The sequence below is a fragment of the Phaenicophaeus curvirostris genome, chromosome 4 (genome assembly GCF_032191515.1).
Source record: "Phaenicophaeus curvirostris isolate KB17595 chromosome 4, BPBGC_Pcur_1.0, whole genome shotgun sequence".
In the NCBI taxonomy this organism is placed as follows: Eukaryota; Metazoa; Chordata; class Aves; order Cuculiformes; family Cuculidae; genus Phaenicophaeus; species Phaenicophaeus curvirostris.
Window position 1 is genome coordinate 56276254 of NC_091395.1, and position 72089 is coordinate 56348342.

The following is a 72089-nucleotide window of genomic DNA, read 5'->3' on the forward strand; positions in this document are numbered from 1 at the left end:
CTTGAGAGAAGAGGCCAGCACCCTCCTCTCTACAACCTCCTTCCAGGTAGTTGTAGAGAGCAATGAGGTCTCCCCTCAGTCTCCTCTTCTCCAGGCTAAACAACCCCAGCTCTCTCAGCCGTTCCTCATAAGGCCTGTTCTCCAGCCCCCTCACCAGCTTCATTGCTCTTCTCTGGACTCGCTCCAGAGCCTCAACATCCTTCTTGTGGTGTGGTGAGAACTGAACACAGGATTCGAGGAGCGGTCTCACCAGTGCCGAGTACAGAGGGAGAATAACCTCCCTGGACCTGCTGGTCACGCCATTTCTGATCCCAGCCAAGATGCCATTGTCCTTCTTGGCCACCTGGGCACACTGCTGGCTCATATTTAGTCGGCTGTCAACCAACAGCCCCAGGTCCCTCTCCTCCAGGCAGCTTTCTAGACAGACTTCTCCTAGTCTGTAGCACTGCATAGGGTTGTTGTGCCCCAAGTGCAGGACCCGGCACTTGGCCTTGTTAAACCTCATCCCACTGGACTCAGCCCAGTGGTCCAGCCTGTTCAGGTCCCTGTTGTTGAGATAAAGTCTTGGTTGAGCAGAGAGATCTGGGTGGACTTCAAAAAGAAAAGGAGTATCTATGAGCTTTGGAAGAAGGGACAGGCATCTTGGGTGGACTACAAGGAGGAAGTGAGATCATGCAGAGGAAAAATCAGGAGGGCTAAAGCCCAGTTAGAGCTCAGACTGGCCAATTTGGTGAAAGATAATAAAAAATCTTTCTACAATTACATCAATAGTAAAAGGAGGACCAGGGAGAATATTCAGTCCTTATTGGATGCAAAGGGGACAACTGTGACAAAGGATGAGGACAAGGCTGAGGTACTTAATTCCTTCTTTGCCTCAGGCTTTAACAGTAAGGAAAGTTGTTCCCTGTGTGTACATCTCCAGGAGTTAGAGGAGCAGAACAAAGCTCCCATGATCCAAGAGGAGGTGGTCAGAGACTTGGTTGGCCAATTAGACACTCACAAATCTATGGGGCCTGAGGGGATCCACCCGAGGGTATTGATTGAGCTGGCAGACATGCTGGCCAAATCCCTTTCTATCATCTTCCAGCAGTCCTGTGTGCTAGGGAAGGCCATGGAACAGGTGATCTTGAGTGCTGTCATGAAGCACATGTAAGAGAACCAGGTGATCAGACCCAGTCAACACGGGTTCGTGAAAGGCAGGTCTTGCCAAACTAACCTGATCACCTTCTGTGATGAAGTGACCTGCCTACTGGACAAGGGAAAGGCTGTGGATGTGGTCTTCCTGGACTTCAGTAAAGCCTTTGACACAGTTTCTCACAGCATTCTGGCCTGGACAGGCGCACATTCTCCTGGGTGGAAAACTGGTTGGATGGCCAGGCCAAAAGAGTTGTGGTAAATGGAGTTAATTCAAGCTGGAGGCCTGTCACAAGTGGGGTTCCCCAGGGCTCAGTGCTGAGTCCAGCCCTGTTCAATATCTTTATCAATGACCTGGATGAAGGCATTGAGCGCACCCTTAGCAAGTTTGCAGATGACACTAAGATAGGAGGAAGTCTTGATCTACTGGAGGGTAGGGAGGCTCTGCAAAGAGATCTGAACAGGCTGGACCTGCCCCTGTACTTGGCACTGGTGAGACGACACCTCAAAGGGCCCCTCGCTACAAGAAGGATGTCGAGGCTCTGGAGAGAGTCCAGAGAAGAGTGACGAAGCTGGTGAAGGGGCAGGAGAACAAGTCTTATGAGGAGCGGCTGAGAGAACCGAGGTTGTTTAGCCTTGAGAAGAGGAGGCTGAGGGGAGACCTTATTGCTCTATACAACTACCTGAAAGGAGGTTGTAGAGAGGAGGGAACTGGCCTCTTCTCCCAAGTGTCAGGGGACAGGACAAGGGGGAATGTTCTCAAGCTGTGCCAGTGATAGTTCAGGCTGGATATCAGAAAAAAATTTTCATGGAAAGCGTCATTTGGAACTGGAACAAGCTGCCCAGGGAGGTGGTTGAGCCCCCTTCCCTGGAGGTATTTAAAAGATGGGTACTCAAGCACATTCATCACATCCACAATCATGGCTTGAAATATGCAGAAAAAGGAAGAAGAAAAAATGTCTGTTTTGCTTATGCAGAGATTTGTGTCCTGTTGTGCTTTTTTCCATAGCTCTTCAGAGTATTCATTTCTTACTTTCTATTCTCTATGACTGACATTAGTGCTTCCTTCCAGAACCACCACAGAATATCGTTTCTTGCTGCTTCATATCGAGAAACCGGCAAGTAAGCGCAATATTGTAATTACAAGAAGAATCCTTAGAATATTATTATGATTTATGCCTGTGAAGAATAATTTAGCCTTCTTTCCAGAATGATCTTATAATGATTGCTTCTTGTACAGGAAATGCTCTACTAACTATCATTGCTTACTTTTCAAATCCTATTAACCCCACTATAATAATTCATATCGTAAAAAGCTTTCAGGGACTCAAACCCCTTCAACCCCTCCTTGACCTGCATTTTTCTTCCTTGACCTGGATTAACATGATACCTAGGAACACACTCTTCATGCTTGCTGAATGCATAATGACACACATCTCTCAATAATTTATTCCAGTGCAACACTGACTTTTACAATGTGCCTTCACAAAATGTGTCAGACTCAAGTCAAATTTAATCATAAGTAATACTTAGCAGAACATATTGAAATTATTTAAAAAGATTGTGCTTATTCAGCTTCTGTCTTCTATCAAGTGTGAAGACGATATCATAAGGGAATGCAAATGGCTTAATTAAAAAGATTTTGCTTAAACAATTTTAATGAATGGCTTCTAAATTCACCAAATAAGAGAACAGGTGAAAATTTGCTTAGAATATTGGTTGTGAGATCAAACCATAGTGTCTCTGCCGTATAGGAATAATTTAAGCATTTGTGATCCATGTGAGCCTGGGACATCTTTCTGCTAAGGGATGTTACAAGGTTTTTGATTCTGGCAGGGTCTGGAGCCCAGGTGTTGTTCTATCCTGGCTGCTGGAGCTCAGCAGTCTGGAGGAGGCCCTGGAGCTCAGTGGCCCTGGAGGCCTTAGAGTCTCCTAGGCAAACAGATGCAGCTGCTGCTTTCCTATTTGGAGGTTCAGCCAGTAGCAAAGCTGAGTACATATCCCAGAGACGCATTTCTGCACACAGTGGACATTGACACAGCTGGCTACAATGACAACCACAGTCAGGGCACCGCCTTTAACAATTCCAAATATAGCACCACCAGGTCCCACAAAAAAATCAAGTACAAACAGCCAATTCCCTAAAAGGTAAGTACAAATGGTTAAGTACTTTTCCTTTGTTCTCCAGCTGATCAGGACTAAAGTTCACCAGTGAAAATACACACACACACTCTGTAGGTTCACAAGCATACACATGTTCATGAATCCCTCAAATACCAGCACAGCCCCTCTGCCTAATATCTCTGCCTGGATCCCAACCCATTTCACTCACTCCACAGATGTCCTTACTCACTGACTGGTCCAGCTTGATCTTCTGTCAAACAGACTTATTTCAAAGGCACCCCGCTCAGCCTACACATCCCCTGCCTAATATCCCCACCTCGACTTGTGTCCTCTGATGCTACCTGGTCCAGCTTGAAGTTTGCTAGCAAATTAGGCACACCACCACCTCCCACACCCTCACATACCAGGTCTGGGAAAAACGCACCTTCCTCTTCCACCGCCTGCTGACAGCCAGGCACACAAGCCCTGTGACCAACAGTTCCACTCTTGTTGCTGGCACCATGGATGCACAAATCCTGTCACCTATGGTCTCACTTCAGTTTCTAGCACTGAATTCACTAACAGCCTCTTCAATTGTTGTCTGAGTAGTCACACATGGGACAAAGTAAGATTACATAGAGAGGTAGTTAAGAAAGTATTTAGTAACAACACAGGACAGACCACAGTGCATAGGCATAGGGCTTGGATAAGCCAAGGTAGTCACCACCTGTTGCATACACACAACTGGCTCCTCTTATCCGTCCTGTTATCAGTCTTCCTTACCTTTTTTGGTCCCTTTTTCTCTTCCTTTGATGTTTTCCTAACCATTCCTCAGACAGTAAATGAAGCATATGCTCTCACATTCCATATTCCCTCACAATTTTGTTAGACATTGAAATTCCAGATGCACAAAGACGATAAAAAATTGTTACATTTAAAAGATTTGATGTATTTTATTATTTTCAAAGGCTAGAATAGACTTCCATTAGTAATGGAAATAAATTTTTGTACACAGCCTTTGAACTGAATGCAATTAAAAACTTTGTTAATATTTTCTAATATCTAATCCAATTTTACATTATATTCTTGATATATGCCACATGGTTTCTTGCTTGTTGTCCTTTTTTTAATGCATGACACAAATCTTTAAGGAGGAGGAGCTATGACAAACACAAAATAAGGCTAAGCAGAGCTATGCAAGTCCTCTTTTTCAGTTCTTTCACCTAAACGTAGCAACAGGCAGCTGAATATGAGCCTGCACTGTGCCCAGGTGGTCAAGAAAGCCAACAGCATCCTGGCTTATGACAAATAGTGGGATCAGCAGGAGTAGGTGTCAAGAACTGGTTTTGAAACCAACTGTTCCTTTTCTTTTGTCTTAAAAGCTATTTTCCAGCCATGTTTTGGTATGAAGCGGTTGAAACTAGTTTGGACAGATCACAAGAAGGACACAGACTTTCACACTTCCTAAAACGCCCTTTGTGCAAGTACATAAGAAGCGTTCAACTGCTGGTCACTGCAAGTTGGGAGAGGTTTGAGAGGGCTCAGCACCTCTCAGGCCAACTATGCATGCTATTCTGAGACAATTGAGTCACAGGTCATGCAACACAGAGCTCCTCCTAAAGGAACACCCCATGGGTGTACATAGTCATGATCAGACAGCCTCAGTTGCTTAAAAGGGGAGAGCCTTTATTTTCAATGAGTGTTCCCACTCTTTTTAAGGATATCAGTGTCATATTTCATCACAGGATCCCTGGGAAGGTGAACTATATCTTTTCCACTAATTCTCTTCTTCTCTTTGATTCTCCTCTCCTCTCTCCAAATCTTTTCTCCCTCCCTCCGCATTTCCATTTCTGGAGAGGCATGGCACCGCTTAATGTGGTTTGTATGTGTATACATCTTTGACTTCACCATGAATCAATAGCTGTTTTATGCTAATAGACAAATGAATCTTTGCAAACTGCCTTGGAATTAATAAATTAATTCAATTACCTTCAATCTAATTCACATCTTAGAATTCCAATTTAAAGAAACTTTGCATGGTGTAAAAATATTACTGCAAATATAAAATGGGAGATAGTAGGATAGTTATTACAGGGAGTTTTAAAATAAACTCAAATAAATAATCTTAGAAGAAATTAGATCATATGAAGGTTTACATTTTTCTTTTACTGATTGCTTAACAACTATTATAAATTTTCATTAACAATTCTGTTGTGGTAGTAGGGGAAAAATATCACCATTTTACAGATGAAACCTGAGACATAAGTCATGAATCTCTTCAACATATCTCTCTGTCCTTTTGATTCCAACCTAGAAGAATGTTGTTCCTCTTAATCAAAGCTCATGTTCCTGAAAAACACAAGCTAAACCGAAGGATGAGACCTATCTACTTTAACCTTAGTAATTTAAAAGTCTAGTCAGTCATCAATATTTTTCTCATCATCAGTGGAGAGAGATAGATACCTTTACACAAATACCAGCTTTCCTATCTTAAAGTCATTAACTACTACAGAGCAAATTGCCCACTGGATGTTCATTCCACTCTCTCCATCAACTACAGTTAGGAGTTAACTGACATAAATCCTACCTCAAGAGACTTACTGAAAATCACAAAATATCTTTAGCCAAAAATGAATCCCTATGTTTAACCCTAGCTGAGGGTCTTACCCCTTAAGAACACCCTCCACACACATTAAGAGATTAAAAATAATTAAGTGAAAATAATTAGAGGGAAACAAAGCACAAAGAGATGATCTGAAATAAGTCATTCAGACAGCGAGGTGATTAAAAGGATGCAGGTGTTTCCCCACGTGTCATTAATTAGCAAGTTGAATGAAAACAAATGAAAATTATCATAATGTACTGTTTTTCTCTTTGGATAAAAATTAAAGAAAATATGAAACCTGAAATTTGTTTAGGAAGGGGAAAACTGGCAGTAGAAAAGAAGAAACTGTAACTACTAGAAAAATCTATTCTTCAAAACAAAGTCTTTTCTTTTTAGTCGCTTTTGAAGAATTTCACAAAAATAGTTGGAATGTATGTATAAGTTCATCGAAAAAGGAAAGAGAAAAATGTTTGTCTAAGACCCTGTAGTACAGGACTTTCAACTTCTAAACACACAACCTGGGATCCTAGATGTCTGTCATTTGTAGTACACCATTTAAAAGTCGGTCACCGACAGGTATTAGCTATACATTATGGAACATACAGTACTTCAAAACCAGCAAGAAATTCTGGTAGTAATAAAAATATCAATTACTATACGCATGAGCATTTTTTTAATTCTTGTTAGTATTGAAAAAAAGCCCTAACATTGAAAGAGTGTCTTGAACTATTCAGATATAGCATTACGCATGAAAGAAGGTATTACTTTTCTCCTGGAGCAGCCAGGAGGGACACAATGAATCTCAGTTACATCATTTGTGGTCTTTCTGTGTAAACAAACTGTTCTGTTTGACAATCAGGGACAGCTGTTTCCCTAGTACAAAGATGAAGTTTAGTTTATTCTTCATTTTTTAATTCTTGTGATACAAGGGTATGAGCATAATTCTGAGAATCTTGGCCTTTTTGGCATAAATATATAATGATATATGTACTGTTATGTGCCTGAAAAAGGTATATTTAACTTTTAGTTCCTTACTGTTATTTTGTAGTTGTCTCGTTAATAGGTATGGATCTGATAAGTGGCTGAAGGAAGACCTTCCATTGACTCATAAGGTTCTGGATAGATCCCTTTGCTTTCTAAGCTCCTCCTCAGAGCAATGCCTATGTGCAGCTGGATCTGACCTTAGCCCCAGACTTGGTCAGTGATTTATGTCTAAAGGGCTATGTGATTCTCTCTATTCTCTCTTTACGTGGATACTAGATGAAGATATATGAGTTTGCCACCAGTCAGGGTTAGTGTGAGATTCTCCTCACAAACTGCAACCCACAGGTCTGCCAGTCAGAACCCCCTCACAGACTTTTCACTGACACGTTAATATTTGCTGCCAGAGAGCCTAATGGGCTGTCAGTGGAGCAGTGCCAAAACCAATAGCTAATTTAGTTAAAGTAACATATAAAACAATTTTGGAATTGCCTTTGATATATTCACTTGCTGCCTAGGTGCTGAATGATTACAACCAGTGAACAATGATCATGTATACATGTAAGACATAATAACTAAAACTTGAGTTAGTAGTTGTTTTCCTGGGGAAAAGACTTACCTTCTTGGGGTGCGTAAGAGGTCCATGCCATTTGCCAGGTAAGGTGTTCATTTGACTCTTCCTCTGAGAAAAAAAAAGAAGGGGGGTTCAGGTACTAATTTTAGACTTTTGAAATCTCTTTGGTACCTCTTGGTGAAGTGGGACTAAGTCAATTATCATGTGGTGATTGACTCTTGACAAGGCCTGCTTATGTCATCAGTAGTAGGACTCAGCAATTTGTCATGCTCTGGGGGTGGAGAACTCAGTACATGATTTCAGGGATCTCTGTTTTTAACTGAAGCATCAGACGGCTGTGAGACCTCCACCTCACCCCAGGGGTACCTCAGTTGATTAGATCAGATTAGACCATCAATCACCACCAGATCCACCTGCACGCAAGACAAAGATGTTCAAGTCCCTTTTGCAAACTCAATGGGACTTCAGTATTCAACACCCATGAATCTGAGTAAGTCTTCCTATTGCAAGTTTGGCCTTGACATCCTAGGCAAGTCTATTGTCCCATGATAGTATCCAATAATGCTATGTTAACCCTGCGGGAGTTTAATATTTCCCCTTTTAGAAAGAGAGTTACAGGTAAATTAGAGTTGGTATATCAAATGTTTTAAACATTTTTTTTATGTTAAGCCATTAAGATTTAATACAGGCATTTTGTAAGCAATAGTCCTCGTTATAGAGGAGATGAGCAAAATTTCTTTCTCTTGAAGAACATACAGTTAAAATAATAATTCAGCCTCTTCTGTAGAAACTGTTTCAAAACCAGAAAATATTCTTCAATAAACATTAGACTACAGTAAAAAAAATTTAAACTCTCTAATTTGTGTTCTCATAAGACAACCTGAAACGTCACACTGGTTCTTCCTTGCATTAAAAAGGAATAACTTTTAAAAGGTTAGTGTAATTTAGATTCTCTATATTTTTGTTGTTGTTTTTACTGCTGCTGAAAGAAAAAACTTCCAGCCTAACATTTGGACAAAAGAAGATTTTCTTATATTATTTATCACATAGGTGAACTCAACTCGTAACTGCTCACCCTGTTAAACTAATAACATGGAAATATATTACTTATCACAATGTAGAAATCAAGTTTACTTTCTTGTTTGGATGGGGGTTTTGTTTGTTTGTTTGTTTTCTTTTTCTAGTGGTTAACAGGACACTGTCTTTAGATTCTGAAATTCTTTTTGAAGTAATTATCTGCAATGTAATAGACATACTCCTGAGAAACACAATATTGATTTGCAATAGTCAAAAACGGCCAGCCAGCCCATCTGAGAACTTGCAGAGGAAAAGAAAATATCTAGCGTAGCTAGATATTGTTATCTCTTTAGCAGCAGAAATTGAGGATAGCACTGTCAGGTGTGCAGAACTTTAAGAAAAAGGATAGAAAAAAGTTATTCAGGATAAATCTTTTTCAGCTTTCCTTTCCGTGATCACCAAAGCTGGAAATTGAGTTAAAAATGCTGGTGAGCAGATGTTGTGGTAAAGGATGTGTTGAAAGATCTGTCAGACAGGTGAAGGTGGTGGGGCAAAATAACCTGTTTTCTCCTTACTGTACTCCAAAAGGTACTATAGTTAGAATAAGCAAACAGAAAAAAAAAAAAAAAAGTTAGAAGAGCTACTGTAAGATCATAAGTATTTTAGTTAAACATGATTTTCATCCAAAGAAGTCTTTGACCTTTGATATAACTGTTTTATAACAGCAAATATTTCTCACTTGACTCAAGCACTACCTCTTATGGCTCGGTTCATTAACGTAGACCTCCTTCAGCAGGGAAGTTGGACTAGATGATCTGCAAAGGTCCTTTCAAACACTGGGCATTTTGTGATACTATGTGATTCTGTGATTGACCCCTCATCCTGTTAACAAAGTGTACTGATACATTAAACCTCAATAACTCATGAACATTACAAACTATATGTGAATGTTTTAATTCCATAAGCTAGTGAATCTTGCGGGGGGGAGAAGAATCTTGTCAGTTTTTCTGCCACTGAGAATTTTGAAGATTGCTGTGTAAATAACATTCAGTTGTATTAAAAAAGTCGTGTCTTAAAGCGTACTACAGTAAAATCGAACTTACTCTTTAACTAAAACTATAAGCAAGCAATGGTTTTAATTTGTCAAAGTTCACGACCAATAAGAACTATTTAATCTGACCTATATTTCCAAGCCATTACATTCCTCTTAGTTACTTCAGGAATTAGCTCAATATTTCATTCTAATATCTCTGTAGTTATTTTTTTGTTTGTTTCTTTTTTATTATTTTTCTGAAGTAAACCTCTGTTTAGTTTTGTCATGTTTTTCTCCACTGCATAAAAATACTGCATTTAGCAGTTAGAATCATAGAATCATAGAATAACCAGGTTGGAAGAAACCCACCGGATCATCGAGTCCAACCATTCCTATCAAACACTAAACCATGCCCCTCAGCACCTCGTCCACCCATCCCTTAAACACCTCCAGGGAAGGGGAATCAACCACCTCCCTGGGCAGCCTGTTCCAGTGCCCAATGACCCTTTCTGTGAAGAATTTTTTTCCTTATGTCCAGCCTAAACCTCCCCTGGCGGAGCTTGAGGCCATTCCCTCTTGTCCTGTCCCCTGTCACTTGGGAGAAGAAGCCAGCACCCTCCTCTCTACAACGTCCTTTCAGGTAGTTATAGAGAGCAATGAGGTTTCCCCTCAGCCTCCTCTTCTCCAGGCTAAACAACCCCAGCTCTCTCAGCCACTCCTCATAAGACCTGCTCTCCAGCCCCTTCACCAGCTTTGTTGCTCTTCTCTGGACTCTCTCCAGAGCCTCAACATCCTTCTTGTGGTGAGGGGCCCAGAACTGAACACAGGATTCAAGGAGCAGTCTCACCAGTGCCGAGTACAGAGGGAGAATAACCTCCCTGGACCTGCTGGTCACGCCGTTTCTGATCCAAGCCAAGATGCCATTGGCCTTCTTGGCCACCTGGGCACACTGCTGGCTCATATTCAGTCAGCTGTCAACCAACACGCCCAGGTCCCTCTCCTCCGGGCATATTGTCATTTGAAATGTACTTTTCACTGTAGCCATTTCACCAGATTGTACTTTTTTTGCAAAACTTGCTGTCTTTCATTACTCATCTCAGTTTGTAATAAAAGTTTCAAAAGTTTAAAATATTTTCACCTTACATTAAATAAATATTATTTCTCTCTATGTGACAGTACCTACGACATCACTGTCATCTTATCTACATTTCAAAAAGTTCTGACTTAAATCTTTGCACGTCATCTGTCACAAGGTAAAGCCTACCCAAAAACGGTGCCCAGACAAGGGAAACTTTCACTACATCTGTCCATCTCTGACTAGATAAGCAAGTAGAAGCTGGAGAACACAGTAGCAATAAACAACTGTAACAGTTACTATGTTCACATTTTTTTGTAGTGCAACAGAAATCCTGGTGACCATAGTGACAACTTCTAACTGGTCACTGATATGAAGAAATTAGATGATAATCCTGAGGGACTATGTGATTTTTGAAAACTTAACACTATGTGTTCAATATAATAGCAATGCGTACTTCAGAATAAACTTTTCACAAGTCTACAGCATTATAATTGCCTTTATCTTGGGAGCTACTCAATAAAAATAGTTCTGCATAGGTGTGTAGAAACAGGAAACATTAGAAAGAAAATCTTCAGAGGTCGAGAGAGAGAAAATAGGAGGAGAGGGGGAGGGGGAAGGAGGGGGAGGGGAGGGGAGGGGAGGGGAGGGGAGGGGAGGGGAGGGGAGGGGAGGGGAGGGGAGGGGAGGGGAGGGGAGGGGAGGGGAGGGGAGGAGAGGAGAGGAGAGGAGAGGAGAGGAGAGGAGAGGAGAGGAGAGGAGAGGAGAGGAGAGGAGAGGAGAGGAGAGGAGAGGAGAGGAGAGGAGAGGAGAGGAGAGGAGAGGAGAGGAGAGGAGAGGAGAGGAGAGGAGAGGAGAGGAGAGGAGAGGAGAGGAGAGGAGAGGAGAGGAGAGGAGAGGAGAGGAGAGGAGAGGAGAGGAGAGGAGAGGAGAGGAGAGGAGAGGAGGGGAGGGGAGGGGAGGGGAGGGGAGGGGAGGGGAGGGGAGGGGAGGGGAGAGGAGGGGAGAGGAGGGGAGAGGAGGGGAGAGGAGGGGAGGGGAGAGGAAGTAGTACAAGCAATTTCTTTCAAGTGTGACATTTCTTAAAATGGGATTGGTAAATCATAGAAAAAAATATTTTCCATTTTCAAAATAGACTTATTAGAGAATGATAATATACATCTTTGTGCCCTTTCTAATAAATTTGTCATCTGTTATTATACATTTTTGTATGAGCTATGAAGACAGCCTCAGTAAGAAACACTGGTACTTGTTAGAAAGAAGTAGTCCTCTGATGGTTAATAGTTCTTGACTGTAAGTATCCAGAATTAAATTTCTGCTTGACTTCCTTCTAATCTAATGAAATCAGGAAAAGCTTACTATGCGAGAAAAATCCTTACACTCTTTATTACTTATGGTACGTACTACTGCATGCTCATAGATTTGAAAGCATGGCATAGTAATCTTTATCTCTAAGCCAGTCCCAATGTAATAAATATTTTTAGTATGAGAAAAAGAAAAAAATTTTCATTCTATTCTAAAATAAGTTCCAAAACCTAATGTCTCTGTACATCCCTATCCAAACTAAGAATGTTAATATTTGATTTGATATTGAATTGTATTTACAACATTGATCATCAATGTGTTTCTATTTTACTAAGCCTTTGGGTTTATTTTGTAAATTCCTCTGCAATCTCGCATCTAATTTTTGCAGCATTATCATGGTAAATTACAAACTGAAAAATAAGAGAAATAAAAAGTACAATTGATATTGAGTGAATTAAAAAACATCAAACAGCATGACTCTTGAAAAATAAAAAAAAAAATATATATATTCTTCTTCCTTAGTTTACCAGAAGGTCTCCCTAATATGATCAGAAATTAAACAGTATTTATACAAATCCTAGTTATTTTTTTGTGAACAAACCTCCAGTGACCCAAAGATTTTTCCAAGATAAGAGAAACCTAAGTACAGTGTACTTCAAAAATCAAACCCAGAACTTTATAAGTGATTTTACTTACCTTACACTGGAAACAGTAATTGAAAGTCTTGTCTGCTTTTTTCTTATAGTAAATTATTTCAATTTGAAGGCATATTTTTTTCCTTATAAATCCAACTACCTTTCAGGCTTTCCTTATATGGTCTACATTTCATGACAGATGCATAAGCTAGTAGTCATCTAAATGTAGTTGTTATGGCTTGCCCCCAAGTAACCTGCTCAGCAGGATGGGGTCTAGGTTACTTTTGTATATTTGCATGGCAGTCCAGAGTGAGGACAAGTCACCTCCAAGGTATATTCAAATCCAATCTTTACATTGAACACAGTCAAAGTCATAAAACAGACCTCAATCTGAACTTTCAACATGGTTAAGGTAGTCTTTTACCAGTTGCATTTTTATTATCCATGTGCAGCAGCAGAATTTCCAGGAGGATCTGCTCCATGATCTTGCAGGGCACAAAGGTGAGACTGACATGCCTATAATTGCCTTGGTCTTCCTTTTCCCCTTTTTAAGCGTGGGAGTTATATTTCCCCTTTTCCAGGTGGTAGGAACTTCACTGGACTACCATGGCTTCTCAAATATGATGGTTAGTGGATTAGCAGCTTCACCAAACAGTTCCCGCAAGATCTGTTGATGCATGTTATCAGGTCCCATAGACTTGTGCACCTTCTGGTTCATCAGATTGTCTGAAACCTGATCAGGTTGGTCATCGGTTGGTGGGTGGTGAGTAACTACTTACATGGGCATCACTTGTCTTTCTTGGGATTTCTTTCTTTAACTTTTTTTTTGTTGTTATTTTCCTTTTTATTACCATTATTATGATTATTATTATTTTATATTTCAATCATTATACTGTTCATACTGTTCTTATCTCACTGCATGAGATTTATCACTTCTAGCCTTCTGATTCTCTCCCCCATCCCACTGGGAGGTGGATTGAGTGAGCGTCTGTGTGGTACTTAGTTGCCAGCTGGGAATAAACCACGACAACCTCCCTAGTAACAAGAAAAATACAATACCAATTCAGTACAATAACAAAGACAGTTCTCACTTGCACAGACAGCAGATGCTTCATAAAGTGGAGGCAAATTTCTGGCTATTTGATGTCTTGCAGGTTAATCTCCACCTGCTGATTCATTGGTTGTTCACAATCACATCTTGGATCTGTAGCAGACAACTATGGATTTCACAGGGACTACATATTTTTAATTCAGGCTAAATAAGGAAGCACTTATTCCTATAGTAGTACAATGGACTCTATAAGGATATATGGAGTGAGAGAATTTTTATTTCAGCAAAATTCTCTGACTGATGACCCTGTCAAAATAGGATGATATGGAAGAGGGGGAAGTAATTAAAAAAAAGTTTAGAGACATGGACCTGACAGACAAACAGCAATGAAGACAATTACAGGAAATCAATATAGTCAATGATACTAATTGATGGGCTGTTGGGAAACTGCAGGCATCACTTCAAAAAGAACCAGCCTGGACTTAACAAGTGATAAGGATGCAGACCTGATGATCCCAGATGTCGAGAGATGCAGGAGACCTGGAAGCTATGCAAACTGATGAGACAGTGTGCAGGGGCAAGGGACTGAGGAAGAACGGTAGAGGATTAGGCATTAAAGGACATTAAAAGAGCTGGTCATATGTAGATTAGTCTGTTCAATACACTTGTCAAATTGAGTCCCGTACCTGATCATCTCAGTTTGTTCTATTTTCTTATCTTTTCTTATCTCTCTGTGTAATCTCACTCTCTGTCCTCTAAGTGAGTGTGCAGTGCTGCAGTGCTAAGTGCTAGCTATTGGGAAGACCAGTGTGAGTAGATTTGGGGCAAGTAGCTGAAGTCAGACCAAGGGTGTATATGTCCTTTGCCTGTGGTGTCTGCTGCTGAAGCAAGTGCAATCTCAGTATCAGCTACTGGAGTGATTGCAGTGTCTTGGCTGTCAGCCTGTGGAGTAGGAATGGTGTATGTCCCAAATACCAACTAATAGGAGAGACTAGTGTGAGTGAGGTGAGTGAGGGTTGATACTCATGGGGTCCAGCCGGTGACTGGAGGACCTGAGGCACAGCCTGTGCACCTGGTTCCAGCTGTTGTGGAGATGAGTATCTGTATCTCCCCGAAACAAGTTGTAAGTGGGTGGTCTTGAGTATTCTCTAGCAAACCGCAAGATGAACCAGCCAGTAAAAAGGAGATCTTTGGTCTGATATCAGGTGGGGAAAAGTCCCAGTCTGCTCTTTGAGGGGATGCACAAGTGTATGGTGCCTGTAAGACACCTATGTGAGTGCATGAATATTTGCTAGTGAGCACCAAGGTGGACCAAACAGTGAATGAGGCAGGTAAGAGGCCCTAGAATCTGTCCAGGGGTATTGGACTGACACAGGGTTTATGCTGGTACTCAAAGGATCTCTGATAATGCATGTGTGTATGGATCTAGACAATCAAATGTGTGTTGTCAATAGTGAACTTCAATCTCTACACACTAAAGAAGAGGAAGGGTACTTGGTTGTCTGTGGTTTGTGTTTTATATTTTATATCATTATGTAGGTGTTATTAAAGGCAGTGCCTTGTCTGTGTCAGCCCATGTAGCTGGCCATGTCAGTGTCCTCTGTGTGTGTCCCACCTGTGAGTGTGTCTCTGGGATATGCACTTTGCTACTGGTTTGAAATTGCAAACGGTAAAGCAGCACCCACTTCCATTGGACTTAGGTGGAGACCCCAATATTCCTGCTGGGTTCCAGCAGTCAGACAGAAAGATTGTCTGGACTCAGAGCTGCTGGAAGCAGCAGTTGCTTATAACAGAGGACATCGCCTGAGGCATAGAATCATAGAATCATAGAATCACCAGGTTGCAAGAGACCCACCGGATCATCGGGTCCAACCATTCCCATCAATCACTAAACCATGTCCCTCAGCACCTCATCCACCTGTCCCTTAAACCCCTCTAGGGAAGGTGATTCAACCCCTTCCCTGTTCCAGTGCCCAATGACCCTTTCAGTGAAAAATATTTTCCTGATGTCCAGCCTGAACCTCCCCTGGTGGAACTGGAGGCCATTCCCTCTTGTCCTGTCCCTTGTCACTTGGGAGAAGAGCCCAGCTCCCTCCTCTCCACGACCTCCTCTCAGGTAGTTGCAGAGAGCAATGAGGTCTCCCCTCAGCCTCCTCTTCTCCAAGCTAAACACCCCCAGCTCTCTTAGCCACTCCTCTTGTTCTCCAGCCCCCTCACCAGCTTTGTTGCTCTTCTCTGGACTCGCTCCAGAGCCTCAACATCCTTCTTGTGGTGAGGGGCCCAGAACTGAACACAGGATTTGAGGTTCAGTCTCCCCAGAGTCCAAGGGAGAAGAACCACCCTGGACCTGCTGGTCACGCCGTTTCTGATCCAAGCCAAGATGCCCTTGGCCTTCTTGGCCCCCTGGGCCCCTGCTGGCTCGTGTTCAACCAACTCCCTCAGGTTCTTCTCCTCCAGGCAGCTTTCCAGCCAGAATTCTCCTAGGCTGAAGCTGCCCAGGGTTGTTGTGTCCCAAGGGCAGGATCAGGTGTTTGGCCTCTTTAAACCTCACCCCGTTGGTCTCAGCTCATGAATCCAGTGCTGGACCCACCACTGAGCCCTGGGGACACCACTTGGAACTGGCCTCCAGCTGGAGTTAGCACAATTTACCACCACTCTCTGGACCCTCCAGCCAACCAGTTGCTAGGAGACCAGAAGCGCGTGCTTGGGAACACATGAAGTATTATGGACCAGCCTGAGCGCGGCCAGCCAAGTAACCCAGCAAGGTTACTTGGAGACTACTTGAAAATGCCGACATTATTTACTGAGTCTGAAAACTTGTGAATAAAACTACGAAGTGCAAATGACATAAAAGTCATTACTAGGAAGAAATTATGAATGCAAATAAATCTAGTTAGAATCTTTATTAACTGTAGCTCCTCTCTCCCCACCTCAGAGATCTATTAAAGTAGACATTTCTTGTGTTACAGCATCCTTTTGACAAAACTATACTAAAAAAGCTTCTTCAATTTAATCATAGAATTTCTCACCAAAACAAAATAAATAAGATCATGAAAACATAGAATCATACAACGGTTTGAGTTGGAAGGGTCCTTAAGATGTACCTTAGAATGTCCTAGAAATGATTATAGTCATGCATGTGCCCTTACTGAACAGGATAGAGGAAGGACTTTGGTTTGTGTGTCTAAAAGCTCTGTTTATTGTTCATGTTCCTGACCTATTCTGTCATACATAACCACAGTCTCTCTCTACCAGGCTTCTAAAGCTTGAAATATTGTTCCCCTCCCACCCATTTTACACTACACTGGAAAATTAATAAAAGATAAATTGAGAGGTAGTGTCTGAAATGGAAAACTCTGAAACTATGAAAAAGGAAAAATTCCTATTTTTTGCTTAGCCTAGTTTAAAGAAAACACTCACATTTATTACACATATTGTTTAAAGCATATACATTTTAGTAGAAACAGCTATTAATTGACTACTCACTTTAAAGTGCTAAATTAATCAAAAACTTTTACATGAATTTATACTGAAGTTGTATTGTAACAAATACAAGGAGTGCATGATTCCTTCATTTTTTAGAGCTGGAAAACATATAGTATATAAAAATGGATTGAATGCAACTTGCACAGCTGCTGTAACACAGATGAAGAGCAAGCAATCATGAAGAGCAAAGATCTATCTATTGTTGACAGTCAGTGGTCCTTTTGTCTCTGAACTGTTGCACCTCATCAATAATAAAAGTATGTTAGTGCTTTGTGTAAACGTTGTGTGAAAGAAGGAAATTAAAGATGTTGATTATCTGTTTAACGTAAAGCACACAATTGAGTTCTCTCTGCATTTGGTTCTGAGACTGCAGAAAAGTGATAAGTTTTCACATCTCTCAACTGACAAACTAAAAATGCAGGCAAATAAAGAAAGCTCAGCAAATCAAACAGCAGCATATTCAGAAGGTTAAGACAGTACAGTTTGCAAGCATCATTTGCAAATAACAGTATTAAAACTCTAGTCAAGGTTTTCAGTGCCGATTATTTTAATGAGAAATAGAAGTGACAGAACTGAAAACTCTCTAGTGACAGTATCCATAATTCAAAGAAAAAAGCTGGAAATTTAACCTGATCTCATTGCAATGTCTCTTGGCTATATTTTGTGGGTTTTATTCTCTTCTATGCCCTCCTTCAGACTGATCTTGAGTTACATACGTATTTTTTCATTTATCTGTACTTTTATGAGTTAGAAGGGACCCATACTATACTATTTTCATTACTCCAACATCTCCTGGCTCTATAATATTAATAGTCTAGGTATGTGCCCATAGTAGTACTAGATAAAACATACTTGTTTTACAGACAGCCTACTATCTAACATGAAATCATAGAATCACAGAATCACAGAATAACCAGGTTGGAAGAGACCCACCGGATCATTGAGTCCAACTATTCTTATCAAACACTAAACCATGCCACTTAGCACCTCGTCCACCCATGCCTTAAACACCTCCAGGGAAGTGGAATCAACCCCTTCCCTGTTCCAGTGCCCAATGACCCTTTCTGTGAAAAATATTTTCCTGATGTCCAGCCTAAACCTCCCCTGGTGGAACTTGAGGCCATTCCCTCTCGTCCTGTCCCCTGTCACCTGGGAGAAGAGGCCAGCACCCTCCTCTCTACACCCTCCTTTCAGGTAGTTGTAGAGAGCAATGAGGTCACCCCTCAGCCTCCTCTTCTCCAGGCTAAACAACCCAAGCTCTCTCAGCCGTTCCTCATAAGGCCTGTTCTCCAGCCCCCTCACCAGCTTTGTTGCTCTTCTCTGGACTCGTTCCAGAGCCTCAACATCCTTCTTGTGGTGAGGGGCCCAGAACTGAACACAGGATTTGAGGAGTGGTCTCACCAGTGCCGAGTACAGAGGGAGAATAACCTCCCTGGACCTGCTGGTCACGCCGTTTCTGATACAGGCCAAGATGCCATTGGCCTTCTTGGCCACCTGGGCACACTGCTGGCTCATGTTCAGTCGGCTGTCAACCAACACGCCCAGGTCCCTCTCCTCCAGGCAGCTTTCTAGACAGACTTCTCCTAGTCTGTAGCACTGCCAGCAAAAGTATTTGCTTGATTTGTTTCTGTGTGACTTCCTTTCAGGGCATGGAAAAATTTTGCAGTCAAATGATTCTCTATCCAAAAATATCTTCAGGTTCTATAGATAATGTATTAGAACAGGGTGCCTTAGGTACATTATTTATTTCTATAAGACACAAGATTGGCAGGCATTGAATGGCTTGATTGTTAAAGCACAGTTCTTCTAAGAGTATTCTATTAAAACTATATAAAAACTTGCAGGAGCTGCAGCACACACTGTATGAACATTGACATAAACAAACTAATATTTTTGTATCAGTCAAGATGAGCATGACATTCACATAGTGAGAGAAATTTAAAAACATCTATGGCTTAGCTAGTAAACATCTACAATTATTGTAGATATAGATTAAAAAGTCTTCAGAAGACAAGATATGTGAGTTAAAAAAACAGGTTCACTTGTAAGGAAAAAAGTATGTAATTATCTAGAGAATTAATTTATTAAATAAAATGTTGTTCAGAAGATGCTGAGGTGGGTTCACACGCACAAAGAATTTTTGAGAGGGTCTATAATTTACAGCACAGATTTACTGTAACTGTGAAAGTTACTTCTGGAGAAAAATAAATACAAAAGGAGATGGAGTGAATGGAAAGAGAAAATCATCTTCTCAGGACTCAGGAAAGCAAAGAACATACATAACAACTATAAATTTTACATGAGGACCTGCTCAAACTCCCTATAGGCTATTCCTACATTATGGTACTGTTTCGGTGACTAAAGAATGCTCTAGTCAGGAACAGTTGCTAACATGTTAGCAGCTTATTAAGTTGTGTACATACACATTTAGGTCCTGTAATGTAAATGAAAATCTGCAACTGGGGAACGAACAATGGGAAAGAAAGGATGATCCTATCCCAATGGCAGTCACTTCCCAGGAGAGCTCAATATAACAACATTAGCATTACAATAGCATTACGGTTTGTAGGTGCAAGGCTATAAGAATAATGAAAAAAACACTGCCACAGAGGATCCGTAAAAGACAGTAGCACAGCAGTTTGCCTGTAAGGATACAGAACTGTAAGTGAAAGGCTGTCTATTGTGGTAAAAATGGAGGACTCTTAACAATGTAAAATCTAATGACACTTAAAGAACTGTGCAACATTTTGGCATAGAATTATTAAATATTATTTTAAAAATATTTTCTGCTAAATTTTTAGTCCAAAGGATTAACATAATTATTAATTGCCCATTAATCCAAATATTTTTTCTTACAACATTTAAAGAAGATAGAATTATCTATAGAGTTCTGTGTTTGTATGGACTGTTTCTTTCCCTGATATTTTCAATATCTGCCAAATATTCAAGCTTCTCCTAAGGGGTATTAAGCTAAAGTCTTGAAAACAGGGCTTTCTGATCAAAGAGAAAACACATACATAAATATGCTCTACTATTCTTTTCCTCTGACGTTCTAATACAGTCTTCATAGAAAGAAATATTGTATCACCTTCTGGCAGCATTCAATATTTCATTATGATGTTTTAGCAAAGTACTTCCCACAAGACTGTTCTTTTATACGTAGACTGATACCAATCTATTGCATTACCTTCTGTGAAAATCTTTTCCTGTAACAAGTTTGCAATGAATTTCAGCATAAAATATTGGATTATTCATTACATCTTCTTAGCTTTCTATCTAGTTTGAAAATGTTTGATATTTCATGTGAAAGCATTAGTATAGTATATCTGTCAGTTTTAAAAAACAAAACTGTTCAGATTTAATATTTCACAAACATTTTTGTTTATTTTAATTCACAGCTTTCTTACTCTTATGTTCTATTCTTCCTCAAACAATTAATCAAAATAGCGCATAACTAACCAGATAGTATATATATTCTTTACAAATTGATAAAGAAAAAAATGATTGAAATTTAAATTTATCTTTTCTATATGTTCATTTGTGAAATTACTTAATCAATAGAAAATTCCTGATGAGTTCCTTACATAATAATGAAAATCTAATAACATTGCAATTATTGCATGAGAGCAGACACTCCCTCAAAATTTAATAGGAATGCTTAGCCTATATTGAGTCTTATTAAATTCTAATTTTAATGGGTAGGGAGACCATTATTGTGTTATTAGTATTAAACAAACGGACTGAATTTTTGGCAGAGTAACTTTTTCTGCTTCCCACTATACTTGTTTTTATGTATTGAATATGTAACATAAAGATGTAGTTATATATACTTGTATGAAATATGACGTGAAAAACCAAGTATCTGTAGTGCTATTAAAGAAGACAGTATGACATCAAGACAAAGTCAGAGACAAAACAAAATGATGAACAAAGGGCATAATGGGAAATTATGTGGTTCAAAAACATTGTCTGAAGAGTCTATGGATATTTATTTTTCAGAAAAGCATTGCATATGACCACTTTCATGAAAATAGACATCATATTCGTGATCTACGTAGAGAACTATGGAGTCTATAGAAAAACAAATGTGCTAACTAATTGCCTGTGAAAACACTGATGTACTTTCAAAACCTGAACTCTGTAATAACATTTTGCCCATATTTTTGGCCAAATGTTCAATGTGACATGGCTTTTGCCTTCTAAAAGAGGTGAGGAATTTCCTTCACACATCTTCTGCAAGATCATATGCATTTAAAGAAAATTAATCACATTTAGTGGCAGAAATCCGTGAAAGATTTTAGGTCATATACTCTATTCAATCTAAGGCTTGTTTGTATGCAGAACCCTGCCTTTTTAACTTTTTAAAAATAATTTATTTTGAGGTTTTTTGTTTCTTTTTTTTTTAAAATACCTTAGGTATATCAATGCAATTCCCATTTAATGTAGGTATTAGGTTATTTGGGCAGGAGTGTGTTAAAGTAGTATCTGTAAATCCTGCCTGATATTGGAACAAATCTCCAAAGATCATTAGTTTAAGTCTGACACACTTCCTCCTGATAACATTGTCAAGGCGTTTACTCTACAGTTCTTTATTCTTTCTATTCAATATAACTGTTAACTTCTCCTTTAACAGTAGTATTTATAAACTTACTTAGCAATATTCTCACACCAAAGAGAATCAAACGGAGAATCCACAGCACTTTTATTGTTGTTAGTGGTTTTATTAAAATGTGCTCAAACAATAAAATTAGAGCCATTAAGTTCAAAGATAGGTAAGAAATACAGATGTTATTAACCTTGTTTAATTTTTGCTTTATATTGACTGATTGCATTTATCTGATATGTAATAAAGTTAATTTAGTCTGCAGCATATTTAAGTTGTATTAAAAGTATCCGTGTAGCCACCTGCTTACATCAAATAAAAATGACTGCTTTGTCTATGCTTGTAAAATGCTAAAGCCATATGAGACACTAAATATGTAATAGCAAATTTTAATAGGATGAGAGACTTAGTCCAATATAAACCAAGTTAAAAAATCTTAAGGCACTTAAATTTTCATGTGCTTCAGTATGTCTGGATTGTACAGACTCACTTTTCTAACACCAGGCATGATTTTCAAGTATGTAGCTACAATACCATGAAACTTACATCCAAGTAACTCCATGTTTTTCATCCAACATCTAATCATATTGGATTTTAAATTACCATTGTAATGCAACATTTTTCCTACCACTTTGTGATACACATATTGGAAAGCTTCAACCCTCCACAGTCAAGATTTTCGGTCACATAAAATCATTTCAAAACTCTTTGAGGCTATGCAGAGATGTAGCCTTTTCCCATATTCCTCCTACAGATTTCATGCACAAATAATAGATTTTCTATAGATAAAAATGGTCTACTGACATTTTGGTATGCATTTGTAAGAGCTGATTTATTATTTGCCTTTAAACACTCCTCAGTTTAGCAGCAACAGAGGAGAGAGAGGGAGGCATGAGAAGAGGCGCTAGTCTACCCCTGCTGCCTGCTCCCTGGGCTCCTTGGACCTACAGTGCTGGCCCAGCCTGAGGATTTGCACCTTGTCAATAGGGAAAAACAGCTGAATTTGCCTGAAGCTTTCAAGCAGTGGTTCTTCTAGTAGGGGTCTCTTGAACTGTAAATGACCCCTAAAATCTCCAAACCCCATTCTGGAGCCTTACAGAAAGCATTTCTATGCATGCTTTACTTTCAGAACTTTCCAGACAGAGATTCTATATAAGCATGGTGAGACCCGTCCTCTATGCACCTCAGATGCTAATAGGAGATAGAACTTTGTCTACAAACAACGTGCGCCAAAACACCCATCTGTGCACCTGCTGCCCTATGGACCATGTTTTCTGCTGAGAATTTTGGTGGATCCTTTTAGTGGTGATTTTTTTGTGTTGTATGCCCCTTATTTCTTCTAGTTTTCTTCTTACTTCCTCTCTGACCTTATTGTCTCCTCAAGTCTGTCTCGTTTCCTCTCAGTACTTTTGGGTGACAGTGACTATACTTGAGCTGTAGCAATTTGTACAAACTTCCTCTCACACTCTGCCTCACTTCTTGGCAATTCTGGGTGTTATACGGCCTTTTGCCAAGCTGCATTGTCTGTTGCCATTTTGTAAGGATTGAGTTGCATAGTCTGTGCATAGTCTTGAACTATTACTGTTCTGCAAGGCACTGACCTTTTGGTCACAAGTGGTACAGAGAGGGACTTTTTACAAGGGTGTATAGTGATAGGATTGAGGGTGGCTGCCTTTAAATTGGAAGGGGAAAGATTTAGCTTAGACATTAGAAAGAAATTCTTCACAACGAGGGTGAGACACTGGAACAGGTTGCCCAGGGAAGTTGTGGATGGCCCCTCCCTGGAAGTGTTCAAGGCCAGGTTCTATGGAGCCTTGAGCAGCCTGGTATAGTGGGAGGTGTCCCCGCTCATGTCACCAAGGGTAGAACTAGGCAATATTTAAGGGCCCTTCCCAACCCCAACCATTCTAGGATTCTATCTCTGGTTCATGTAATTATGACAGAAAATCTCCAAGAGTAAATGCAGATATACCAAGAAAATAAAAGATTTTCTGTTGCATTTGCACAATTTCAGGAGGAAACAAGGGTGAATCAGAAGTTCTTCTGACAGCACATATAGCTTCCCCTTAAGAGTCTCTGTGACATAGCTTTGCCCAAATAGCTACAGAAGCAGACTTTTCTAGTATAAGCATCTGTAGCAAAATGTACAATACCTTTGAGCATGGTCACAGAGTGTCTGTTCTACTCCAAAGAAAAAAGAAAATCAAAACCAAACCCATACCAAATATACAGCAAAATTCTAAAAAAAATAGAAAATATAGTCATTACCAGGACATGAACATAGATGTGTTATTAATTTGCTGTCAAACAGAAACGACAGTATAATCTACATGACAAAAACAATCACATAAAATACAGCTTAACAAGAAAAATCTGACATAGCTGACAAAGAAAGAGAACTAAACATATTTCTATCACCAGAAAGAATGCTTATGGGTGGACGACAACTGCATCAAAGTAACCTTCTCTAGTCTTTCTTGAGGGATACTATTGTCTTGTAGATGAAAAGAAATATAGTCTTAGACTACACTTTTGGAAACATGAATATGCAGTACATTATGCTAAAAATCTAGTTTACAAGTAAAGATGAAATGCCCTTATATCTAAACTAAAAATTTATTGCTATCATAATTGAAATCTTAACAGTCTAATCCAAAAATCATTAACAGTGTACATTTAATTATTACAGGAAAAGAAATATGTGTATGTAGAAAAAAATCAGTAATAACATAGTAATTAAAATTATTATATATGTCCTTCTTTTCTATTCCTTTTGCTCTTCTGCTCATGCTTCTCCTGCTCCTCTGGTCCTGAGGTTGGTGGCTTCATTCTGGTGTTATGATGATTAGTCAGCACATGAAGACTTGCTGGGTGGAGTATGTTGTTAGTATTGATGGGTTCTTCACTCTAGAGTCCACCTGGGGTCCTTTTTACATTTGCTAACATGCTTTTATACCTTTTCTCTTTCCACATTACTCTGAGACTCCAACTTATATCCACATTTACTATATATGGTGAATTTCAATATTTATAGATAGTATTTATTTATTCTCTGTTGCTTCTAAAAGCAGACCTGCATTTCTTTAACCTATCATGCAGTAGTTGCTTCTGACCATGGGCTTTCCAGTGCCAGCAATGTCCTATGTAACTTGTCATCCCAGTACTGTCCTCCACCATAAAACCTCTCTGCTTCTTAAGGGCTCTGCTGCCATACCAATTTTGTATTTTCCTGCATTGTGTCATTGTGTTAGAGTTGTAAAATTGTGGTTGTATCATACTAAGAAGGCCAAAAGTAAAAAAAAATAAATAAAAAATCACAGAGACACCTGCTTACTTAGAAAAATTGATGCTATAAGTAAACCAGGTAATGTAAAGCTACAGGAAGCTCAAGAAATTGCAATAAAGCAAAATATATTTGAAAAACATTTGAATATATATTTGAAATATATTTGAAATTTGAGAACCTTTTAGAAAGCAGAAGGGAATCTATATGTGCCTGTATTACATTGCAAGTATTTGACAAAGAGATAAAAAATGGAAAATTATCAGTTATTTTTGCATTATCCAAGATCATTATCCAAGATTAGGGTTTTGCACTCAGTAAAATGCTAATTTATGTGAGAATATTTAACATGGGTTGAATAGAAAAACAGAACTTTTAGTGATTATTAAACTTCAGATGCATAAGAGTGATGTGTGTTAATTGGGCAGTTATGAAGAGATGGTGTAGCTGGAAAACACAAGTTATCATACAATTTATATTTTCTACAATGGAATTGAAGTTTTTGGTGCTCTGTCATTAACACAACAGATAAAATGTTGCACTTTTCTGGCCCCATAAGGAGCTAAGTGACCACAAAACTGTAATCCTAGAAGACTTCATGTTTCTGAGAGTTTAACAGAAATATACTCAAAAACTTCCTCTGCTTACACAGGCGATTATCTTTCAAATTTTCATGTCTGTCTTTTTTCCCCACTTCTTTTCACAAAATAATTCCTAAGTCAAATGCTCAAAATATGACTTGGAAAACTATAAAGGTTGTTCACAAAATATATAAAGTGGCAATGGCATATGAAGTATTAATATGCACTTTCCTTCAAAGATAATTAAATGTACTGGAATTCTATTATGCCGATCAGATTGGTGATTTGCACATACATTATTTTGTTTAATTTGCTCTAAACCTGTATTGAAAGTTCTGTTCTGATATTTGTTGCTGAACAAAAGATGGATGAAGCAATGGAAGCAAAATAACCTGTTACTGTTTTACAAGTTTGTAATATATCCATGCGCCCTTTAACTTCAAAATTCAAAACTGTGTTAGGAAATAAGACAATATCTATATCTCAATTCAGTCATACTTTTATTTCTAAATATTATTACGATTCTCATACATGTTAATCTCAATTTCCAACATTTATGAAACAAGATTAATAAATCTTTTAAAAAATATATAATAATACTCTATGTTTTAAATAAGAGTTTCACCATTCAGCATACACACAAATCTGTTACAGAGTTTGCTTTATCTGTACTTTTAACTGTTTTGATGACTATTTAAAGAAGAAGAGTTTAGGATTGAAGAGGTGGTGATCAGCTATCTGGTAGCTAAAGGTTTTTACAGAGGGTTCCTCTAGTGAAAAAGTGGCAACAAGAAGCTGAAAAATAGCTGACTTGGAAAAAAAAAGCTCTGGCTCATTGAATTCAAGATTATTGCAGCTGCCTTTTTTCTCTCTTTCCACATGAATGGTTTTCATTCTGACTTAATTCCTTGCTTTACCAACACCAAGATATGAATTAGTCAGGGGACTTGATAAAAGTCTGCTCATGTCCAGAGCTGCCGATCTTTACTTTCTGTAGTTCAGCGGCTATTTAATTTTAATTGCTCCCCAAGCTTAGGCCAATTCTGGATGGCAAAAGCAGGGCAAGAATCATTCACTGCTCCTTTGAAGTTTGAAAAGCCTGTATTCATGTTGCCTCGGGCTCTCAGTCTTACATTTATGTGAAAATGTAAGCTGCTGAACACTTCTGTTGGACATCTACAACACTGACTTAACAGGAAGTATCTTGTAAAGTGCAGATTGATTTTTTTTTCCATGGATTTCATGTTAAGGATGTGAAAAAATAATTGAAAAATGTAATAAACATTTAGGAAAATCCATGTTAACGAGTTTGAATAGATGCAGATTTGAGATCATGTTGCACAAGCCTTTCATTAAACTTCTTTGAGGGGATTACTACATCCATGTATAGCCCCAGGTGCATGCTGCAAGTAAGTCACAACAGTACTTCAGTATGCAAGTTTCTCAAAATGTAAAAGGAATAGATGTTGCCCCATTGATGGTTTTGCAAGAGGACAGGGGAAATATTTTTTTTTTCCCTTCACTCTTCTTCCTTTTCCTCATCAATAGCAAAATTCAGGCTTCATGATGGATATCACTGCAAGCTCTGAGAAAATTGAAAGAGTGAATCACTACAGGAGATAAGCTGATGCTGATGGTGGTGAAGAGAATAACATATTCCCTTGTGGGTGTTTCTTCATGGGAAATGCTTTTCAACAGGAAAAAAAAAATACACAGCAATACCAGAAGGTATCACTCTTGGAAGATATGTATTAATTTTTCTTTCTGTATGCGGTAGCACTAAATTAAAAATCAAACAGCTAGTAAAGCTAGAGGTGTGACAATACTAAATTAGGGCCTCAGTGAAATTAATATAATTATGTCCATTACAGAAAAAAAATTCATTGCCAAATGAAATGCACGTTTTTTCTTGCCGTGCAAGGTATGCACGGTATCTGTGCTGAGCTGTCCAAGCAAAACTACAGAAAAAGGAAAAGAGTGGGAGGCAGAGCACAGAACTATCTGTATACCTTTATATGCCTTAAAGTTTAGTCCTGTATTTAATAAAGCTATTGCAGAAGCTTAAAAAAAATAGAACAAAATATCCAAAACAAACCCCCAACAAAATACCAGCACTCGAATCCATGAAAACGAATTCTGATACTCTGATACAACATGCTATGTTCTTTCTAATTCCACATTTATAGGACCAAGCAATTCATGAACGTTCTGTTTGAGTTTTCCCCTCCACCAGGACTGAAAGGAGAGAATGTCCTCATTATCAGAAGTGCTTTGTGTTTGGATGGGTACTTATCTGCTGTTTTCAAGTTTGTCTCTACTTGTTTTCATAGAATGACTTCTTCAAAATAGGCCTTTTAAAACTATAGCCATAGTTGCAAATTGTCCCTTAACACAAGCTAAGTATCAGGAAATGTAGCAATTGCTACAATCATCTAAAAACATGTAACATGTAACAATCATCTAAAAACATACTGTATTCTACAAAACCCCGTATTTTTCAAGGAAAACCTTGTATGTGATTAACTGAGACACAAACTTCGGTATTTACGTATCAGATTTTTAAAAGCTATGTAAATAAGTGACCTAGTGTAAATAAGATATAATTAGATATTATTTCATAAGGAAGGGTGTTGTTCTGATTTTGGGTTTTGGGTTATTTATTTTTTTGTTTGTTTTTTCTTTTTTCTCATTTTTAATAATATTTTATTCTCAAATTGATTCAGAACTATTTCCGGGTTTTAGGAAATGCTGAAGTCTGTCTCAAGGTTTACTCTTGTGCTACAAAAGAAACTTCAGGGGTTTTTACTTTTTCAGTGGAATTAGAATCATATCTTGGTACTCAATACTTTCAATATTTAGAATTATGAGAGTTCTGAAGACTTGTTTGTATGTGACTGTCCAGTAATATATTATAAGTTTCCTTCTTTATTTTTTTTTTCTCTTATTTTATCTGGAGAGTTTGGGATTGTACAGGAAATTAAAGAGTTTGCTTTCCTTGTTCTACTTTTTTATTTAAAAAAAAAAAATCTTGTGACTGTATTATATTATTATGTGCTTAATTGTTTGCCCCCTGCTGTGTCTTCAGTTCAAATTACACAGAGATTTGGTCATTAGTCCATACAGCTATTTCACGCATGAGAATTATCAGTTTTAATTTGACAGAAGTGAACTAGTACCCCAGCATGTGTCCACAAAATCAACCTCAAAAGAGCAGTAAAATGAGTCAACTAACTTGATTAAAACAATAAAACTATCAGAACAGCTTTGGGCCTAATAAAAATGCTACTCAATCCTCTTTCATGTTTATAATTGTTTGTGTTTTTTTCTCTAATGTCACTAATGTAGACTACTAATTCAAGCAGTAAATTAAAATGTCCATAAATTGGTAATGCATTCTATAAATTTAAGAAATCGCTGGTTAGAATTCTAATTATGGATATATTTCAGTGTAGCATTTAACATACTGAACTGCATTTATTTAGATAAAGTCATCATTTTATCTTTATTGAAAGCCTTCCCAAGTCTTCCAGGAATTAAAGTCTAATTAACCTTCTCACAAAACAGAGACGGCTTTGTAACTTTGTAGCTTCTATGGAATAGTAAAACTTAGCAACATTCTGTTTAAACTATAAAATAATGGCTTACTGGAAATTTATGTGGGTTTTTTTTACAATCTGTAACCACGTGACAGAGAAATGGAGACTTATAGGATCGAAATTTCTTATGTACATCCTAAGACCTTATTCTTTTCCACTTTAACTACTATGGACTACATTACAGATCTAGTAGGTTTTTGTCACCAATCTTAAATTTTTCATGTATGTATTAAAGAGAGTCAGAGTCATTTAAAGTAGATCGACAGATATTTATGTACTGTTAAAGATCAAAAATGCTGAGTCTTCCTCTGAAAGACATTTTTCAAATACATTCTCAAGAACTTTCAGTAGAAGAAATTCTGAAATTCAAATAGGCAAATATGCAAACAGTTAAACACTACAAAACCAAAGAATTTTTCTCTAAAATCTAGCTCTACTGCAGGAGGACAGCCTGCATCACCGTTGTCTTCACCATGAGCTGCAGGGAAATGAGAAATTTAGCATAATGTTAACATAAGCCTTAAGAATAGGGAAGTGAAAAAATAAAAAGATCAGTAAGCATATGTTTTCTCTTTGCTTTTTCCATTTAGAAATAATTTTGTCTTAACCACCACTTTGAAACAGAGATAAACAAATAAATGTGCATCAGACTATCAAATTAGTGGAAAATAATAGAAAACTGTACTGTTACGATGTGTGATACTCTGCTTGAAAGAGAAACAATGTAATTTTGCATTAAAAATCATGAAATTCTTCTATAAATGGGGTCATTAATGTCTAAATCTAGGAGATTATATATGTTCTACTGTTCTTACTAATTAATTACTTGAGGATTTTACTGCCTGTTATTGTCTATATTAACTTTAAAATGATGCCAAGAAAGAAGAATTGCTTATAATGCAATAGCCGTAAATAAACATCATATAACAGTTGTGTGTCCAACATTAAGCAGTGCTTTAGAAGAAAAAATCAGAAAGGAAGAGGATAGGATCGAAGAAAAATAATCTTAATTTGATATGATGTATTATGTATAAATTGTACATAGCTTCACTGTATTGCATTTAATAACATTTATCTATACATGTGTGCGCTTATAAATACCTCCATACATCTAAAAAGTCTGTGATTTGTCTGCAAGTACACAAATTTAATTGTGGGTCTTTGTGTGTGTATATGTGTGCAGGGTTGTAGTGAGGTCTGTATAACTACAATTATTTTGATTAATGTGCTTTTTTGAAAAGAACTACAACCAGAAACATATCTGATTACTTATGCTGTCTCCCAAGAAATAAAACATATGCAGATGATAAAGCTGAAATCAGTAGCTGAATTTACAGTACAGAATCAACACACATTCAGCTAAATATTGAAAAGATAAAGTAGTTTCCCACATAAGAAATGGAGTGAGAATACAATACAGAAACAAGCTTAAACCAGATTGTAAGAGAGGAAATACTTGAAATGTTATTGTCTTCCTAGGCAGTTAGCTATCTGGCAACTTAGGTAGCCCTGTGATGTTTAAATTGTGATCTGAAAGTGATTCTTTCACCTCAGCACTTAAATACTTTCTGCAAAGCATGGGAAAAAAAAGGTCCCTAGTTTTAAATGGAAAGTAGATGGAATGTTAATCTGTTTTTAGTTGTTTATCTGTTGGTTTTCTGTCAACAAAACTTTGTTAAATTTCTTTTTCAACTTGGAAAAAAGAAAGAAAAGTTGAGGCAAGGAGCTCAAGAACTCCATAACAGAATAATCCGATTTGATACTTGATGCTGTTAACCTTGGAGGATTTTAGAGTCACAGGACCAAAAAGAAAAGAAGTAATTAAATCACAACATAACTACTGATCAGTAGAAGAGAGTGGTAACCTGATCTAGGAACACTGTAAGGAGAGAAGGTGTTGACAAGCACCCCATAGTAAAATAATACTACTCTCAGATACTTCAGGTTTATTAAAAAAAAGGTTAAGTCTACTAAAAAAAAAAAAATATCTTCTTGAATATATAACACATGTATGATTCGACCTGAATTTTAGAAGCAATTGCACTAGCAGAACTTCTGTGCACTTCTTTGTGGGTAAAAAGGATCTTTTTTTTCTTTCCTTAACTGCCTATTGCTACCTGAAGATATCTTGGCTTCAGCATGATCCCAGATTGCTGTAATGGAAGCAAGAGAGCTGACTCCACTTTATTGTAAGCCTAAGACACTGCCTTAATTTAATGCAGTAGCAGCACAGACTATGATTTGCCCATGTTTTGACTAAATGAAGAACTTCAGGGTTGCTACCGTGACATGATACTTAATATTAATCCTAATAGTATTATTTTATCTTTATTACTGGTTTTATTTTAAGGTATCAAATGTGCTAATTCCTTCTGACAACTTCTGTTAATACTTATGCCATAAAAGATATATTGAAACTTACATTCCATTTCAATTCTAGTTACATTTTCCTTATTTTCATCTAATGTAATACTTTAAATAAATAATGTGTTGTCGTTAGGAAATTACTGCAACCAAATTCCTAAAACTTTACCTCTTAAGTAAGCCTCTTAATATTAAATGTTGTTATTTCATCTCCCCATTTCATGGAGATACTTAACATTTTCTACTGATTTTGTTAATCAACAAGGTAATACAGAATATTTTTTTTTCTAACAAACATTTGGCCAAGCATTTGTGCTTGTCTATGAGTTTCTAACAATCTGAGAAGTTTTCAAAAGTGTTTTCATGTGGAAATCAATTCCTTCCATAGAATACACTAAGAATGAGTAGAATTTGAAGTGCATGGAATGGCTCTATTTTCCTAAATTGCACGGTGAGAGTTCATTCCTGGTTCACATCCTACTCTGTCTTACTCAGAGTCTTGATTCAGAGCCTTCTGTGTCAGGAACAAATAGGATATTGATCCTTCTGTGATTGACCTCTTGCTCACTTAACACTGAGCGTGAAAGGAAACAAAGCCAAACCGCACAACTGAACAACAAGATTTAAAAAGAATTCAAGTAATATTAATACAAAACAGAAATATTTTTTAAACATTGACTGATTTTAATAATCATCCCCTCTTCATTGTATTTCAGCTATTTTTTCACAGTGACATACAGCACTGGCATTTGGAAAGAGATCAAAAACACCATCCATAAATCTTTTGGCTACATTTATTCTGTCAAGATTATACCAAGAAACGTACACTGCCTATACTAGAACAGGACTGAATTAATGATATGGTATTGAGAAGAAGAATTATAGAGAACTAACTACTAGACAAACAGAACACATATTTATTCAAGTAGAATAATTAAGTACAATTTACTCCCTCAAAAATATAACATCAATTATGTCTATAACAAATATCAGCATAAGAATTATTCTGTTCCCTAAATATTATGTATTCCTTTCTTACTTTGCTTGCATTTTTTACCAAACCTTCTCACATTTGATGTCATTTCATTATCATTGAACACTGGTTTTGATTTAGTATTATTCTAGACTTTCTGGTGGGTGGGGGTGTTTCCTTATTTTTTCTTTTGTTTTGCTTTGGGTTTTGGGTTTTTTTTGGTTTGTTTTTGGTTTTTTTTAAGGTTGGCATATTTTTCATTCCTTGGGAAATTATAGAAAATTTTGAAATCATGTAGCTTGTTCAATGTTTCCGGAGTAATTGATTAATATGTTGCTAATTTTCATAGATCAAGTTGTGACCTTTGTACGTGATCATATTAAAGAGAATTTACTCCCATAAGCAGTGTTATTGACTACCACTCAGACCTATGAGTAAAGGGATAAAAAAATCTGGCCTCAGATGATCTTATTATTTTTAAAAATCAAAAATAAGTTTACAAAGAATAATCCCATTTTTCTGTGATCACAGGCAAACAGAAACTTATTTCTATGCGACATAGAGCTCAATAAAGATAAAACCTCATTCCTTCATACGCTCCTTAGTAAAAGGACTGACATAATTTTTAGATATTTATTAGACCTGGTGAGATATAGCCTGTCTAGATGAAGTTTACATTCTACTATTTTATAAAGGGCAGCAATAAAGATGACAACAACAATAAAAACAACAGAAAGAGTGTTGCTCTAAAGAAGTCTTTGAACGAGATTGCTCAGCTGTTTTTTCAACTTCACTAAAAAAAAATCACTTTTAACAGTCTTTATTTATATCTCCATTATTTTCAATCTAGTAACAGAAAAAATATTAGCTTTCATTTCTCCAGTGTCTGAGGCCTGTTGGTGGAAGTGATTTATAAAAGCAAACTATTAGCAATATTTTTGAACATTGATAGAAATTCAAGTATGCATGTAGTAGGTGATAGAGATGTCCATTATGCTGCTAATTGAGTTACATATTTTGAAAAGTTACAGCACATTGTAAAGTAATCCTTTCCCAATGTTCCAGTTATGTCATTTAAAATCCTAGAACTGTGAGTTTCAATGTTATTCTGTTTTACTTAAAAGAACAACACTGGAATAGATGATGAAAAGTTTGAATCAGCTTAGGAGAGACCATATAGTTAACTTTTCTTCGTGAAAAACTATCCAAATGAAGAAATACAGGTTTAGGCAGAATAAGATGTAGGTCTTAATGCAGCAGCATTAGAAGACCTAATGGAATTTGAATGGCATGAACGAAATAGAAAACCCTAGCCAAAAACAAAGTGGAAGAAAGTTTTCACTACTTTTCTAGACATAAAAGCAGTATTATCATAAGAGAAAAAAAGTGAATAAAAGTAGTAGAAATCAGAAAAATAGAATTAGAATTCAAGGAAAAAAAAAGATATGAAGAAGAATATAAAGGTGCACTCTAACTCTCAGGTTGCCATAATTCATTGAACACTCACAAGGAAATCAACATAACCTTATTAATTCTATACGTTCATATAAAACCAGTCATGCATTTCTCAGATTCATGGACTGTGAATTCATATTCATAGCTACCTCTCTGGCTCCTGAGAACAACTGAAACAGAATTTTAATTTTGAACAGCTAGAAGAGGCAAAGAGCCAAATCATATGATCCATCTCCATTTTCCTGGTTCTCCTGCTTCATAGATACAGAATGCCATAAAAGAGGGATCTTGGTTTAGGGTAACATATGTTTGTGGAATAAATTATCTCAAAGACGACAGTTTGCTGCTCTCTAAATGTGTGAGAAAAGTGCATTGCAAGGGTCCTTCCAAAGAGAACTTTAGTTGGATCAGGTAAGACAGCTCCAGTCATTTAGCAGGCTGCCCAGAGAGGTGGTTGAGTCACCATCCCTGGAGGTTTTTAAAAGATGAGTGGATGAGGTGCTCAGGGGCATGGTTTAGTGGTTGTTAGGAACGGTTGGACTCGATGATTCTGGAGGTCTTTTCCAACCTAGTGATTCTGTGATTGTTTTACTGAATCCAGCTGACATAGAACCATTCCCGCACATGCATGATCTATTCCTATGGCTTATCTGAAAACACATGAAAACATAAACTTTGTAAATTCTGCATAAAGCACTGTCCTACATGACAATGTCTGTATTTGCAGAAACAGGTTCTCCTACTTATAAGCACCTTATCTACATAGATTTTTATCAATTATGCAGCAGGAATCTACAGAAGAAGTTTCTGGAAGGATCAGTTCTCCCCACACCCCCAGGATGATTACCACACTTAAAAAAATCTTTGTAGGCACAGCAGAAGATACCTTGGGGGAATTCTTCAGGACAGTTCAAAATGCCCTGTCAGGGAGCTCCTGCATTAATTAGTCAAGAACTTAATTGTGAAAGTGGCTATGATTTCAATTACATTGGTTCAAGTCCTTCCACTGCTTCATTAACTCACCTGTACAGAATCACAGAATCACAGAATCACAGAATCACAGAATAACCAGGTTGGAAGAGACCCACGGGATCATCGAGTCCAACCGTTCCCATCAAACACTAAACCATATCCCTCAGCACCTCATCCACCCCTGCCTTAAACACCTCCAGGGAAGGTGACTCAACCACCTCCCTGGGCAGCCTGTTCCAGTGCCCAATGACCCTTTCTGTAAAGAATTTTTTCCTAACGTCTAGCCTAAACCTCCCCTGGTGGAGCTTGAGGCCATTCCCTCTTGTCCTGTCCCCTGTCACTTGGGAGAAGAGGCCAGCACCCTCCTCTCTACAACGTCCTTTCAGGTAGTTATAGAGAGCAATGAGGTCACCCCTCAGCCTCCTCTTCTCCAGGCTAAACAACCCCAGCTCTCTCAGCCGCTCCCCATAAGGCCTGTTCTCCAGCCCCTTCACCAGCTTTGTTGCTCTTCTCTGGACTCGCTCCAGAGCCTCAACATCCTTCTTGTGGTGAGGGGCCCAGAACGCAACACAGGATTCGAGGAGCGGTCTCACCAGTGCCGAGTACAGAGGGAGGATAACCTCCCTGGACCTGCTGGTCACACCGTTTCTGATACAAGCCAAGATGCCATTGGCCTTCTTGGCCACCTGGGCACACTGCTGGCTCATATTCAGTCGGTTGTCAACCAACACACCCAGGTCCCTCTCCTCCAGGCAGCTTTCTAGACAGACTTCTCCTAGTCTGTAGCACTGCATAGGGTTGTTGTGCCCCAAGTGCAGGACCCGGCATTTGGCCTTGTTAAACCTCATGCCATTGGACTCAGCCCAGCGGTCCAGCCTGTTCAGATCCCTTTGCAGAGCCTCTCAACCCTCCAGCAGATCAACACTTCCACCCAGCTTAGTGTCGTCCGCAAACTTGCTCAGGGTGCACTCGATGCCTTCATCCAGATCATTGATGAAGACATTGAACAGGGCTGGACCCAGCACTGAGCCCTGGGGAACCCCACTTGTCACTGGCCTCCAGCTGGATTTCACACCATTTCCCACCACTCTCTGGGCCCGGCCATCCAACCAGTTTTCCACCCAGGAGAGTGTGTGTCTGTCCAGGCCAGAGGCTGACAGTTTCTCAAGCAGAATGCTGTGAGAAACTGTGTCAAAGGCTTTGCTGAAGTCCAGGAAGACCACATCCACAGATGACAGCAAGTGTCTGGCCAAGCCAAGGAATTAATGACTCATTCATGGGTATATAAACAGACACTGCTCTGATACTCAGTTACACCATGGTTAGGTCTGTAGCGCAAACCTGAGTTTCCTACACTTATAAATTAAGTTCCATTGGCCTTGCCACAGTCCATCAGCTCAGAAGGAAAGAGGCAAAGATCTCATCTGTTTCGGTCTTCATTTGTGGAAAAAACTGTTTAATTTTTAGCATGATATGTTGAAATTACAGTGTTCTTGAATCACTCAGTTCTATTTATTCCCAATATTTAGAGTCCAAAGTGAGGTACAATTATGAACAAAATCAGCTACTTCAAAACTGACTCAGAATGGAGCTGCATAAAACAAAATATACCAAGGTCAAAGCTATATGTTAGATCTTGACTATTTAGTATAAGAATAATACACATGCCTGTCTCAAATTCATAGCTATGAATCTCTTCTGAAGCTGAAAACAGAACATTTTCTTACCAGATATTGAAAGACGATATTTTATTTTCTTTTTCTATTCTTTATTTTTTTAAACAAGATATAGTACAAAACTATATAATCACAGAATGGTTTAGGTTGGAAAAGACCATTAGGATCATTGCATCCAACCATAAACCTAACACTTTCAAGTCCACCACTAAACCATGTCCTTAAGTGGCATATCTCTATGTCTTTGAAATGCCTCCAGGGATGGTGACTCCACCACTTCCCTGGTCAGCCTTTTCCAGTGTTTGAAAACCCTTTCAGTGACGTAGTATTTCCTAGTACCTAATTTAAACCTCCCCTGGTGCAACTCAAAGCCATTTAATCTCATCATATCACTTATAACTTGGAAGAAGAGACAAATATCCATTTCACTACAACCTCCTTTCAGGTAGTTGTAGAGAGCAATAAGGTCTCTCCTCAGCCTCCTTTTCTCCAAACTGAGCAAACTCAGATCCCTCAGCTGCTCCTCATAAGACTTGTGCTCCAGATCCTTCACCAGCTTTGTTTCTCTTCTCTGGACATGCTCCAGGGCCTCAATGTCCTTCTTGTAGTGAGAAGCCTCAAACTGAATATAGTATTTGAGGTGCAGCCTCACCAGTGCTGAGTACAGTGGCACTATAATTTCCCTGGTCCTGTTGGCCACACTGTTTCTGATACAGAACAAGATGCCATTGGCCTTCTTGGCCACTTGGTCACCCTGCTGTCCAATTCAGCCAGCTGTCAACCAATGTCCCCAGCTCATTTTTTTGCCAGGCAACTTTCCAATTGTTTTTCCCCAAGCCTGTAGAATTTCATGGGTTTGTTGTGTCCCAAGTGCAGGACCCAGCACTTTGCCTTGTTGAAGCCAATACAACTGGCCTCGATGCATTCATCCAGCCTTTCTAGACCCTTCTATTAGACCCTTCTGACCTCAAGAAGATGAACACTCCCACTAAACTTGCTGTCTGCAAACTTACTAGAGGTGCACTCAATCCCCTCATCCAGATAACTGTAAAAGGTATAATCAGAACCTGCCCCAACACTGAGCCCTGGGGAACATCACTTGTGACTGGACAATTAGATTGAACTCCATTCACCACAACTCTCTGGATCTGTCCATCCAGCCAGTTTTTACACAGTGAAGAGTATGTCTGTCCAAGCCACAAAGAGCCATTTTTTTTCCAGCAGAATGCTGTTGTGGTCAACAGTATCAAAGGCTTTACTGAAGTGTAGGTAAACACCATCCACAGCCTTTCCTTCATCTATTAAGCAGGTCACCTTGTCATAGAAGGAGATCAGGTTAGTTAAGCAGGACCTGCATTTCCTAGACCCATGCTGACTGGGTCTGATGAGCCAGTTATCCTATAAGTGCCACTTGATGGTACTCAAGATGATCTGTTCCATAACCTTCCCCAGCTCCAAGGTCAGGTTGACAGGCCTGTAGTTCCCCAGACCCTCCTTCTGGCCCTTCTTGTAGATGGGCATTGCATTAGCTAATCTCTATTCAACTGGGACTTCTCCAGCTAGCTAGGACTACTGATGGAGGGTGACTTGCTGAGCACTCCTGCTCTTGAGTGGATCTCATCCAAACCCATAGACTTGCAAATGTCTAGGTGGTGTAGCAGGCCGCTAACCATTTCCTCTTGGATTATGGGGGTTCCATTCTTCTCCCCATCCCTGTCTTCCAGCTCAGGTAGCTGGGTACCCAGAGGACAACTCATCTTATTGTTATAGACTGAAGTGAAGAAGACATTAAATATTTCATTCTTTTCCTCATCCTTTGTCATTACTTTTCCCCTTGCATTGACTAACGGATAGAGAATCTATTTAGCCCTCCTTTTGCTGCTGATGCATTGATAGAAACATTTTATATTGTCCTTTATCTCCGTAGCCAGATTAAGTTCTAGTTAGTCTTTGGCCCTTCTAATTTTCTCCCTGCATAACTTCATGATACCTTTGTAGTCCCTGCCCCCTTCTTCCAAATGTCATAAACTCTCTATTTTTTTTTTTTATTTCTTTTTCTGAATTCCAGCCAGAGCCAGTCTTCTTCCCCGATGGCTAGTCTTCAGCACATGGGGACAGCCTGCTCTTAGACCCTTAAGACTTCCTCTTTGAAAATTGTCCAGCCTTCCTGTATTCCTTGTCTATTCAGGGGGTGCCAGCCAGAGGACTCTGTATACCCGGCTCCTAAACAGGCCAAATTCCCCCATCTGGAAGTCCAAGGCAGCAGTTCTGCTGATCCCCTTCCTCACTTCTCCAGGAATTAAAACCTCTTTCATTTCATGACCACTATGCCAAAGGTGGATTTCAGCCACCACATCACCCATAAGTCCTCTGTTCATAATCAAGAGTTCCAGTAGGAGTAGAAAGCGTTGCAACTGAAGGACTAGGAAGTAACATTAGAATATGGTGTTATGGAAATGGATATCTGACATTTAGGTTCAGTTATTGCTGCTTGCTCCTCACTAAGTGTGATTACCTGGCATGAAGTCTGCAAGACAGTGATCAGTCTCTATGTATACATGGCAGTATGCATGGCTGCTAGTTCATAACTCAGGATAGCTATGACTGTGCTACTGCCCTGTTATGATCTTAATTTCTCAGCAGAGAAAAGTTTCATACAGTTATAATGCTTTCTATTCTAGAGCTATCTCATTTTGAATAAATCTATGTCAGTTCTGATTCTAGAGGTACCTTGCTCAGTTAGCCACAGCATCTGCTTTGTGCATCACTTTATTATACATACATTCCTGAAGAAAAGTATTTGCAGACCAAGCAATTATTCTTTACTTCAGTTCTCTATCTGAAAATGGAAGATAATGGTGTCCCTTTTGTTTTTCTTATTTAGACAGAAGTTCTAAGACTCAGAGACTCTTTTATCATTGTGTTAGTTCTGTGGTTAAACCAATACTATAATTTTATTGAAAAATCGATTTGTTATAAATAAAAAAAAATCAGATAAAGGCACAGATTACTAACAAGTTAAAGGACATACCCAGTGTGATACAATTTTAGCCCTGTTTCATTCTTCACCGGTATACTGCACTATGTGAAGAAATGCAAATACCTTCTGCTGGACTGTTAGCTAGGCAAAAATACGCCTCTAGTGTCTTGGTCTAGAGGTAGCTACAACTAGCCAATAAAGCTTATGCTGAGTTCATCAGAGTTACTCCCCTCCAAACCTCAGGCTAGGCTCCAACTGTGGTTTCTGACAAGAGCAGACAGCCCTTGAACATTTCTTCAACAATTTACTGGCAAACTGGATATATCCTCCCAAATTCTGAAAAATATCAGCTGAAGGGATTCATGAGCTAGCTTTACTTTCAATGACAAGATGAAGATTTCTCATCTGGCCTTGAACTGTCATATTTTTTATGTTATTTTTGTCTGTGTTTTAACTTTCTTGTCTGTTAAAAAAGGTAAGGTTTTATTGGTGTGCTGACCATGCATCCCCTACACTGTATTTTCTGCTCAAGGGGAAAAATGTTCACTTGCAAAACTGGAACTTGATTTCACGCTTCTTGGAGAAATTCCACATATTTCCTTTTACAGCTAACTCATATAAATGTTTAAGGTCAGAGACACAGCACTCTGGATATAAAGAAAAGCGAGGATCTTTCTGCCGTAAAGGTATGTTTTCTCCTACAATTAGAAGAAATCACTTTACAGAGTGTGGATTTTTACAAAGAATAATGTGACAGTATAACAAATGAACTAGACTAGGCATTGCCAAATTACAAGAAATTATTATGACGACGTTCATGTTTCAACTATTCTTACCATTTCTATGCAAGAAAATGTTTTGACATGTTAGATACTTTATCGGTACCACTGATTAATTAATGGGTTTGATTTTTAAAACCAGAAATATCCAGGAATTTACTCTCAAGGCCTATATTCCTTGCACTTTTCTTATATTTTTGAAAATAATGCAAATATTCTGAAAGTAATACATACATCCTATTCCATTTTGATTCTTATACCATATCCATTACCACAGCAGATGTTATCTTCTATTTATGTACAGGGGACACAGATATAAGTGTTTCAGTACTTAAGTAGTCATCTTCTTTTAATAGACTTCACAGATGAAAACACAGTGGTGTTGAATCCACTGTGATTAAACCATGTCAACACAGACACAATCATAAAGGAGAAAGTCAGGGCAGGAGCAAGGATTTTCTCCAACCAAGCAAAGAAACAGCTAAAAGCCCAGACAAAAGGCCACATAAAAAACAAACTATACAGATGGCATCCATAAGTTTATCTCAATCCTTTAATATAAATATTTAAATTAATTAATGTTTATTCATATGCATATTATTTGTGCATGTTTTCAGTTCCCTTTCCCCTTGGATATCAGACCAAGAGATATCAGACCAGCGGCATAAGATTTAAGTGAAGCCATTTAATTGAAGGCATGAACTTGATCCTACAAATAGGCATGTGAGGCTGCACAAGGAAATGTATACCAGCAGGTCAAACCCAGTAATTATTCCACTCTACCTGACAATTTTGTAACTTAATATGAGATATGATGTCCAAAGCTAGACTGTTCAGTACAAGAGAAATGTTGACAAACTGGGGGAGAATCCAGCAGAGGGCTGCCAGAGTGATCATAAATCTGAAGCACATGATGTACATGGAGAGCCAGAAAGATCTACATTTGGTCAGTCTATAAAGAGAAAAGAATGAGGATCTTCAGCTGCTTAATGTAAGTTTATATTGAAGATGAAGGAACACAGTTCTCAGAGGTGTACAGTGGCAGGTGAATAGGAATGAACCCAAATTGCACTAACAAAAGAAATTCAGAACAGATATAACGAACAATTTACAAGATAAGGACACTAGAATCCTGAAGGAAGTTGCTCAGAGAGTCTGTGGAATATCCATCCTTGGAGATATTCTAGACTGATTAGAAAAAGCCTTGTATAACCTTATGTAACTTCAGATAGCCTTGATTGGAGCAGAAAGTGGGGCTGGGTAAACTTCAGGAATCACTGAGAACAAAAATATATCTATGTTTTCATAAAACTATAACAGATAGCAATCCCAATGCAAGTAAGCTAACAAGGTGACTAATATTAGTCTTGAACTTGAATATAAGTGTATTAAAACAGTGTAGCTACCAGTAACTTGCAACCAAGGATCTTGTAACTGTGGTGGTATATTCAGACACAGTTTTACATAATTATGTAAGCAATATGATCAAAAAAGAGGCTAACATGGATGGATGTAGTTGCATGTAAGAAGTAGAAGGAAGTTGCCAGACAAAGGAGAAGAAAGAGGAAGCGATGTTGCAAACAGTCACTGCAGCTTTCCAAGTATACAGGAAGTAGCCTAGCAAGACAAAAAAAAATCAGAAGTATCAGAAGGAGAGGAGAGAGGCAAGAGCATAAAAACATCCACTATAAACAAGTTAAAACATAGAAAAAAACAAATAAACCCACTTTGGCCCATCTATCTCTCTTCATTGGACCTTTCAAGTCAGATAACCCACATCTTAGTCACTGAGAGCTACCAAGAGCAGCAGGCATCTGAGCCCACTACCCTGCATTCCCTCCATGGTATGTTATCTTCACAGCTAGTTTAGAAGAGCTAAAGACAGTTTTGTATTCATAGTGAAGATGATTAATACTGTGTAAAAAATCACAACCAGTAGTAAGCACGTGCTCAATGAGTGAAATCAGTAAAGTTCAGTTCTAAAGTTTAAAACTGGCCTGACTTATCAGTCTTCTAAACACTCTGCCACAGTAATCTCTAGCTACCTGACATGTATGAGTGTATAAATATACATAAAAAACCCCTTTGGGAATATTTGTATTCATATATATATATTTCAGTTGCAACAATGGAAAAAGAAAGACTCTCTTGACAGTTACTAATGCATAAATCTTGCTTTCAAATTATTATTGTGTTCATTTAAAAGAAAAAAAGAAGTCTTGTTATTTTAAATAAGACAGCATGTTTTTTGCAAAATAGCTCTTGCAGCTCTTTTTGCTTGCATTTTACTTACAGTTACTTGTCAGTTTTGTAGTTTCAAGACCTTCTGCACCCATTGTAGCAAAAGGCAATTAGAGATCAACATCTAATACTTTAGAGTACGTATTTCCATTGATGTACACACATGAAAAGGAGAATAAATTACTGAGAATAATAACATGATAATAACAACTGACACTGTTTAACCTTTATTAAAGAAATCAAAGCACTTTACTAAGTATATAAATGTATTACAGACTCCTGACAGAAGAATCAACTCATTTATTGCTGAAAATGAACTACTTCTCACATGAAAATTAACAGCTTTTTTAAATGTACTGTGACCTTACAGGACATTTGAGAACAGAAAATATAAGATAAATTGAGTTTGAATTATATTACCTCTGTATGAGGCAGACAGTTAAAAACGACAAGAAAAACTCCCACAGTGTTTCTTTCTTACATTTTCTGGAGCTACCATGATCTGACAGGAAAAGAATGTGCAAGAGGAAAGTAATCTTCATTAGAGTCATAGAATCATAAAACAGTTTGGGTTGGAAGGCACCTTAAAGATCATCTAGTTCCACTTCCCCTGACCCCTGGGCGTGTACACCTCCCACTAGGTCAGGCTGCCCAAGGCCCATCCAACCTGGCCTTGAACACCTCCAGGGAAGGGGCATCCACATCTTCCCTGGGCAACCTGTGCCAGTGCCTCACCACCCTCACTGTGAAGAAATTCATTCTCATGTCTAGTCTAAATCTGCCCCTCTCCAATTTAAAGACATTCCCTCTAGTTGTATCACTACATACCTTTGTAAAATTCCCTTCCCAGTTTTCTTGTATGCCCCTTTCAGGTATTGGAGAGTCACTACGAGGTCTCCTCATTGCCCTCTCTTCTCCAGGCTGAACAAGCCCAACTCTCTCAGCCTGTCCTCATATGGGAGGTGCTCCAGCCCTCTGATCTTCCTTGTAGCCCTCCTCTGGACCCCTTCCAACAGTTACATGTGCTTCTTATGTTGGGGATTCCAGAACTGGACACAATACTCCAGGTGGGGTCTCACAAGAGAGGAATAGAGGGTCAGAATCACCTCCCCTTGACCTGCTGGCTGTTCTTCTTTTGATGCAGCCCAGGATACAGCTGGAATCCCCAAGTCCTTCTCCTGATTATTCTTATAGATTAGACCATCATTGAGAGAGATGCAGAAGCTCACTCAAAATATAAAACATATAATTGTGACAGAATTAATACACAAAAATCATAAGAGATTGAGTGACTCTTGTGATTCTGAACAACCAGAAAGAATAGAAAACAATCTGTGTATGGCTGCTGTATTTTAAGAACAAAGCAATAATATCATTCTGCCTGCTAAAGTCTTCAGCTGAAATTCAAAACTAATTTCTTCATTATTGCCCTTCCATGTTCTGTTTTTCTCTATTTTCTGTGGAATTAGAGTGTTGACAATGTTTCTTTTTAATGAGGTGGTAGAATCCTATCCATAGGCCTGCTCAGTGTCTACGTGACTAAGGCTTTCCTGGTGTAGCAAGTTCATTTCCCTTATGATTTCTGAACCAGAGATTGCTGAGGACTTCAAAAGCTCTCTGAAACATTTCTTTCTCATAATAAGACTAGAAAGTGATGTACATGCTTGCACAAGACCTATCACATGGGAATCCAGACAAAATGTACTTTGCAATGTAGAGCAATTTCTGACAAGTCAGATGGAGTTTGAAACTGGCATGTGTAGCTTTAGAAGCAGCCTATATGCTTTTCATATAGTAAGATCAGAAACAGATGAACTCCTTATTTTCCTGACTCTTGGATTATATGAGCATTTCACATGCTTTTATTCAAATTATCTGTTGAAACTTAATAACAATCATTACATTTTAATGCACAGGGGAAAATTAGACATTTAAAATAGCTTTGCCTCTATTAAACACTGTATATACCTCTAAAATATTTCCATTGATTTAAAGACTTTAAAACATACTAAAAATGAATATACTTTTTTTTTTAGGAGGATCATGAGAGAGATAGGTTCCTTAGTATATAGAAGTGAATAAAGATCTGACAATAATTTTGCACAATAGAATTTATAGAAAAACAAGGAAGCAGACTGCACCTGACATTTGAAATTAAGTTCTACAAGTCATATATATTAATTTTAAGTCTCTGCAGCTATCCTAGGGCATTGCTGTTCATCTACTGTATCACTAACATTTAGCTCTTTTTGAAAAAATAGTATTCTAGGTTGGAGAACATTGTATGGGATAAACTAAGATGTTTAACACTGTAAAAGGAAGTTACTTTCAGAGTATAAAAATTAAGAGCTCAACTAGCTTGAAGACACATGATTAAAGTAACCTATGAAGAAAAAGGCATGACATCTGAAGATAACCAGAAAACTACTCTGTTGAACAGTAAGAAGAAGTTACTTCAATAGTGAATTAGTTAAGTTTTGGATATAGATATATGTTATTTGGGGTCCTTTTAATTCTTTGTGAAACAGGATCTATAAGCAAATTCTAATGGACTCATTAACTACTGCTATGTCAACTTTACATTATCAAATGAGATGCAATGGAAGGCCAAGTTTATGAATTTGGAGTTGTTAAAATGAAAAAATATTTTTAAGACCATCTAGTTCTACCTCTTGACCTAAATGCAATCTAAAATTTTACCCCCATGAACTATGATAGTATGCTGAATGTTTGGATTTCAAGCTACTTTAGGAACTAAATTTCGAAGACCACTATTTTTTGTTTATTTCAATAAACACTAAAAACTTAGACTTCTAAATAACAGTTTGAAATTTTCTCAAAATGCCATTCTAAGCCATTTAGACAAATATGCAACACCCTGTTACTCTCAAATCTATTTATGGGCAGAAAAGCAGCCAATATTAATTATAAAGAACAAATATTATTGTTACTATTCCAAATAGTATTGTTAGTATTCTGTATTGCCTTTACACGGCAAGGTACTGGCAGTGGTGGGGTGTGTGTATCTTTGTGGGGCTGGCTTCTGTTCAAAGAAATCAGGAGCTGCATGTGTGTTGCGACAGAGCCAGTTCAAGATGGGGCCAAGATGGACCAATTACTGGCCAAAGCTGAGCCCATCAGCAACACTCTGGTGTCTCAGTGATAATATATTTAAGAAAATGTGAAAGAAAAGTGTAAAAAGCAGCAGCTGTGAGAGAGTGGAGTGAGAAATATCGAAGAAACATCCCTGTAGACACCGGGGCTGATGAAGAAGAAAAGGGAGGAAGAGCTCCAGGCACTGCAGCTGAGATTCCTCTGCAGCCCAAGAAGGCCATGGTGATTCACGTTGCAGCTTTGCAGCCCAGGGAGGACACCACAGCAAATGGATATGCCCTGGGGTAAGCTGGAGATGGTGCACAGGAGCCCTGTGGAAAGGACCCCTGCTGGAGCAATTCTTGAAGTACTGCACCCTCTGGGAAGGACCCACATTGGACCAGTTCGTGAAGGACTGTATCCTGTAGGAAGGATCCTGTGCCTAAGCAGAGGAATAGTGTGAGGAAGAAGACGTGGTGGAGACAATATGACTGCAACCCCATTCCCCCATCTCACTGTGCCTTCCTCCCATGAGAAGGGGAGGCAGAATAGTTGGGAACAAAAGAAGTAAAGCTGAACATGGGGAGGTGGGAGTAAGGTAAGGGGAGGTTGTTTTTAGTGTTTCTGTTTCTTACTATCCTACTCTAATTGTAATTGGCAAAAAATTAATTTAATCTTCTGCGAGATGAATCTGTTTTGACTATGATGGCAATTGGTGAGTGATCTCCCTGTCTCTATCTTGATCCATTAGCTTTTTAACCTTACTTCCTCTGCTTGTCCTGATGAGGAAGAGGAGTGAGAGAACAGTGTGGTGGGCACCTGGCAGACGAAGGTTAACCCACCACATTACTTGAAATCTTAATAGTCAGATCAAAGATTCCTTGTTAGTTGAGATCTAATTATTACAGAAAAAGAAAATATATTATTAATATCATTAGAATTGTTACACACACGTGCTTCCTATATCCATCCTTTGCCTGCTGTTATTCTCACTCTTCCAATGTTATTTTGATGACTCTAAAGGTCTATGTTATCAGTCTGGTGATGGTTGGAAGGTGTGACAATGAGCAACAGTCACATGGAGGAATATGAGGCTAAGTTTATTGTCCTTCTTCACTCTCAGATCTGCCCAGCCTTATTTTAATACATTTGTCTTTACATCATCATTTTTATTTTTGCTGGTCTGCAAATTATATCTGATTTTACCACGTAAGTCCTTCCTATATGTGTTAAATATCATGTTTGTGTTCTGTCAGTTACCTCTAAAACCAATTTAGTTCAGCTCCAGATCTGCATTTCTTTAGCTGACCATTGTAGAGTTTATAGGCATTGTATACCAAGACATAGGTCTTATCTGTATTCCTAATTCATTACATAGTGTAGCACAACCTAAACATATCTGAAGTCCAACTGAAAATTCAATTTTAATATACAGTTAAACAACTGGTAAAGTATAGAGAGTTTAGCACTGTGCAGGGTGCACATTGCTTATTCTGCCTAATTTTACTGTCACACATTACCTGCAGCTGATGAGATTAGGATGGGACATAGCATGAGAAAGTACACCAGAATATATCTCAACCTGACTCATCAGATATCATAAAGAAATTATTTCTAGACTTATATCCGCTACAAATTGTAAGAACAAACAAATGATGCAGATGTAGTAAAACAGAATTGTAGAGGAAGAAAAAAAGATCCTACTTGCTAAGAAGCCCACTAACAAGGGGATATCACTGTTTATCAGGCATATATAAACATACAGCATCTGACACATCACTAATTACTTTTTGGAGTACTTTTGGAGGAATTGTGATAAAAAGAAATAAAAAATGCACAGCCCCCTTAAAATGTGTTAAGGATTCTTTTTCTTCATCCTTTTTAAAATGTGTCTCTCAGGAAAAAGAAGTCCATTGAAGCATACTCAGTAATAGTTAAGAAAAAGAATACCTCAACAAGCAGCACAGTACTAAAAGTCAAGCCTTTTATCCTGTTTTAATAGGAAAAATCCATCTAATGAACTATTTAATTGAGTTTAACAAGACTGTTGATAGTTAATCCTAAATGCACTAATAGGAAACCTAAGGCCTACATTCAGTGCTAGTTTTGTTCCCTTTGGATGATACTCATAATTACAGTTTGCTCTATAATTATTCTTCCTCATGTATTCAATTTATGATGAAGACCGACAGCTTGCCCTGGAGGCTGAAAGTGCTGAGGTGGACACTGGTGAATCATCAGAGAGCAACCCTCTCAACCATGTGCATCTTCTCAGAAGCAGGAAAAAAAGGAGATTTTCACTCTAATCATGAAATTCAGAGCTCAAGACAAGGGAATACTACTTTGGCAAAAGAACAGCCTCTGATAACTCTCCGGGGAAAGGAGATTAAAGAAACAAATCTATAACTCCCAAACAAACCCTTTTGTAGTCTTATTGAAAAAAAAAACTTGTGTTGTCTTGCTAATTAGAATAGTTTTTTCTATATATTGCATGTGTTCTGCAGTCTCATGGCACTAAATTTTTACTTCTTCAATTTGCTGTTTTATTTTCCCCTACTTAGATATATTATCCAGTATCACACATCTGCATGTCCTTTCTTTGTAGCTTCTCTGTTAACTAATACAAAAATAAATAAAAAAATGTTGAAAAATGTGCTATGGTAATGAAAATGAGTGTTTTATTAAAGACTTCTGTTATTTTTGATGTAGAATATGAAGGAACTATGTATATGAGTTTCTCTAGCAGAAAATAGTGTATTTCTGTCACAGAAATATGTTGTTCCCAGATGATATTGCTTTTGATTTCAAGAACTATAGGACTGATTACACTTGCTTTTCTGGGCTATTCTTTGTTTAAACACTTCTTAGTGATATTTTGGGGTGGGAATATGAACTAATATTTTCAGGAATACTACAGCTAGAAAGGATCTAGTAAGTACAACATACAGAGTAGTATAGGACCAAACAGCTGAGCATTTCAAAATTAGCTAAGTCTTGAAAAAAGTCTAGCCTGGAGAAAGTCATATGTACTCATTCATCCTAAAAAAATTTGAAATGCTATGGATATGTATGATATCTAATTTCTTGCTGAAAGTTACTGAAAGGTGCCTTTGTCCCTTTGGATTTCAGAGGTTGACATTCACTCAAAGGTACTCACAGGTAATATTCATAAGCAAGATTTACAGGACTTTTCTATATATATTGACATCACAACTTGTATGCAATACCTTCACAATATTTGGAGCAAAATTCTAAAGACTCCAAGGTCTCACCCTGCCTGTTTTATTCTCTCACCATTAACATAATTATTATGTAGTTCAGTCCACTATCTAAAAGGAGATACTTTCTCCTTATCATCAGGAGATATAATAGTAATAGTAATAGCTTAACTAGATTACACAGATAAAAACTCTAAAAATATTATGACTTTTTCCACTTAGACATCCCATGGGCAGGATTCCAAAGCTACTTGTAATATTGAATGTCTTCCTGTTAGCTTATTGATTCTGTAGATTTTATATTTTATATTTATATTTTATATTTTTCATACAATATCATCCATATATTTCCTTATGAATTCATAATAACCATTTTTTCTTTATTTATTAGTATATCCTAAGTAAAGTTTTGAAGTGACCTACATGAGTGAGTTTTCTGATTTACTCAAGAGGCTCTTGCCATATATATATTAAATTTTACTTCAAATCAAACAGCTGAGATGAAATGTGTAACATATAGATAAGATCGATGACTGATGTCGGGGACAAGTAGAAAGGCAGAAAGGCAGGAAGGCAGAAAGGAAGGAAGGAAGGAAGGCAGGAAGGCAGGAAGGCAGGAAGGCAGGAAGGCAGGAAGGAAGGAAGGAAGGAAGGAAGGAAAGAAGGAATATAAAATCCTCACTCTAAAGATGTTCCATACAGCACTCTGTAACAGAACTACTTTATTCTTGACATAGAATTCTGAATATGGATTTCTGTTATCATTTAAGGAGAATAATGACATTATGAAATTATTTGTGAGAGCATTCCTAGTACACAGGAAATTTTAAGTCAAGAATTACCACATGCCATGAAGCAAATCAAGCCTGCCAGCTTAATTCTTCAGTATGAGTTCAGGTGTAAGTTGCCTCTTGATTCGCTGAATCCTCTTCTTTTCTGTATTCAAAGAGATAATATATAAGAATCATTATTCTGGTAGAATTGGATATGAAGCAGCATGTGTTGGGTGATAAATAAAAGAATCATACTTTTTTAAAGAGTTAAGCATTGCATATGCTAAGTAGAATAAAAGTGCTTCTTTCTTTTATTCTGTATATTTTCTTCCATCTTTAGGATTTATGTGTGAATTCAGTAGCTTATTAATTCCTAAAGGATTCTTTCTAACCAAAATATGTGTCACTGCTGAAACTGAACACTCAAACAGAGTGCTGACATTAAGCCAGAAGAACCAATTTTCATAGAGAGCTATTTAAGTATTCTAGAGAAGTATTTTTGTATCCGACAGGCCTTAGGGTATTTGTGATTTGTATAGCTTTAACTGGAAAGAAAAAAAAGAAAAAAAAAAGCATAGCTGATAGCACAGATGAATGCAAAAAGCAGTCTGAAAAGATTTTAAGAATAAACCTGCTATGGTGCTTCTATTTGTTTCTCACTGTTGATATCAGATTCCTTTCATCCACTATTCTTTCACGGGAGAACTGTACTTACTTCAATCTTCACTGAGCTGCTAGTTAAAGGAAGCCACAGGAAATTGCTCTCAAGGTAGGGATACTTTACAGGGGGAATAGCCACGAAAGGTAGCTTTTCATAAAATGCTATGAAATCTAAACTCAGCTGTGGCTCCCTTTTGCCCTGTTTGTCAATATTGGACTCAAATAGTAAACAATTTATTTTCTATACTAATTAACTAATCATTTTGACAGTATCCGGCAATTTTTTTTTCTATTTTTTCTTTACATTATTCCCTTGGAGGCAAGATAGGCCTGAAAATCTTTAGCCTCATGATAAATATTTCTAAACCTACAGAAAGATAACACACTGTGAAACCCCTCTTTGTAACAAATGAAGTAAAAACATTGAAAATTCTGTGTCTCCAGCATTATTACCCAATCCTGATTCCAAGGAGTAAATTTCACAAGATTAGAAAATAATGACTTTTTTTGCAATCATTTGATCTTTGGGCACTTAGATAATGATATTCTACATAAACTTTTACTGTCTGGTGGGGTAGATAATTACACTCACTAGGACACTGAATATAATTAATAGTTTACCGTGTGTGGCCCACATACTAGCCTTCAGAATAGACATACTAGATCATATGCATTTATAAAATACCAATAACGTAGTATATTATGAACAAAGAACAGAATTGAATGGTAATAGCAATCGTAGATGGGGAATATAATAATAATTCTGGAAAATTAAAAAAAAAAGGTTGCACAATAAGTAAACCTTTTTGCTTTTATATCTTTATTATTCTTCCTTTCATTTCAGAAAGGGCAAAAATTTTTTTGATATTAAGATAATGAATGTTTTTTCTCAAAAGTAGAAATACTTTAAAATCTCAATATGGTCAATGATCAGAATGAATATAAAGGAATTCATAATTATTATTTAAGTGTATTCCTTAATATGTTTTTTTTTGTTAGATTTGTTTTCTTTTTTTAAGTTGCCCATGTTACCAGACAGTGTTCCTCCAAAACATGTAAGGTATTCCATTGTCTGGAAAACTGACCACAGAAAACTGGGAGAGGTTAAGGTTAAAAATATTTCAAAATTATAGCCCTCTCTGTTTAGACCATTCCATTCTGTCCAGGGAATAATACCTACCCATTTAAGTGCCTTAATAATGGAGTCTTATTTAAATTAGTGTTTCTCATTCATATTTTCTATACAGAATAAAATATTTGGGTGTTTGAAGAGAAAAGAAATATGGCTTTTGCTGAAGGGGATATAAGCATTTATCTTTTCATCCAGAACAAAACCATTGTGTGTGGTCATCTATGTTCTTAAATACAATAGAAATAAAGACCAGAACAAGTTTGGAAGAATTCAGGGGTCTTTTTCCTCTTTAATTATTTCAGGGGGTTGAATTACGCTTATTCACCCAGTCAAAATTTTTTATTTCTCTTTGTTGTAACTTCATTTATAAAAGGATTTGTTAAATTGTAAAGCTCGTAAAGGTGAAATTTGTCATGTTTTTTTTTTCCTAAATGACTCAGATTTGCCTCAGTCTCTTCTTCCTATCATTAAAAACAGTTCAAATACATTAATTAACCTAGAAGACAATCACATGTACTAGAATTATGAGAAAAGTATACGTTATACATGTCATACCTTTGCAACATAAGCAATTAAGTGTTCAATTTGAATTAAATGGTAAGTAATAGAATAGGTGCCTATTCTTTTAATAAACTTGAAAACATTTGAAAATAAATTGATTAGAAAATAAAAATGGAAAATCAAAAGGCAAAGTTCAGAAGTCAGAAAAAAATCTATTTGGAAAAAAATGCAGAGGATGATAAAAACTCAGAAGGGTTAAAGCTGACAACTTTAAACTTTAACTTAAACTTAACTTAAAGCTGAGAAGTGGATGAGCTGTAATAACATTCCAGTACTTGACATATTAATGTGCACAAAAATTTTAACATGAAAGATTTCAATTTGTAAATTGTCTATACCCCTTATTGTACAAAAATCTGCTGAAATTCATTGTTTGCTGGAAATGTTTACAGCACAAAGAACACATTAACATTAGAAATTCTTTCTAAATACACACTAGTAAAAATTTTAAAGACTTGGCTTCTAATTCTCGTCTGTACTGAAGCCTTTTGGGAAGGCTTATGAAGTGATAAAGTATTTCTTCAGCATGAGTTTATTGGAACCAATTCTTACCAGTTCCAGCAGAAGGTGTTTATTGCGGCAGTTACAATGGTCATATAAGGGCTGTTTACTCAAATGTTACATGGCAGACCTGGAACTCAGAGGCTGGTTTTAGAGAGGAAAATGTAGTTTTATAGTAAACTAAGGCTAATGATGATGTCAGCCTCAGAGAGCTGGGGTTGTTTAGCCTAGAGAACAAAATCATAGAATCACAGAATCATAGAATGGTAGAAATCTGAAGGGACCTCTGGAGATCATCTAATCCAACAACCTTTTTAGACTAGACTTGTTCAACTACAGGAGGAATGTGTCCAGGCAGATTTTGTATATCTCCAGAGAACGAGATTCCGCAACCTCCCTATGCAGCCTATTCCAGTGCATCATCATCCTCACAGTGAAGAAGTTTTTCCTCACGTTCAGATGGAGCTTCCTGTGTTCCAGTTTGTACCTGTCGCCCCTTGTCCTGACATTGGCACAACTGAAAAGAATATGCTTCCATTCTCTTGACACTGACCCTTTAGATATTCATAAGCATTGATGAAGTCCACGCTCAGTCTTCTCTTTTCCCAGCTAAACAAACCGAGCTCACTCAGCCTCTACTCATAAGAGAGATGCTCCAGTCCCTTCAATCGTCTTCATGGCCTTTCGATGGACTCTTTCCAGTATTTCTTTGTCTTTCTTGTGCTGGGAAGCCCAGAACTGAACACAACACTCCGCATATGGTCTCACTAGGGCAGAGTAGAGGGGAAAGATAATGTCCTTCGAACTGCTTGATAGAGGCTTCTTGATGCACCCCAAGATACCATTGCCTGCCATGGCCATGAAGGTACATTGTTGGCTTATGGTTAGCTTCTTGTCCACCAGGACTCCTAGGTCCTTCTCTGCGCAGCTGCTGCCCAGCTGGTCAACTGCTGACCTGTACTGGTGTATGGGATTATTCCTCCCTAGGTGCAGGACCTTACACTTGCCGTTGTTGAACTTCATTAGGTTCTCGAGGAAGACCTTGTAGCGGTCTTCCAGTGCTTGAAGTGGCCTACAGGAAAGATGAGGATGAACTCTTTATGAGGGTGTGTTGTAATAAGAAAAAAGGGTAATGGTTTGAAACTGAAAAGAGGTGAATATAAATGAGATATTAGGAAGAAATTCTTTACTGTGAGAGAGGGTAAGGAGACACTGCAACAGCTTGCCCAGAGAGTCTGTGAATGTCCCATCCCAGGAAGCGTTCAAGGCCAGGATGGGTGAGGCTTTGAGCAATCTGATATACTGGAAGGTATACTGGCTCATGGTAAGAGGTTTGAAACTAGATGATCTTGAAGATCCCTTTCAATCCAAACCACTCTATGATTACTCCTGTTTAAAACTGAATGAAAAATGTAAGGCTGAGGAATTTTTCTAAAGATGTTTATTATCTTATTTCTTTAGTTTGACTATTTTGAAATAAAATTATTGTTTCAAGACAAAAAATATTTCATTTTTATAATAATGCCTGAAGTTTTTCATATTTTTTCTTTTCAGTAAAAATCTAAATTTGATAGATTTTAAGATGGTTTTATTCCTTCAAGGCCATCTATACATGCATTTTTTCCAAGGAATAAACGTCTCTGACTTACTTTCACTTTACTAACAGTTTCATAACCTGATAAAGCTTGAATCAGTTCTTTGAGTGAAAGTTGAGAGAGTGGCAGAAACTGCATAATGACATAAACCTTACAGCTTAGGACTGGCCAGTTTTACTAGCGAAAAATAAATCTTGGAAGATATTAAAATAGGGTCACCTTTCATTCCTGAAAAAAAAATAAATAAACAAAACCAAGGAAGCATTTTCAGGTTTTCTTCTAGAGAGATTATGCACAACAAAAAATGATTAAGTTTTCCATATCTTGAATTTCATATTGAAAAAGAATAGTAATCTTAGAGTAGAATGAGTAATTTGTACTAATTTTAGTATTCTAGTTTTAGTGATTTTTTTAAAATTTTTCCAAAATGCAGGCTTTTCTGAAAAGGAGGGGTAAGATTTTTGAAGCTTGTTTACACTACAATAATTTTACAGAAATAACTAATATAAAACATTCAGATCTGTCAACAAAACCAGCATTTTACTTGTTTGCTGCAGTTAGGAAATTAGGTTTTGTAGTTTAACTTAGGTAAATATGTGAAAATATTTCTAAAATATGAAGATACAATTGAAGTTTAGGAATTTTTTAATTGTAAAGATATGCAAAGGGATAGTCATCAGTTTTTATATTCCAATAGGCAATGTTTTATTTGTCAAAATTAAAGTGGTTTAGGGATAATTATGGCAGTTATGCAGTTATGAGCTGGATGTTCACATACTAAAATATAGAATTGCAAAGGACGTAATATAAAGATGATGGCAATACATTCCAATGACAGAACAAGTTAAATAGGCAAATATAGACATTGTCAGCAAAATTAGTGCTATAAGTTTTCTTCTGCCAAATTATATAAATTTTTAGGCTTTTTACAATGAAACTACTGAAACTGATGAGTACATTATTAATTTAGGCTCAAAATGATGCAGTTTCATCTTCTTTTAAAGATACCACTCTACTAAAACTGAAGCAGGGGGAACTGTGTTGCCAAAAGCAACTGCTGGGCCATCAGGTGTGGCCAGAGTCTGTTGGAAACCAAGAGAATGGAGGAAATCTTGAATTACACAATTGGCTAGCTAGCTATACTAGGCTCTTCTAGTATAAATGTTTAAGAATACTTTCTTTGACTAAAAGCATTTATGAATGCGGGCATTAAAGATAATTGTATACAAACCAAACTGAGAAATTGCAGATAAACTTCTATGTTGATTCTGAATGCTTATGCCCATTTTATAAAATGAGATCTGCTTCATCTGACTATGAACTTTATTCCAAAGCAACAGATGGACTCTTTCGTATTTTATGCAGGGAATAAAGATAAAACCCAGATCACTCCAGAGTTAAAGTAAAACAAATAAAAGTGCAGAAGCTACTGTATATTCTGCCACACTAATATAGTATAAGAACATTGTTTAATGACCTCTAGAATTATGAAATTGCTCAAAGTTTGTCAGAGAAAGAAGGTGATGTCCTAGAAATGTATTATCTACAGGAATCCTCTGTTCCTCAGAAAATGGCACACAGGATGAAGCATAGGGTATTTTTAGTGTCAAAAAAGATTGTGTCAGGTATTGAACTTCTCGATCAGTAACAGGGGTTGCCAAGATATTAGAATCAAATAATCATAGAATCATGGAATCATGGAATCATAGAATAGTTTGGGTTGGAAGGGACTTAAAGATCATCTAGTCCCAATCCCCCCACCATGGACAGGGACGTCCCACTAGATCAAGCTGCTCAAGGTCGCATCCAACCTGGCCTTGAACATCTCCAGGCATGGGGCAGCCACAACTTCCCTGGTACTTCCTCAGGTACTGGAGGGTCACTATTAGGTCTCCTCAGAGCCTTCTCTTCTCAAGGCTGAGCAAGCCCAGCTCTCTCATGCTGTCCTTGTATGGGAGGTGCTCCAGCCCTCTCATCATCTTTGTAGCCCTCTTCTGGACCCAGCAGTTCCATATGATTTTTATGTTAAGGATTCCAGAACTGGACACAATACTGCAGATGAGGTCTCACAAGAGAGGAATAGAGGGGCAGAATCACCAACTTCAACCTGCTGGCCATGCTTCTTTTGATGTAGCCCAAGATATGGTTGGCCTTCTGGGCTGCGATATGTCAAAGCAAATTTGTAACATTATTCCAGAGAACCAGAGAGGAACCTGAAAGGAAAGAAAAGAAATCATTCCTTTTTATTGTTTTTTATTTCAGTCACAATAACTGCATGTCATAAATAAATAAATAAATTCTGAAGTTTTAACTAAATATTGAGTTTGCTCTTAATATTTCAGTTCATATACTGTGATCCTTTTCTACTTCAAATTATTGCCTTGACTCTTCCCAGATATTCATGAAAACTAAATTTAGGTTGGTTCACATCACAGGGGAAATATGACGATTAACAACTTGCTGATTGCTCTGTAATAACTGCTTGAATATATTCTTTTATCTTACTTAAGAGTAAAATAAATATTATTGAAGGTGACTTTCTCTTATTATTAGTTTTTTTTAATGCCTGAATTAAATGCATCAAAATATCTTGTAGTCTATGATCACCAAGCTGGCTAAACAATAGTCAATTTAATAAGTAGTGTCATTCAAACTATCATATTTATATTTAAATGAAAAGTTAACGATGCATGTGAGCTGCATGAAAGTCCACAGTAAGAATTATGTGTATTTTAGGACAAATTTAAATGCAGAGAATATCTGTCTTCTGTTTCTTTTTCTGCCTTTCCTTTTTTCTCATTTGCATATATAATCATTTTAGTACCGGGATTTGTTATCAGTATTTTGATTTTAATCAGCTTTAGAAAACCCCTAAACTATAAGTACTTTTCCTAGATTTGCCAAACAATAGAAGTTTTCAGAATTTTTCTGTTCCATAAAGATAAGAAATCAATCCTTACAAAGTGTGAGGGTTTGGAGTTAGTTTTTGGGGTTTTTTTGATTTATTTATTGTTTATCTGAAACAATAAAGAAATTATCTCTTTTTAAATGTTTTAAGAGCGAATATCCAAATAATGTCATAATTTGTTGATGAAATCAATTGTGGTTCTTTTTCTGATTATATAGGTTTTTTTGATGCAGGGACAAGTCCTTTTCATAGTTCATATGTGTCATTCATTTAATTTAAAAATATATGTATAATACAGAAATTAATATTGTACACCTAGAAAAATAAACAGAGAAATCAGGCAGAATTTTTATTGCGAGCCACTGTGATTCTGTAATTAGGCCTAAATGTTATTTGAATAATATGGAAGAAGTGGGGAAATGGACAACAGATAAAAAGAATCATTGAAGGCAACTGGTAGAAATCAGATTTCTAAAAGAAATTTGCTTTGTTTTTTTGAGGAATTTTTAAGAACGTTTCATGGAAATCTTAATAGGTTCCCATAGGAGCTTGATTCAAAGGTTAATAATTCCTCAGATGAATGAAATCCATAAAAATTATCCTCCAAAGAAACTATAAGCTTCAGGATATTTTGGTTTTTTTCAGCTATACTTTTGTTAATCTATAATTATAAGTTTGTGTGGAAAAAATCAGAAGAATTCATGGTTTAACTATAAAAAATCATATCTAATTTTGTCTTCCTGAAGTGAACCAGCACTGATTTCAAAAGAATTGTTCTTGGAGACAAAATAGCAAATGCAATCCTCATTGTATTATCCTTTAATCAACATTTAAATATGTCCTCATTGTTTCGTACAATAAAATCTAGTAAAAATTCTGAAGATTTCCTATATTTTGACAGACATACAACTACTAATGGCCTCTGAAAATCTGAAGAAGTTTTTTATTAACATTTTGGTTTTGAAGTTTTTTTTAAGTTGTGGAGAATTTTGTTGTAATTTTAAAATGAATTAACTGATTAGAATATCTAAATTGCTCTCCAAAGGATACATAAGGAAACTGAAAAGTGACTTTCCCGTCCCCAGGTAAATTCCTAAAGGCCCTTTTATCTCTTGAGTAGGCAAATTACTGAAGCATTTTAACAGAAATGTTGTTTACATGTGAACGTTTAATCAGTTTTTCTGAATTCTGCAAAGATCTTAATTTCAACATTGTAAACTAAATGGTAGTCAAGAGGTGTTATTTGATGCCATGATTCTACTAGGATACAGATATTTTTAAATTCTGTATGTCAAGCGGTTTTAGGTTATTTAAATACAAATAAACTGAATGTTTTTTTAGTTGTAGAATTCTATTTTTCTATTTCTATCTCCAACATATGAAAATTAAATGAGAAGTGTGTTTTAGATATAACAAGCATATTTTGAATAAACACAGTGAACGCTGCAAATTTACACACACATTTAAGAATTTTAAAGCATTCTTAAGCATTTTAGATCTGTCTAAGAAATTTCATCACATAGTAGATTTTTGAGCTTAATCAAGATATTCTGGAAAAGACTTGATTAAGAAAAGAGTGAATACCATCATAACAGTTGTATTGTGTGGTGCTATCATAACATACATCTTTTACAGAAAAGTTAATTTTCAAGAGTCAATTGACCTTATAGTCCTGTTAAATGGGATGGTATCATATACCATGATGTTAATTCACTGCAGCAGGGGGAAGTCTGGTGCTAATTAGAACCCAAGAAAACTAAACACTGCTGCTTTAGGGTATTGTACAGGGAGACAGAAACACACTACTAGGCAGTTTTAAAGACTAGCATATATCCACAGTCATTTTGATTTCCACAAAATTCTTCACAGTTTCTATGTGCTTTTGGAATTTAAATACAAAAATTGATATTCAGAATTGGACTTCAGAATGGGAACAAAAATGTCAACAGGAAAAAAACCCTCTGAAATTAAGAATAGTAACCTTGAGTAGCTATTGGTTGGCATTAGTTAGCTGTAAAGTGATTTGCTGAGATATCAGGAATTGTTTTTCTAATATTCAGCAGTAAGTGATGATCAGCTGAATAAGTCAGCCTATAAACATACATGAGTGTTCAAACATGTGCATTATGGATAAAATTTGATCATACGTAACCCATAAAAATCTGGTAAAAAACACAGGTTTTTTTTCAATAACAAGAAGAGGCATTATCTGCAGAGGTATGACTGAGTTAATAGTCAGGTTACATTACAATATCCTCAGCACTGTATTTGTAAAGATACTTATTAAGACCCGTCTCGGTTTTCTTAGTGCATATTCCAAGTGATTTTAATATAAATCTGTGAAATATATGGCTGCTTCAGCACAGTACTCAACCTGAGTTAATGAAAAATACCTACTGAAATGAAATTTTGCTTTCCACATTCACTAAATTTGTTAAGATTTTGGACCTTAGTCAATTTTAAAGGAACTATTTAATGGATTCCACACTGAGTGCATCAGAATTCGTGCTATCAAAGTTTTGAAATGGAGGCCAGGCCGACAAATGTAGCCGAGGTCTCCAGAAGTGCTGCTTAAAGGCATGGCAAATTCTATAATAGCTGAGTGTGTTAGGTGCTTTTCTGTAGCTTCTAATAAAAAAAAGAGTAAGCAAGTGGTCTAGTATGTTCATGGAAATTAATTTTTCAGATTAGTTGAAAATCAAAATTTTTCAATTCAGCTTAAATAAAAATTTGAAGTAAAAATAACCTGTGAACCATTTATAAGTTCTTTTTTCCCTCCTCTTGTTTGACTAATACAGTACAGAAAGAAACCTGTTTGATTCAGCAAAACAGGGCAATACCCAGTTCAAAAAAAATACGGACACTGATATAGAAGTATGCAGGCAAAGAGCAAAATGATGTGTTCAGAAAATTAGAAAGGAGAGCTGAAAAGAGTGAAATTACATGTGTGTATTGACGAATGCATTGTCTGTAAGGTGGATATATCAAAGGTCAGAGCAACGACAAGACCTGTCAATGCTGGATCCTCCTCCACACCTCTAGAGTAACTTGTATGCTCCAATGCTTCTCTGAAATGTTTGTACACCAGTGCACATAGCATGGATGAAGTAGAGATCTGTGTGTGATCGCAGGGCTGTGACCTGCGAGATGGTGGGATGGTTCACATGACTAGAACACTGTCATGGATGGCTATGTGCTTTTTAGAAAAGACAGGGCAACGAGATGAGGTGATAGGGTTTTTCTTTACGTGAGGGAGCAACTGGAATCTATCAAAATGCCTAAACGTTGATTAGCAACAAGATGAAAGCTTATGAATAAGAATTAAGGAGCAGGCTGATGTGGGAAACACTGTTGTGGTTGTTTACTACTAGCCGTCTGATCAGGAAGAGGAGGCTTGCAAAGCCTTCTACAGATAGCTGGAAGTAGCATCACGACTGCAGGTCCTAGTTCCCATGGGGCACTGTAAGCACAGATACTTATTGGAAAGATAATGCAGCAAGACACACACAGTCCAAGAGATAAGGGAAATAAGGAAAAGATAAGACAAATAAGGAAAAGATAAGACAAATAAGGAAAAAGATCTATGGAAAAAACTGTAAATGATCTTGAAACTGATGTATGTATCATATTCTTCACCTACAAGTGGGATTGTCTAATACTTCCTAAACTCAGAACACTTGATTTTGGAAAAATAGAGAGAAAGTGAAAAATGTTACTGTATAAGAGAGGAGGTTTGAGATTGAAAAAAGTCATACCTCTGTGCATACCTATGCAGCAGGAAAAATGCGCGAGCTCAAACAAATAGGGATATGTATGCCTAGCTCTAAAAGAGACAGAAGAGTAACAGGCTGAAGAGTAAGACCTTGAAGTGAAGCAAAATCCTGTTTTTTATTTTCTTCATTTCTATTGTTCAAATTGTCTGAGCTGATAAATGAAGTACTCTTCACCGCAGATTTCAGAAGGTGAAAGTGCTAATTACAACAGAAGTAAAAAGTTGTCATGATTTTTTTTTTCCTTCTTATCTACTTATGAAGAAAGGAATATCACATGGCTGAATCTCTGTCACTGGAAGTTAACAAAGCAACAATCTGTCTTCCCAGGCTTCTTTGCTTTTTTCCCCCATGTTGCTCTCCTCAGAAGAAAAAGGCAAATACTGACAACAAACAAGTAGAAAAACATATATTAGAAAAGATATAGACACGACATAACATCTAAACAGGACATAACTGAAATCTCATAGTAACTATACATACCTGTATATTTCATAATTCTAAATTATGAAATGCCATTTTGTAATACTTTGCAAGACAGTCCCTGTGCAATAGGATAATACAAAAGATTAAAGAAAATGTAGGAAAGAAATGTGTATCAAAATACAGTATAGTAAAGACTGTAAGAAATCATTCTTTATATCATTTTAGAGTAAATATTGGTTTTATGTTTTTGTAATTAAAAAAAAGTGATGATTTGTATTTTTTACAAAGTAACTCCATCTTTTCAAATGGCATTTAGCAAAAATTATTTGAAAAGGCAAACAGGAGTTGGCGTGGAACGTCTCACATCTTATGGCTATTTTACTAATCTATGGATGTAAATTACATTTGAAAATGTTTTTCTAATAATAGATTTTTACGAGTTTATGTTCTTATTAACTTATTCTGAAATATATATACTATTCTCCAAACTTCTGTAGGTGAACCTTCTTACCTACCTCAATGTCCAAGATGAAAATGTAAACCCAACTTTTGCTAAGGTAAACACAAATTATATTTATTGTTTAATTTGTGGCTTTACTAGTAAAAGTATAAGTTAAAATATGTATTTTCTTGTCCAATAGAATCTGGAAATAACCTTTTTTATTTCTTCAGTGTTTCTAGCCTGTAGACAAGGATAAATTAATAGATACAAAGATCCATGTTTAGTCTGTCTAGATTACCCAAACTTTTTCAAAATAATTCATAGAATCATAGAATCACTAGGTTGGAAAAGACCTTTGAAATCAAGAAGTCCAACTGTACCTGTCCACTACTAAATTGTATCCTTAAGCTTTGTCTACCCATCTTTTAAATACCTCCAGGGATGGTGACTCAATCACCTTCCTGGGCAGCCTGTTCCAGTGCTTGATAACCATTTTGGTGAAGAAGTTTTTCCTAATGTCCAACTTGAACCTCCCCTGGTGCAGCTTGAGGCCATTCCCACTTGCCCTATCACCTACCATTTGGGAGAAGAGACCAATATCCACCTCGCTACAACACCCTTTCAGATAGTTGTAGACAGTGATAAAGTCTCCCCTCAGCCTCCTCTTCTCCAAGCTAAACAGCCCCAGCTCCCTCAGCCACTCCTTGTAAGACTTGTTCTCCAGCCACTTCACCAGCTTTGTGGCTCTTCTTCGGAAGCTAGATCTAATTACAATGCACTCTTTTGCACTTTTCTGCAGAAGGAAAACAGGATGTGTTGGAAAATGTGTTTGCTAACACAATTTTTAAAATGGGTTCTAAGCTAGGACAAGGAAAAGTTCAGCATTTTGAAAAATACATTAATTACTTGCATCCAATGCAAAAAGGTTTTCTTTCAGGAAAACACAATGTATCATTAAGACACGTCCAGAAATTGGATCATCTTTGAATATCAGCAGGAACAAGATCTCAAAGACAAATGCATATTTATTACCAGAAACCTCAGTAGTAGTGAAAAATATGCTGCCCAGAACTAAAATACAGTGTCTCATATAGCTTGTTTGAGTTGGGAAACTTTCTTTAAGTAAAGTACACCCTTTCACCTCTGAAGTCTTTCCGTAAGGTCAGAACGTACTGCTGAACTAGGTTTCTGTAGTGCTGGATGCATTCATATAACAGCAAAAATGAAAGAACTTCTGTCACTAAAATATAAGAAAAGACTAAGAAGATGAATATATAGCATGAGCCATGTGAGAAGACAAGACAATATCATTCACCACTCTGTGCAGTGGTATCACCTTACCTGCACCACCTTTTCATTGTTCAGTTTTCGTACATATCGAATTTTAAGAAAGAGTTTAAAAATAACATTTGAGGAAAGAAAATTAAATAACATTTGGATTTTTATAGTGACTTTCAAGGCCTGATGGGCAATCCTGGAAGATATATATGAACTGCAATATCTTGTAATCACTGGAAGAGAAATTTTTGAGAGGAGATCTGAAATAATTCTAAATACTTTCTGCTACCTACGTATGCATTCTCAAGATTCAGTGACTAGGAATGACACTGCACACAACTTCAAAAAAGTAGCTTAGTTCAATACCAAGACAGTTTTCACAAAAAATTTCTACTTGATTAATAGTTGCTAAGGAATATGCAAGACAAAATAAGATGTCCTCTTCTGGCCTTTCAGTTTTTTTAACTAAGCTACCTCTACACATAGAATTTTATGTAATTAATAATTAATAACAGCAAAATCAGTCTATCTACAGACAGGACAATTATCCTCCTAGGCTACCTGTGGTAGTCAAGGGCTACATAGTCAAATATGACACCAGAAATATGTTGTACCTGTTAGTGTTAAGCTTCTTACGTTCGTTGAACAAATCCAGTCTTGCTCACAAATTAGAATTAAAAAGTATATCTTTTAAGAAATTTGTCATTTCCTGTGCTTACCCTTTTATCTGATGTTAGTATTCAAGTAAATAGTAACACTGAAGTTTGGATAATTTTCAGTGTATTTCAGGGTATCAATTAAAATTTGCAGCAAGTATAATTAAAAAATCTAGCCCTCTTTGAAAGGTTCTGGCACTGGTAGTAAGACAATAGAAAGATTTAAGTAACCCTGCCAGAGACCATGCATTTGTTACTTAAGTAATGCTTTCTGGATCTGCTCATATTAGCTTCAGCTGTGCCAGGATTTAAGTCATTCTGGCTTAAAGAATTGGCAATGTCATTCATTTTTTATAATGACCGTGAAGGTCCTATACACAATTCTGCAAGCAATATAATAATTGCAAAAGCAAAGGCCAAATATATCATCTTAACTGAAAAGAAGGAATTTCTACTTCTGTCAATGAGTCTTGTCTGGACTTGGTCAGAAATAGATCCACTGATACTGCTTCAGTGCTGTAATAAATTTACGTTTATCAGCAAAGACTTTAGTGCATTGGATCCCTAAGTCAATGGTATATTTTTAAAATCAGACAAGTACATTAGATCTAGCTTTAATTAAGGACTTTGAAAATGAATTTTACATAGATATGCAGATAAAACACAGTCACATAAATAAACAGGCAAACTGTGATCACAGTGTCTTCATGTAAGTTGGTGTTTCTTTATGTATATCCTGTAGTCAGTATAAATGTAATTTTTTCATTAAGGTGTTTCAGATAAAGCATTAGAATATTTCTATACTATATGCCACCATACAAGCAAGTGCACAGTGGGCTGGATGTCAAGTATTGTGGCAAATGAAACAAAGAAACTTATGCTTAACAGTTTAATTTAACCATTAAGGCAGGTACACTTTTATTCAGCGCTGGATAAGACTAGGGATTTGTCCTCAGAGTGCTTCTGCCGAGCAGCGATTTCACAGAAAATTTATACACAGAATTGTTTTCAAATTCATACCTTTCCCTGACATTACAATATACCTTATTCCAGGAACTTCATTGCATATCTCGGGGGGGGGGGGGGGGGGGGGAATGAAATCAGATCAGCTCAGAGTCGTTAAGGTGTGGCCATATCTGAGCAGTCAATCTCAATGACTCTGGGTGACAAGAAGATAAGGGTCATTATAGTTACCTTAGTGGTTATCTTGTTTCTAACACATAATAGCTGATGTTCCATCCCACCATTTACAAATCACCATTTCACAAAAGACATAACTGGTAGTATTTTATCATTTAGGTAAGTCATAACCCTAACTTTCACACTCTGAATTTATGATAACAGTGAAACACTGCAAGACAGTATTAGTTTGTTCAAGTTCCCTGTTATCCATGAGTATAAATCTAGCACACAAATAAGCCTAGCAAAGAAAATAGAAGCTATAATTGAACCAACTGTGGAACAGAAAGCAGTATAGCTGTATCAACAAAGTGAGGCAGGATTTGTAATCTCAGGCATGATATCACACTATAGTACTTGAACAGCAGCAATCTATCTCTGTCATGAACTGCTTATTCCATAGCCCCTGAAACATTTCCCTGAAAAGTAGAGGCTATAGTTAAATTTATAGCCTATGCAATGAAAATCTGTGATCTGAAATAAATGTTGTAAAGGTTTCAGGTAAAAGAGATACAAGAACTTTGGATTGTTTATCTGTGGTTGGGAATATGGGCCATGGGATTATTGGACAGATGAGAAGTCTCATAGTAATTTATTCTTTCCCTTTGGTCCTCTAAAAAATATTTGAAAGTACTAGAAACAGGCTTCAATTTACAAGTCATCCTAAAACTACTAACAGCATCATATTAAAGCTTTATCGTCATCAGTGCCACAGGAAAAACTGTAGTAGCGAAATTATTGATATGAAAGCTTTTGACTAATATTTCTGTATATACTCTATGCTGATCAGAGAAAAGCCGTATTCCCAGGACTGAAGAGCAGTCTAAATCTATGTACACATTACATGTAATAAATAGCAAAAGGAACATAAGTGTTCATGCAGTGAACAGTTAGTATTGAGAACCCAGGAAATTTTACTCCGGACTAATTCTACTTCGATCACTTGAACATGATAACCACCAGCACCTAGAGCACATTCAGTGTGCCCCCAGAAAGCATCTTTCTGTTTAGTTTCATTCAAAAGAAACTCAGTAAGAGTGATTTGAAATCATAATGTAAATCAAGGAGTAACATTCAGAGAAGTCATTTGAAAAGCACACTTCTACACAAAACTAAACCTGATCTGTAGTTTCAAGGGCATTGCAGGTATGCCTGTGCCTGACCAAGACATAGTTTGCATGCTGACATCCCAGCCTGGCTACCCTGAATCTGTGCCTGGCCCTTGTTCCCCTCATTGGACTTCATCCTGACTCCCAGTCACAAACTGATGTCCCATCTCCAGGAAGGTACCCAATACCCAGGGTTGGGACTGTCCCCAGCTGCCACCTGGCCTGCTCTGCTCCCTGGCTGCCACAATGGAATAAGCCCTGGCTGTGAGGTTCTGCCCTGTCTACCCTGGGGGACCTGCCAACTGGACCTCCTGCTGGCCCCCGGGGAGCTGCTGGCCTCCACTGTGCTCTGACACTGAGAATGCAATGTCATTTCTCCAGTACAATTTCTGCACTTGTATGAAAGCCTTTTTTCTCACTCGTGTGAAAAGAGTAGAGAAACTCTCTAATTTTGGTTAAAAGTGGTCACATTCTCTTCTATAACTATGAAGGATTTGGGAATGCCTAAAGGAGAAAACTAAACTCAACCATGGGCTTTCCCAGTAAGAAAGCCTGTCTAACCTTTTAGCTATGACTACTTGTATTACCTGTCAGAAAGATTACTACATAATCTACCGCAGAAATCTCTGGGATGGAAGAACTTTCTTATAATTGACGTGTCTATGAAGACATTACCAAGCAGTAGATGAATTATGCATATCCCTAGCTTTTACCAAAGAAAAGATTAAAAAGGTCACATTAAAGTACAGTTTTAAAACCTATTACATCTTGTAAAACTTCTTGTTTCTGAATACACTTGCTTTTTTAAACCAACTATACTTCAGTTTATCCTGACTAAAACCTACAAATTTTCACTGAACTAGAAACTGTATAAGCATTCCCTACTGGCTACCTGCCTAAACATTTCCGTTTCTGTGACTCATCATTGCCAACTTAGCACTTGGGGCTCTGTCAGCCTGGTTGTGCTATGACACTGCTGTCAGAACCCATGCATATTCTGGCAACAGAAGATAAGGTCTTAACAAGATGGAACACTTGCTTTTAATTTTTTAATGAACTCTAAAAAATCAGAGAAAAAACCCACATCAAAGTAAAATTATCTTTCCACTAAAAAGAATATTGCTATTACAGTACAGTAACTGAGGATCCAGAGATGAAGGAAAGACACGTGTTTACCACCAAACAAGATGCCTGCACTATCTGGAAAGCCTTACCTGAAGTAATACAGTTTTAAAAGAACTTTAGAAAGAAGTTATTCATTAAACACAAAGAGGAAAATTCACACCAAACTATTAACAAATACATAGCATAAATGAAATTAGCACACATTTGGTAATTTTTAGTGAGAAAAAACAGTGAGACCTGTTTACTGATAAGCCTTGCATATCTATAGCTTTGATTCTTCTTAACTGATACTGTGTTATCAGTAAGTAACTCCTTTGCTTCACATATCATAGCACCAAAGTCCAGGACAATGGCTAAGGCAAAACAAATCTGCTGAGTGTTTCAGAGTATCTGTAGGATCACTGTAGTAATAACCTTCAAATTTAAGCAAATAAATCCACTTGTAAGCTGTTAGAAGTGGATTGTAAGAGTGTTTAAAGGAAAATAGAGAAATAGAGTGCATATTGAAAGCTTAAACCTCTCTCACATGCACATATGGCTTATTTTGCTTTGAAATTTTGCATTACCATGACTATTCTTCTGTCCACAATATGAATATTGTGTGTTTGAATGTCTATAGGACACAGCAAACAGCACAGCAGTATACTCAGCAGGACTGTTTCATTTAATACGTCATTCACAGCTTGTTGTTGTGATTCCAAAAGTGTCCACAACTTTCTCATAATGTTAGAAGGACAAGAAGTTGCAATTGTTTTTTAATCCTAGGGATGTTTTTCAGCTTTTATACTTCTACGCAGTTGTGGAATAACTATCATATGTTTGTGCTAAATATTAAAATATGTTTTGCTGTATTACAAAATCATACTTTCTTTCTGATTTTATCCAGAAGGTTTTGGCAAACGAGGTAGAAGTGATATTGTTGAGGAAAACATCAAGTTCTGTTCTGATAAATGGAAATATTATTTTATTATTATTTATATTTCAATAAATGTTATCTTGTTATCTAATATTTTTACAGCATCACAAATAACAGTAATAAAAGCACCATCACATCATACTGTTGTTTGCACTAGAGCTAATGAAAGGAATGGCTACCTTACTTAGGAACAATTATTGTTAGTTCAGGATATGCCACTTTGACTTCGTGTTGAAATGTCAGCTCTCTGATGTAAAGCAGCCTGGAGCAGAATTCAGCACTGATGTTACTTATTAGATAAGCAATAACACAGAGGACATGAGGTTCTGAAAAGTAATCCCTGCTGTGTGCCTAAGGGCACTGTAGAATTATGAAATGCAACATGGCATATGTGACAGGGGTGGGTGACTCCTTTTAATTATGTGTGCTTTGGAATCAAGGCATTACATAGAATCCTTAGTGACAGAAACCGGAGCATGAAGCCTACAGTCCCAGGACAGACTAAATATTCTGTTAACTTAGAAGGACATTAAGTAATCTATTGTAGATCTTCTAACATCTCTGTAAAATATCCTTCTTTTAGAAACCGCCAAAAGTAATTTTCCACTTGGAATATGTAGTCAAAGCAGAGCCTTCTGGCACCTTTATATTTTAAAGATACTCCAATTAAAACTTTAACTATTTATTTAATTAGACGTGCTAATGTTAGTTTTTCTTAAAACCAAATATGAGCGTACTAAGTAGTGTAATTAATAACAGTACTTAGTAATATTTTTCTGACATAACCAGATACAATACATAAGCATTTTATATAAGCATAATAGCAATGCAGCCATTGAAGGGACACTTCTGTGTGCAGCTGCAGGCAGAAAACAGCTAAGAATAAAAAGTTGCCAGACAGAGGGAAAGATAAGCACAAGGCATCACAAACAGGAAGGACAACCTGCCTAATGCATACCAAAAAGCAATATTGCAATCAGAAGAGGCCTGTTTTTGGGGTGGAGGGTGGTTGTGGTGAAGCAATCACAGAATCACAGAATCACAGAATCACCAACTTGGAAGAGACCCACCGGATCATCGAGTCCAACCATTCCTATCAAACACCAACCCATGACCCTTAGCACCTCGTCCACCCGTGCCTTAAACACCTCCAGGGAAGGTGACTCAACCACCTCCCTGGGCAGCCTGTTCCAGTGCCCAATGACCCTTTAGACATCAGATTTAAATGAAGAAAATAGGAGAAGAAAGAAAACAAGCCCATCTTGGTTTTGATTTCTCTTGTTAAGGATCTCTCAAGCCTGGCCACATGGACCTTGCTCACTAGGCCCATTCAGGACTGTAGCTGCCACTGCCAACTACGTTTCTTCAGTTTAATGGCATTGTATAAATCTAATTTATAATATAATAGCAAAAGACTAGCAGTTGTCTGTAAATAGTGATGTCAATTAATAACGTGTAAGAATTAAAAATGTGACCAAAAATTAGCGACTAGTGTAGAGAATTTTTCTCAGAATCATCAGTATAGTTCATCACAGAATCACAGAATCACAGAATCACAGAATAACCAGGTTGGAAGAGACCCACGGGATCATCGAGTCCAACCGTTCCCATCAAACACTAAACCATATCCCTCAGCACCTCATCCACCCGTGCCTTAAACACCTCCAGGGAAGGTGAATCAACCACCTCCCTGGGCAGCCTGTTCCAGTGCCCAATGACCCTTTCTGTAAAGAATTTTTTCCTAACGTCTAGCCTAAACCTCCCCTGGTGGAGCTTGAGGCCATTCCCTCTTGTCCTGTCCCCTGTCACTTGGGAGAAGAGGCCAGCACCCTCCTCTCTACAACCTCCTTTCAGGTAGTTGTAGAGAGCAATGAGGTCACCCCTCAGCATCCTCTTCTCCAGGCTAAACAACCCCAGCTCTCTCAGCCGCTCCTCATAAGGCCTGTTCTCCAGCCCCCTCACCAGCTTTGTTGCTCTTCTCTGGACTCGCTCCAGAGCCTCAACATCCTTCTTGTGGTGAGGGGCCCAGAACTGAACACAGGATTCGAGGAGCGGTCTCACCAGTGCCGAGTACAGAGGGAGGATAACCTCCCTGGACCTGCTGGTCACACCGTTTCTGATACAAGCCAAGATGCCATTGGCCTTCTTGGCCACCTGGGCACACTGCTGGCTCATGTTCAGCCGGCTGTCAACCAACAGCCCCAGGTCCCTCTCCTCCAGGCAGCTTTCTAGACAGACTTCTCCTAGTCTGTAGCACTGCATAGGGTTGTTGTGCCCCAAGTGCAGGACCCGGCATTTGGCCTTGTTAAACCTCATGCCATTGGACTCAGCCCAGCGATCCAGCCTGTTCAGATCCCTTTGCAGAGCCTCCCGACCCTCCAGCAGATCGACACTTCCACCCAGCTTAGTGTCGTCCGCAAACTTGCTAAGGGTGCACTCGATGCCTTCATCCAGATCATTGATGAAGACATTGAACAGGGCTGGACCCAGCCCTGAGCCCTGGAGAACCCCACTTGTCACTGGCCTCCAGCTGGATTTCATACCATTTCCCACCACTCTCTGGGCCCGGCCATCCAACCAGTTTTCCACCCAGGAGAGTGTGCGCCTGTCCAGGCCAGAGGCTGACAGTTTCTCAAGCAGAATGCTGTGAGAAACTGTGTCAAAGGCTTTGCTGAAGTCCAGGAAGACCACATCCACAGCCTTTCCCTCATCCAGCAGCCGAGTCACTTTGTCATAGAAGGCGATCAGGTTAGTCTGGCAAGACCTGCCTTTTGTGAACCCATGTTGACTGGGCCTGATCACCCGGTTCTCTTGCATGTGCTTCATGATAGCACTCAAGATCACCTGCTCATCATAAAAATATTTTTTATATTGACTATTGTAATAAATTTGGTTGCTTACATTTATTGTGTTTTTAATAAAAAACATAGAGATATTTGATAATATTTTTTCTTGATAGAAAAATCTTACAGAGATAAAGTCCTTCATTTTCTATATTACATTAATTTTCTTATGCGAAAGGTAACATTTTGTTAATAAAATAAAGACAATAGGTTTATTGTTCAAATTGTTTTTCTGTTACTGATAGATCTTAGTCAATATGATATTTGGAACAGACTTTTTTTAAAAAAAAAGGTAGCTCAAGCAGATTTCAAATGTTTGAATGTTTTCTTTGTTCCTTTGTAATGATGACTTGTGCCTTGTTTGTTAAGTGGATGTACATCAAGAACTCGTAAGACAGAATACCTATTTATCAAATAAAGACAGCAATTCTCAAAATGAACTTCTGTGTCTTTATACTTAAGAAGATTACAAAAATTAGACATCCACTCTTTGAAATGACAGTTAATGAATTACTTAATCTCCCTTTCAGCAACTGCAGTATACTCCCTTAGTTTGTTCCAGAGGACTAATTATGTGCTAAAATTTGAAGTCAGTGTAAGGAAAGAGAGTTGAAAACCTACTGTGTTTAATACATAGTCTTGTGCTTTGTTGTAGAACTGGGAAAAGTAAAGAAAAGTCCTGCTCATGTTATTGGAAAAGAGGTGAATAAAAGGGAATTTTAGTTTTAACCTGTATATTTTTTGCACTGATTGGAAAGTTGAGATTATTTTTTTCTTTTTCTTTGGTCTTTTGAAAAACAGAAATGGTTTAAATTTTCACTTCATTTTACGCTCTTGAGATGCGTAAACATGGTAACAATAAAAAATGAAATGAAAAATGATGGAGTCATAGTTTCTATGTAGAAACTGATAACAAAATTTCACTCAAATTTAGCAGCTTTTCTGTTATATGTGTACGAGGGGGTGTGTACACACTTTATATATAGAACTTTGTGTTATATGACTAAACAGAATTACAGAAATTTAATTATTTGTAAGAACATAATATTAACAATTTACATTTGTTTCTGACTTGTTAATTTTGGGTGTTATGAGGACAGCTTGAGTCAGCCCATGGTTTTCCCTTGAAACAATGTCTTTTGTAATTTTCTTGCTCATTTCTTACTAAATTGTATGAAAGCTTTGCAACAGCCCACAATTGTAGACTGCTAGACAGCATCTTCTTCTAAAATACATTTGCAGTGTGGATTGACAAGCAAAGGCCTGACAGTTAGAGGATATTTGAGATTTATGATTGTACAGTCATTACTCTGGATCCTTTGTGAGAGTGTATGTGTGTGAGAGTGTGTGTGTGTGTGAGTGTGGGTGTGGGCAGATGTTGCACATGAAGAAAAGTTTACAA